The sequence below is a fragment of the Nyctereutes procyonoides genome, unplaced genomic scaffold (assembly GCF_905146905.1).
Source record: "Nyctereutes procyonoides isolate TBG_1078 unplaced genomic scaffold, NYPRO_anot_genome, whole genome shotgun sequence".
NCBI classification, from domain to species: Eukaryota; Metazoa; Chordata; class Mammalia; order Carnivora; family Canidae; genus Nyctereutes; species Nyctereutes procyonoides.
Window position 1 is genome coordinate 38,223,396 of NW_026575047.1, and position 53,314 is coordinate 38,276,709.

At 42.5% G+C, this 53,314-nt stretch overlaps 1 protein-coding gene across 2 annotated transcripts; it reads left to right on the forward strand.

Moving 5' to 3' along the window:
* The first annotated feature begins 17,351 nt into the window (after positions 1 to 17,351).
* Positions 17,352 to 27,162, forward strand: ZNF774 (zinc finger protein 774). Of its 2 annotated transcripts, none has more exons than XM_055326499.1 (4): positions 17,352 to 17,564; positions 19,664 to 19,786; positions 22,205 to 22,311; positions 23,373 to 27,162. In XM_055326499.1, the coding sequence occupies exons 2-4, from the start codon at positions 19,680 to 19,682 to the stop codon at positions 24,608 to 24,610; spliced, it is 1,452 nt and encodes a 483-aa protein (XP_055182474.1). In that variant the 5' UTR covers positions 17,352 to 17,564; positions 19,664 to 19,679; the 3' UTR covers positions 24,611 to 27,162. The 2 variants fall into 2 exon arrangements, with proteins under 2 accessions (XP_055182474.1, XP_055182475.1); XM_055326500.1 differs by lacking the exon at positions 17,352 to 17,564 and adding an exon at positions 17,621 to 17,751.
* The last annotated feature ends 26,152 nt before the right edge of the window (positions 27,163 to 53,314 follow it).

The window sequence follows — 53,314 nt, forward strand, 5'->3', positions numbered from 1 at the left end:
CCCTTTACTTAATATATTACTTCTTACAAATAATTACATAGTCTTTCAGTGATTTAAAGCCAGGGGCTTTGGAGGTATTTGTCTTAAATAGGTTCATTTGCCAGCATCCTTGTAAAACAAGCCAATCTCATCAGTGTTGTAAACCTGCTCTTCCACACAACCCTTCTCCTGTCTGACCCTTAGCAGGTATTTTTGAAATTCTACAGTTTACTGATATGCAGAACCTGTCTTGCCTCCAAATGTAACATTTTTTTCTGGTGTGTCACCTTCTGAAATGTTTGAGCCAGTCAGTTCTAGGGGAAGAGAGTTAACATTTACCTCCAAACCTCACAACAACAAACTATACTGTTACATTAGCTGTCATCTCACAAATCCACAAACGTAGCCACTACTCTACCTTCTTCTTAAGTTTGTCATGCATGCTAGATAGTTACTTTGGCACTTTCTGGAGCAGCCTCATTTCCAGATGGGCTTCTTTTTTCCTCCTTTCTCTAGATGTACATATTGTTAATTCATTAGCATGGAACTCACAGCTAGCCCACACTGACTCATGCCTGCATAAAGCTCATCTAAGACATGTATTTTCTCCATAGGGTGTGCCAAAGCCTTCTCTTTTTTTCTGGTTTTATTGAGAAATAATTAACATACATCACCATATAAGTTTAAGGTATACAGCAGGATGGATTGATCTGCATGTGTTGTGAAATGATTATTGCAATAGTTTCAGCTGACATACAGCCTTCTCGATCCTGGGAACACCAGATAGCACTACAGCACTGCTTTATTCATTTAAAAAAGTGAAGTCAACAAAAGCAAGCACAAAAATACAAAAAGTATGGCATTAAATAGACTGCCAAAAGGGCATTTGTTTGTGATGTGAAAGCTGAAACAAGAAAGCAGAGCTTCGCCTTGTTCATCCTCAGCTGGAACATAACACCTCAAGCAACTCAAAGTGTTCACTACTCTGCACGTGTCTCCAAGTGACCCCAGAAGCCCTGGGAGTGTTAATGTGGGGATTACCAATAAATTTTAGAGAGTAGGCAAATTGCAAATAGGGAATCTGCAAATAATGAGTATGGACTGTACCTGTCAAAAGGACTAAGGTTGAGGCGTCTGTGTGGCTCAGTTGGTTAAGCATCTGCCTTCGGCTCAGATGGCACTGAGCCCCGTGTCAAGCTACCTGCTTGTGGAAAGCCTGCTTCTCCCTCTCCTCCCCACTCATTCTTTCCCTCAAATAAATAAAATATTTTTTTAAAAAAGGAATAAAATAAATCAGTATGTACTTGCAGAGGGATTCCCATGATAGGTTTTTAAGTGAGAAAAGAGAGCCACAGAGCACTATGTACAAAGGTTGAAAAAGCAAATCTTTATGAGGGCCAGGGATCCCTGGGTGGCGCAACGGTTTAGCGCCTGCCTTTGGCCCAAGGCGCAATCCTGGAGACTCGGGATCAAATCCCACATCGGGCTCCCGGTGCATGGAGCCTGCTTCTCCCTCTGCCTGTGTCTCTGCCTCTCTCTCTATCATAAATAAATAAATAATAATTAATTAATTAATTAATTAATAAAGCAAATGTTTATGAGGGCCAGAGAGGCAACATACAATGTTGAGATGGGTCTTTGGAAGACTTCTGGGAGAAGAGGAGGGCTCATGTTTCACCTGCAGGGGGCAGCCCATTACTTAGTGCTGCTCAGCTGTTCTAGGCAGAAGTGTGGGGCCAGTGTTGCCTTATATTGCAAGTTTTCAAGATTTTATAAAACATATCCATTTGAAATATTGGCAACTAATTGAAAGTTTTAAAAAATGCTATTTAGGTCAAGCAAAATCCATTATAAGCCTACAGGCTGCCAGACGGTGGCCCCTAGTATGTGGCAGATGTATGAATGAATGGAAATGTATGGAAAAGGGTCTGGAAGGATATACATCCACCAGACTTTTAACAGTGATTTCCTTGGTTAGAAGAAAAGAATAAGGCTGTTGAAGGCAGAGGTAGGTCTTCATCTTTTCTGTATTATTTGAGACTTTGACCATGGAAATATTATTATTTACTTACTTTAAAAGGAAGAAAAGGGAGCATGTGGTGGCTCAGTCAGTTGGGCATCTAGCCCTTGATTTCAGCTCAGGTCATGATCTCATGATTGTGAGATCTCATAGGCTCCTCCCTTAGCATAGAGTCTGCTTGAGATTCTCTTCCTCTCCCTCCCCATCTGCCCCTCCCCTCACTCATGTTCATTCTCTCTCAAATAAATAAATAAAATCTTAAAAAAAAAAAAAAAAGGGAAGAAAAGCGCCCTATGAATTGAAAGACCAAAGAATTTTAGTCCTATGGCCCCCTACACTGGGCAATATCATTGCTCTCTGTCTTAGGTTGCCAGCCCTCAGGAAGCAAAGAGTACATGTATTTTATATATATGCTACATATTTTTTAATATATATTTTTTTAAAGATTTTACTTTTAGGGGCACCTTGGTGGCTTAGTTGGTCGAGCTTGACTCAGGTCATGATCCCAGAATTCTGGAATGAGCCCCCATGGGGCTCCCTGCTCAGTGGGGAGGCTGCTTCTCCCTCTCCTCCCTGTTCATGCTCTCTTGCTCTCTGTCTCTCAAATAAATAAATAAATAACATTTTAAATGATTTTTTTAAATTTTATTTTTAAGTAATCTCAACATCTATTGTAGGGCTTAAATCTATAACCACAAGATCCTGAGTTGCATGCTCTACCAACTAAGCCAGCCAGGCATCCCAGGAAAACTTGCATTAAAAAAAAAAAAAAAAAAGATGTATTTATTTATTTGAGAGAGAGAGAAGGCATGAGCAGGAGGTGCAGAGGGAGAAGGAGAGGGAGAGGGAATCTCAAGCAGACTCCATGCTGGGCTTGGAGCCTGACACAGGGCTTGATCTCAGGAGCCTGAGATCAGGAGTCAAGCAGAAACCAAGAGTTGGACATTTAAACCCACTGCACCACCCAGGAACCCCTAGCAAAGATTGTATTTTTAATTAGCATGGTTTTAGTTGTTTAGGGAATATCTGTTTTCAGGGAATAGAAACCCTCTTAGAATAGCTCTAGACAAAAAGGGAGATCTGGTGGGAGGTATAGGGCCACCTAGTAGCATGGGGCAGGGGCAGCAATGAAACCAAGCCCACAGGGGACTGCAACTGAAATGGAGAAGCCATGTAGCCTGGCCAAGATCCAGCCCCCTTGTCCTCAAGTGTCTGCTGCTATTTGACACTGGATTCATTCCTCTACCTGCAAGCCTACTTCCTCAGTTCAACACATGTGGCCCCAGTGGCACCCTCAGGCCAGGGTTACCATGACCTCTCTGGTCTTGCAGTTTCAGGTAAGGAGCCTCCAGAGTGCCAGGCCCACATTCCTGGGAGAGAGAATCTGACTGTGATCACTGAGTTTGCGTCCTAGATCAAAAGTCCTCTCTGAGTCCTACCATCTGTCCAGGGAAAAGTAGAGTCCTGCAGTGCATACCCGCCAGGGACCCCCTCCAGTAGGGAGGGCATTTCTCATGGATGAAGGATGTGGCCTGGAGACAGATCTCAAAAGGAGTCCAAAGGTGCAAGCACCAGTTCCTTGTTTATAGGCACTTGTAAACACTGGATCTGATAGAACATGTTAGTTCGTCAGAAAGGTAGCAGAACAAAGTGGTGAAGATTTGAGATTTTGTTAGGGTGCAACCATCCTGATTGGTCCAGGCCTAAAGGAGTTTCTAGGATGCAGCCTTTCAGTTTGAAAACCAGGAATGTTTTTAAGCATTTCCCAGGATAAGGGACATTCACTGATAAACCAAGAAAAGTCCCAGGCATACCAGGGTGATTCCCCTGGATTTTGAAGTTAGTTCAGGTTTTGAATCCTGGTTCAGCTGCCATAGCTGTGTGTCACCCTGGGCAAGGCACTTTATCTCTTATACCTTAGTCTCCACCTTGTCAAATGAGGACAGTAATAGTCTTCTCCTTACAGAATAAGATAAATACCTGGCAAATGCTCAAAAATTTTTTAAGCAATTGAATAATAAACACAATTTAAAAATAGAAGTAAAATGAACAGGTCTCACTCCCACCTCTATCCCTCAGGCCACAGATCCTCGCTTGCCCCTGTCAGAAGTAACCAGTATTGGCCATCTGGGTGGCTCAGTGGGTTAAGTGTCTGCCTTCAGCTCAGGTCATGATCCCCAGGTCTTGGGATCGAGCCCTGCATTGGGCTTCTTGCTCAGTGGGGAGCCTGTTTCTCCCTGTCCTTCTGCCCCTCTGCCCCTCTTCCTGTTTGTGCTCTCTCTCTCTCTCTGTGTGTGTGTGTGTCAAATAAATAAATAAGGACGCCTGGGTGGCTCAGCAGTTGAGTGTCTGCCTTTGGCTCAGGGCATGATCCCGGGTCTGGGGATCAAGTCCCACATCAGGCTCTCCATGGGGAGCCTGTTTATCCCTCTGCCTATGTCTCTGCCTCTTTCTCTCTCTGTGTCTCTCATAAAAAAGTAAATAAAATCTTTTTATAAATAAATAAAATCACTAAATCACTAAATCAATAAAATAAAAATAAATAAATAAATAAATAAATAAACAACAAATCTTATTAAAAAAGTAACCAGTCTTAGCAGTTTCTCATGTATTCTTACAGAGAAAGTCTGTGAATTATAGAAATATGTATATACAGATCTTTTTAATTCAAATGTTGATAGGCTACACATTCTGCTGTGCTGTTGGCTTTTATTCTTATCTAATACTATATCTTGAAAAGCATTCCACATCAGAACATTTAGGTTTTCTTCATTATTTTTTTAAAGATTGGTCTATTGGGACACTTAGGTGGCTCAGTGGTTGAGCATCTGCCTTTGGCTCAGGGCATGATCCTGGAGTCCCAGGATCGAGTCCCACATCGGGCTCCCTCATGGAGCCCACTTCTCCCTCTGCCTATATCTCTGCCTCTCTCTCTGTCTCTCATGAATAAATGAATAAAATATTAAAAAATAAATAAATAAAGATTCATCTATTTACTTTAGAGAGAGAGAGCAGGGGTAAGGGGAGGGAAAGAATCTCAAGGAGACTCCCTGCTGAGCATGGAGCCCATCCTATGGCTTGATTCTGCAATGCTGAGATCATGACCTAAACCAAAATCAAGAGTTGAATGCTCAACAGACTGAGCTACCCATGCACCCCTGATTTTCCTCATTATTTTTAATTTTTCTCATTTAATTATATATATATTATATAATTAATATAATAATTATAATAATTATATAATAATAATTTATATATAATATAATAATAATTATAATAATTATATAATAATTATAATAATATAATAAATTATATATATATTATATTTAATTTTTCTCATTTTTAATGGCTGTGTAGTATTTCATGGCCTGGAGATATGCTAATTTATTTAGCTTGTCTCACATTGACATTTGAGATGCTAGCAGTCTTTTGTTACTGTGAGCATTATGACAAACAATATGATATTATCTTGTATACACATTGTTGTGCACTATGCACACACACAGAAGTGTGTCTGTAGAATAAATTCCTAAATGTGTTAACAATTCTCCTACCAGCATAATGAGGCTAACTGTACAGTGTGGGGCCCAGAATGAGGGTAAAGAAAGGGCAGCAGCTTCACCTGGGCAGTACACTGGATTGAAGGCAAAGAGTGATGAAGCGATAGCCAATGGTGATTCTGGTGAGAAGGGGGGTGAGCTGGGAATGTTGACTTCTCTGATGTTAAGTGATGTATCCTCTAAATGATGCTCAACCCTCTGCCCCTCCCAGGGAAGGAAATTGAGACTCAAAGTAAGCATGGCACTAGTTGGTTTACCAGTGTTCCTTCCAAGGAGACATATATTTTTTAATAAATGATAGTTGCAATGAGAAAAAAGAGAGAATAAATTCCTAGAAGTGGGTGGCTCAGTAAGTTAGGCATTGACTCTTGGTTTCAGCTCAGGTCATGATCCTAGGGTTGTGGGACAAGCCCCTCGTCAGGCTCTGCACTTAGCAGGGAGTCTGCTGGAGACTCTCTCTGCCTCTCCCTCTGCCCTTCCCTCCACTCACACTCTCTCTCTTTCTTTCTCTAAAATAAATAAATAAATAAATAAAAATTAAAATAAATAAATAAAGCCTTAAAACTGGGGCACCTGGGTGGCTCAGTGGTTGAACATCTATCTTTGGCTCAGGTTGTGATCCGGGGTCCTGGGATTGAGTCCTACGTCAGACTCCTTGCAGGGAGCCTGCTTCTCCCTCTGCGTATGTCTCTGTCTCTCTCTGTGTGTCTCTCATGAATAAATAAATACACATCTTTAAAAAAAATCTTAAAAATTCCTCAAAGTGGAGGTGCTGGGTCAAAGGAGCTATTGTTACCATTAGTTATCGTTTTTAATAATATCAGTCTCTAAAAAGTCAGATGTTGGATCCACTCTTCCCTTCCAAAGGCAGGTAGATAGTAGCTATCCATATGATCAAAGGGATCCATATCTAGAGCCTTTATTTTTATTTTATTTTTTTAAGATTTTATTTATTTATTTATTTATTCATTCAGAGAGAGGCAGAGACACAGGCAGAGGGAGAAGCAGGCTCCATGCAGGAAGCCGGATGTGGGACTCAATCCTGGGTCTCCAGGATCACGCCCTGGGCTGCAGGTGGCGCTAAACTGCTGCGCCACCGTGACTGGCCTATCTAGAGCCTTTAATGAGTAAGAAGTCAGTTAAGTCCTGGTACTGACAACTGGGAAAGCTCTAGAACATCTCTACTACTTCTCTCCTTTCCCTCCTTCTTTCCCGGTCCACTTTGGCACGTGACTTCGCTCCCACAAAATGGCTCAGTTGACACAGCGTCTCAGCCTGGGAATCTTAGAAAACAGAATCTGAAAAAAAAAAAGAAAAGAAAACAGAATCTGAGGCGAAGTTTATATACCAGTACTGTATGGGCACGTGTATTCCGAGGGTAGCAGGAGTGCTGGGACAAGGGGAGTGAACCAAGGAAAGAGGAAACCCGAATGTGAGAGCAGGCATTACTGTGGTGGCCACAGCTTTTGCAAGCACAGTTGCTTCCTCACAACTGTCACACGGGACATCTTTGAGAAACCAGATAAAGCTTCTGCATCTCTGAGCTTCTGTGGAGTGCCTGGGGTCAGGGGAGGACCAAGAAGGGGGGTCGTTTCCTGTAGGCTGCCAAAGTCTCTCATGAGTCAATGTTTGCCCCTCAGGATATCAAGTCCTTCTCTCTTATGAGTTGAGCAGCCCAACACTTCCAGCAGTTACAGTGAATGCTAGGACCCAGGACAGCCTCCGTGGCCCCTGTGAATCTGCAGGGCGCATTGCGTGAGTCCCAGGACTTCGAGGTGCTCCCCGAGGTCTGTTACATCAGCAGCAACAGAGAACCCACATGGCAGAGCGTAGCAGCACAGGTGCTGGTGTAAGGCCAGGTCTTGTTTCAAGTGGAACAAGGAGCAACCCAGAGTAAGTTCCGCTCATGTTCTGGCCAGAAAGGAAGGCAAGAACAGGATTTTAATAGCACACAAAGTGACTTTGGTGCAGTTGGGGACATTGCCATATTTCACTGATTCTGAGATGTACAATTTTGTTACCCTTTAGTGGCAGCAGTGAAGTCAGGATGCATCTCACAATTGACAACAGGTCAGTTTTTGCTTGTTTGTTTGTTTATTTAAGATTTTATTTATTCGTGAGAGACATAGAGAGAGAGGCAGAGACATAGGCAGAGGGAGAAGCAAGCTCCTCCCAGGGAGCCTGATGTGGGACTTATTCCCCAGACTCCGGGATCACGCCCTGAGCCTAAGGCAGATGCTCAACGGCTGAGCCACCCAGGCATCCTCATCAGCATTTAATCGGCACTTTTGTTTGCTTTCTTAGTGGCATGTGGTGGCATTTTAGATGAAATGCGGTAATTTATTTAAGCTGACGTGTATCAGCATGTCTCTTGATATCCTGGACCCAGAAAGATTCTCACACCAGAGGCACTCCCATCTCCTATGGGGAAGACCCATAAAAGGAAAAGCAATTAACAAATTCATAAATCAGGGACCTCATATTCCCATTGTTGATAATAAACTTTCACTACAATTAATATGACCATTTGTTGCTTGCACATATCAGTACTTGAAAATGTTTGTTAAGGTCAAGTCCAGGCTGTGAAACCAACGTTCTTTTGTGTGTTTGTGCTGAGTAATAGCTCCATGAAGGTAGAACTCCATGCTGAAGATTAATGCCTCCTTTGCTTTGACAAAAGTGCAACAGCAGGAGTCTACTCTTTTTAAAAATGTTTTAATTTTAAAAATTTATTTGAGATAGAGCATAAGCAGGGGGAATGGCAGAGGGGAAGAGAAGCAGGCTGAGCAGGGAGCCCAGTGCAGGTCTCAATCCCAGGACCCTGAGATCAACCTGAGCCAAAGGCACACCCTTACCTGACTGAACGACCCAGGTATCCCTCCACTCTCTCTCTCTCTTTTTTTTTTAATATTTTATTTATTTATTTATTCATGAAAGATAAAGAGAGAGAGGGGCAGAGACACAGGCAGAGGGAGAAGCAGGCTCCATGCAGGGAGCCCTATGTGGGATTCCATCCCAGGTCTCCAGGATCATACCCTGGACTGAGGGCAGCGCTAAACCGCTGAGCCACCTGGGCTGCCCTCCACTCTTTTTTTTTTTTTTAAATTGTGTATAGGTATGAGTGTGTTTAACCAGTATGATTCAGGTTTTTATTCATATTTAATATCACAAGTTGTGATGCTCTAAAATGTAGTCTTTAGGGGTACCTGGATGGTCTCAGTTGGTTAAGTGTCTACCTTGGGCTCAGGTCATGATCCAGAGTGCAAGGATTGAGCCTGACATCAAGCTCCCTGCTCCTTGGGGAGCCTGCTTCTCCCTCTCCCTCTGTAGCTCCCCTTGCTTGTGCTTGCTCTCTGTCAAATAAATAAAATCTTTAAAAAATAAAAAATAAAATGAAATGTGGTCTTTAGAGTCTAAATTCTTTATATTCAAAGTGTGGTCCTTGAGCTAGCAGTATTGGACAATGCCTGGGAACTTGCTAGGAATGCAGTCTGAGACTCCATCCTAGCCATGCCTGCGAATCAGAATACATATTTATTTATTTATACTTATATTTTTTATTAGAATACATATTTAAAATGTAAAGTCCCATGATGCCTGGGTGGCTCAGTGGTTGAGCATCTGCCTTTGGCTCAGGTCATGATCCTGGGTCCTAGGATTGAGTCCCATATCAGACTCCCTAACAGGAGCCTGCTTCTCCCTCTGCCTGTGTCTCTGCCTCTCTCTCTCTCTCTCTGTCTCTCATGAATAAATAAATTTAAAATCTTTTAAAAAATGCAAGCTCCCAAATCAACTGATGAGTGGATAAACAAATATGATCTATCCACACAATGGAATATTATTCAGCCATAAAAAGGAATGCAGTATGATGGATGCTATGACATAGGTAAACCCTCAAAATATTATGTTAAGTGACAGAAACCAGACAAAGAAGGTCACATACTGTACGATTCCATTCATTTGAAATGTCCAAGATAGGTAGATGAGTGTTTGCCTCGGGAATGAAAGAAAGGAGGAATCTGGAGTCACTGGTAAATGGGTGATGGGTTTCTTTTGGGGAGTGATGGAAATGTTCTAGAACTAGTGGTGATAGTTGCCCAACATTGTGAATATACTAAACACCACTGAGTTGTACACTTACATTTTTTTAGTTTTATGCTACATGAATTTTATCTCAAAAACATTTTTTAAATGAAGCCAACATAGCACATTTTCTGCAACTTTTAGCAAATCTGTTTCTTTTGTTCCCACAGGAGAGAAAAAGAAAATGCTGCTTAAGTCATTGCAGTAGAAAGAAATGCCATCAGCTATTCATTGTTCCCCAAGTAATACAAAGTGAAAATCCTGTGGCTGTTTTTTGGATCATCTATGGAAGAGTAATGTAAAGTAAAAGGTTTCCAATAAATACAGTGCTGTGTTAATATCATTAAAAGTTAAAAATAGGGCGCCTGGGCAGCTCAGTTGGTTGAGCGTCTGCCTTCAGCTCAGGTCCTGATCCTGGGGTCCTATGATTGGGTCCCATGTTGGGCTCCTCACTCTGTGAAGAGCCTGCTTTTCCCTCTCCCTCTGCCCAATGCTCCCCAGCTTGTGCTTGCTCTCTGGCAAGTAAATAAATAAAATCCTAAAAAAGAAGAAGAAGAAGAAGAAAAGCAGTAGCAACCCCCACCCAGGGTGATTCATGTAGCTATTAAGGTTTGAGAAGCACTGCTCTAAAGTTCATCTCCTTGACTACAAGACCTCTGTGTCCTTCCTCACTCTCACTGGGAAAATTCTTCCCTTTTCTTAAAGGCAACCCCAGATGTGGTGCTACTTCACTTGTTAAGCTTGGCCTTCCACATCCTCCAGGAAATGCCACCCCTTGGGTTAGGAGGGGGCCTCTCTCCAGATCTGTGTTGCAAGGCCTCTCTGCGCCCCAGAGAGCAGAGCTGGTGCCCAGAGTCCCAGACAGCGTCTGTTGGGCATGGCTGTCTGCATTTCTTAGTCTGCTTCCTTTTTTTTTTTAATTTTATTTATTTATTCATGAGAGAAGAGAGAGAGAGAGAGAGAGAGAGAGAGGCAGAAACATAGGCAGAGGGAGAAGCAGGCTCCCTGCAAGGAGCCTGATGCTCAGGAACCCAGGATTATACCCTGAGCTGAAGGCAGATGCTCAATCACTGAGCAATCCAGGCGTCCCTTGTCTGTCCTTCTTCTTTTTTTTTTTAATTTTTATTTATTTATGATAGTCACACACACACACAGAGAGAGAGAGAGAGAGAGAGGCAGAGACATAGGCAGAGGGAGAAGCAGGCCCCATGCACCGGGAGCCCGACATGGGACTCGATCCCGGGTCTACAGGATCACGCCCTGGGCCAAAGGCAGGCGCTAAACCGCTGCGCCACCCAGGGATCCCTGTCCGTCTTTAAACAAAAAAAAAAAAAAAAATAAGACACCAGATGCCAACACAAGTAAGAACACCAAATGGAGTAGGGAAAGAAAGAAAGATTCATCTTCTCCCTGGAAATATCTGAACTATGGTTCCTGCTCAGCCAAAAATTTTGGTACACACACACACACACACACACACACACACACACACACCACACAAAGAGGAAAGATATGTAGCAAAATATTAACAGTGGTTTTTAGTGGGTGGTAGGATTTCTCTATATTTCTAATTTTTAAAAAGTGAATGCATATTATATAATCATAAAAATAAATAAAAGTTTTTTTTTGTTTGAGGAAATAAACTGCCCATGGTGATGGAATGTGTGATTTCAACATGCATTTTTAAATAGAGAATGTCTGTCTTGCAAAAATTAGCCTGTGAGGGTCACAAAGGCTTCCTTATAGGATTCACAGTACACAGAAAAATCTTTTATGAAACATGTTGGGTTACCAGAGTCCAGAAACAAAGTTGGTTCCCAGATCTTAGAAGGAGGTTGTACAGAAGCCTTCTGGAAATCTCAAGGCCCTCCTACAAATGAGAACATATCTTTACAGAAGATAAACTATATCTTCTGTAAAGAGAGAGAGTTCTTAAGAAAACTACCTCAGTATCATATCAGTTAGTGATAATCCCTGCCTGATCCCTTTTATCACATTAGGCATTAGATGCTTTGTTTTGAATCTCCACCAACAAGAAGTTGAATTGGTTAATTATTCTGAAGTGGATCAGCTTAAAAGGGTTTCAAATAATTTTGTTGTTATTATTAGCAAGGATCAAAGTTGCTCTTTTTGTTTCTAATTTTCTTCTCTTTTAGGTGAATTATCTGAACCCTTTACAAAGAGCACATTTAAATGGGTAATTTTAAAATATGGCATTAAAAAATTAGTGGGTTCATGGAGAAAGATTTAAAATACAGATGAGAAAAAAAAAAACACAGATGAGGGGATCCCTGGGTGACTGGGCAGTTTAGCGCCTGCCTTTGGCCCAGGGTGTGATCCTGGAGACCTGGGATCGAGTCCCACATTGGGCTCCTGGTATGGAGCCTGCTTCTCCCTCTGCCTGTGTCTCTGCCTCTCTCTCTATGTCTATCATGAATAAATAAATAAGATCTCTTAAAAAAAAAAACTATTAAAAAATAATAAAATAAAATAAAATACAGATGAGTGAAAGCTATTCTATATTTATGTATGTGTGTATATATATGTGTGTGTGTGTATATATATATATATATATATACACATGTGTGTATACACATGCATGGATTTTTTTTTTTTTTTTGGACAGAAATGGTGCATTAGTGGAGAATTTTTAAATTTCAAGCGCCTGAACTTTACCACTCAATCTAGCTTAGGCAAGAAAGGAATATTTATTGACTCATAAAATAAACAAGGAAAAGTCAGGGTTATTTCTGGCCTCGGTGACCAAAGACTTAAATCTCCCAGGACTGTTTCCCTGTTTTTGGCTCTCTGCGTCTGGCTCCCTGTGATCCGTTCATTCTCTCAGGCCACAGTTCATCTAGCAGGAAACAGGGCTATGGATCCCCACAGCCTCATATCTTCCCATCTTCACCTGTAGGACAGAAATGGTCTTTTCTCTTCAGTTCTAGATTAAGAAGTGTGCCAGAGAAGGTCCCTGACAGGCTCAGCTTTGAGTTACCTGCACATGCTCTGACAAATCATCGTGGTAAGGTGGCTCAGTCTGGGTCCAGTACCCACTTCTAAACCAAACCCTGTGACAGAGGGAGGGTCATATAAGAAGATGCCAACTCTCATCTGAACCATGGGTGCTGTTTTCTCAAAAAGATCAGGTGCCATTTCTTGTAGAAGGATAGTGTGCTGGGGTATAAATGACAAATATCCACCACATACAAATGGGATCATATTTCACCTGTTTTGCCACATGTTTTTGTTTTTCTTTTTATATTCTTCATTCTTCCATGTTCTGTGTTATTTCAGTGGTGATAACATTTAATGGCAGAATGATATTTTTTCCCGGAACCCAGACATGATGACTAGAAGTGACCAAGACAAGAGCCACACACTAAGGTTGGCAGAGCAGGGACACAGAGGACACCTAAGTCCTTGATGGCATCCCAAAGTTGCTGTACCAGCCCTACTTCTAGACTTCCTGATACATGAGGAAAACAGCCCTTAATCTGGATAAACCACAGAGGTCAGGTTTCTCTTACATACAGCCAAGTGCAGTTCCTTATAGGGGTGCTTCCAGGCAGCCTTCCACCATTAAAACTAGGCTGGAAAATGTATCACCGATGGGAAGAGAAGAGGGAAAGTGATGATAAAAACCCCAAAGAGGGGACACCTGGGAGGGTTAGCGGTTGAGTGCCTGCCTTTGGCTCAGGTCATGATCCTGTAGGGATCCCTGTAGGGATCGAGTCCTACATTGGGCTCCCTGTGAGGAGCCTGCTTCTCCCTCTGCCTATGTCTCTGCCTCTCTCTCTCAATCTGTGTCTCTCATGAATAAATAAATCCTTAAAAAAAAAAAAGAGGTTGAAAGGGAAATTAACATAAAAGAAATTGCTGCCTGGGGATCCCTGGGTGGCTCAGCGGTTTGGCACCTGCCTTTGGCCCAGGGTGCGATCCTGGAGTCCCGGGATCGAGTCCCGTGTCGGGCTCCCGGCATGGAGCCTGCTTCTCCCTCCTCCTGTGTCTCTGCCTCTCTCTCTCTATGTCTATCATAAATAAATAAATAAATAAATAAATAAATAAATAAATAAATAAATAAATAAATAAATAAATATTAAAAAAAGAAAGAAAAAGAAATTGCTGCCTATTTATTTTTTGAGCTGTTAAAGGAAACCAGACCCAGAGATCACCCCCAAATCAAGATGTAGTAATAATTACAGTAAGGTAGAAATGGCAGCCATAGATGAGCAGAAAGAGGGTCAGAGGTAGTACCCCAAGACTTACTCAGTGGCACACAGAGGATTCCAGAAGTCTCCATGTGCTACCAGTGAAGGTAACCAGAGTATCTGCAGGTAAGAGCCAGGAAGCCTCCCAGAGGGTCACTGTATGCCTGAGGACCTGTGACCAAGGCATCAGGACAGCAGCTAAGCAGGTATCAGAGAGAATAGACCTCCAGGTTTATGGATCAATGGAGATGGAATGAGGACAGAAGCTGATATGGTGATCTGGTGAGGTGACAGCACAAGGAGATGAGTAGGAGCCAGTGTAGAAGGTCAGCTGAGAATCGGGGTCCCATCCTTACTGCTTCCCCTCGCACCCTGGTAATATCTTGGGAAGCGCTAAGTGGAAGGGAGACCATTGGTGGAGAGAGACAGCTCTCATAGGGAGTTTAAACTTTAAATTTACCAATATTTACCCAAATTTGACTATTTTAAACCCAAAATGTTATTTTTAACTTGTAAGCAGAAGAATTTCCTGGGGATGAGAATCTCCTGAGGAATCTTAGTTTAATTATAGACACTTTAAAAACTTTTTTTTTACATCTGGGTCATACTGTGTACATTGTGACTGCCCACCCCCCTGCTTCCCATACACATCTCTACTATCAGTTTCCTTAAGGAGGTGTCACAGGAGTTTGACCAGGTACATCACAAGGAAAACATCCTAAAATCCACTTTAGTCCTGAGACAGCTGATCTCTGAGGTGGCCCAATGATCTGTGCCTCCTAGTATTCATGTCCTTGTCCCACACTGTACTAGGGTTGGTCTGCATGACCAACAGCACATGGCAGAAGGGATGGGATATCACTCCCAAGGCTAGATAAGCTTCTGCTTCTTTCTCTAAGACCAGTCATTCTAGGGGAACCCCCTGCCATATTGTGAGGAGAGGCCTGAGTATGAGGAGGAAATAGTCACATGAGTGAGCTTGGGAACAGATCCTCTGGCTCCAGTCAGGCCTTCAGATAACTGCAACCCCAGTCAACACCTGGAATGCAACCTCACAGGAGACACTCAGTTAGAAACATCCAGTTAATGTTCAGATTCCTGACCCATTGGAACCACAGTAAATGTCTGTTTTATACTATAAAGTTTGAGGGCTACTTTGTTATGCAGCCATAGATAATATAGTCCCTTAGATATTTCAGTTACATGGGATGTCTGGATGGTTCAGTCAGTTAAGTGTATGACTCTTGATTTCAGCTCTGGTCATGATCTCAGGGTCATGGGATGGAGACCCACTTGGAGCTCCGTGCTCAGCACAGAGTCTGCTTGAGGTCCTCTGTCCCTCTCCCTCTGCGCCTTCTGCTTGTTCTATTTCTCTCTCTCTCAAATAAATAATTTTTTAAAGATTTTTATTTATTTATTCATAAGAGACACAGATACAGAGGCAAAGACATAGGCAGAGGGAGAAGCAGGCACCCTGTGGAGAGCCTGATGCGGAACTTGATCCGAGGATCCAGGGATCATGACCCAAGCCAAAGGCAGATTCTCAACCACTGGGCCACCCAGGCATCCCTCAAATAAGTAAATCTTAAAAAAAAAAAAAAATCTCTCACTCCCTCTACCCATGCTCTCTCTTAAAAAAAAATTAAAATTAAATTTAAAAATCTGGTTATAATACCTGCTAAAAAACTCGCTTTTCATCCTCTCCTGCATTGCCTTCCCTCTGGCACGCCTATAACCACCCCACTTTCATTGGGTCATGGTCCTTCCCTAAGTGGCCACCTGGGGCACATGGCGTCATTTCATCTACTAGCTGCTTTTATTATAAGACCAAGCTTCTCCTCCCCTTCTTCATCCCATCTGCCAGTGATGAATAAAACACTGAGAGAACAAAGCTGGGGCAGAAGGAATGGAGGCCAGAGAGAGAGGCAAGAGATAGCCAGAGCCAGATTCAGTGACTCTTTATTCCTCTCCCCTCTACACTCTATGCTGATTGATTGGAGAGCCATGGAATCTTCCAGATGGCAGAATTACCAGAAAGACTCCTGAGGGGCCTGGGGATACCTTTGAGTCTCCTGGTCCTGAACCGTGTTCCAGTTATATGAGGCCTGGCACTCCCTAGGTTTCTAGGGTGTTCCTTGCTGTTTCTGGGTTCCCATGAGATTTGTTTTCCCTATTTCCATCTAACTAAAATACATCTGCTAAGCAAAACCAGACTTTTGGCTTTTTTTTTTTTTTTTTTTTTACAATTTATTTATTCACGAGAGACAGAGAAGCAGAGACACAGGCAGAGGGAGAAGCAGGCTCCATGCAGGGAACCCGATGTGGGTTGATCCTGGGACTCCAGGATCACGCCCTGAGCCGAAGGCAGCCCCTCAACTGCTGAGCCACCCAGGCATCCCCAGACATTTGTTTATTGTGGACAGAATCCCCCAAATACTATTGTGATTATTTTGCAGATAACTATAGTTACATAGCAAAATGATTGAGATGCAGTAGTTACATGAAAAAAACCACAACAGAATATTATCTGGTATTTTAGTATCTTCTATTATTTCTCTCCTCTGTTGGCCTGTGAACTTCATGAAAGCAATGGTCATATGTGATTCCTGTGGAACAACCTGGAATGTAGAATGTTCCCAGTGACTGTTAGAAGATGTACCATACACGTTTGTTGAAGGAATGGTTAAATTAACGTTGAAGGAGTCTTTCACATTAGCCATGAGCTAATAATTCTAAAATAACAAATGTTCTTCTTCTTTTTTTTAAGATTTATTTATTTATTTATTTATTTATTTATTTATTTATTTATTTATTTATTTATTTATTTATTTATTTATTTATGATAGGCAGAGACACAGGAGGAGGAAGAAGCAGGCTCCAAGCCAGGAGCCCGACGTGGGACTTGATCCCGGGACTCCAGGATCGCGCCCTGGGCCAAAGGCAGGCGCCAAACCGCCGAGCCACCCAGGGATCCCCTTCTTCTTTTTTTTTAATTGCACTGAATCGATAAATAGGTTAGACAGGTGTTTTCTTCATTGTAGAGAAGGGCTTCTATTATTTTTTAGATAAGGTCCGGCCCAGAGTGAACACTGGTTCTCACATAAGACCCGGTAATCTCCACAATTTGGAACCCATACACATCTCCTAGACTATTTGACACCCTCGCCAGCCTCCTCTGGCTATTAGCGGGTGTATTAACCCATGGAGAGAGAATTGTGATGCCAACCGAAAGGAGCAGAACGTTTGTTTTTCCTCTAACGGCTTCTGCCTGGGGTCTCTTAATGCATAGTCTTGAGCTGCCCTGGAGCCGGCCGGCTGCAGACACCGTGCAGGCTCTGGCCCCCCAGGATGGGGATCTGGCAGAGGAGGATCCACACGCCCGCGGCGCTTGGCAGGGGACGAGGTTCTAGAGCGCAGTTGGTACAGGGCTGCTCCGCGGCAGTCGGGCGAGGCCAGGAGGTTAGCATCTGCATATCCCTCTCTGGATGTACAGTCTCTGGATCCCTCCCCTCAACTCTGGAGAAGTGGTTCCAGCGGTAGGGAGAATTAGGTTTAGTGCTTGCCACCGCTCCGACCTGGGTATCCCGGGACTCCCGAGTCCACCGAGGTCTTGTTCGAGACTACATTTCCCAGAAAGCCGCGCGGTGATTGAAAGTTCTATCAGCCTATGGACGGACAAGGCTTCTGGTCGCGGAAAACGAGGAGCCAATGGTAAGGGGAGAGGGGCGGTGTTTTCCGGCTGCGGGCTGCCGAGCCACAGTCCCACCTGTGTCCCCTCAGCCCTGTCACGAATCCCGGTCGGGTCCGGGGAGGGACCACCTCCGCGTTGTGGGCCGGGTGCGGCTCGGCGGTGGAAGACTCTCACTTCCTGCTGCATCCCCGGCCAGGCCCCGGGGCGGTGAGTGATGCGGGGAAGGAGACAGCGGCGGTAGCCTGGGGCAGCTGAGGGGCGTGGAGGGGACTCGCCCGCTGCCGCGGTGTGGTCCCGGCCAGGTCTCCGCGCTCTCCTTTCGGAGCCCGCGGGGTCTGCTGAAGAGTGGGGAGAGGTAGCTGCGGTTTTCTGTGCCGTCGTCGGGATAGCCCATCCTCTGGATCAATGTTCTTGCCCTCGGTGGTGGTCCCCGGGCTTCAGCTTCGGACTGTGTGACCCTGTGACCGCGGCGCCCTGATTAGGGCCTGCAGCACTGCGGGGCGGGGGGGGGGGGGTGCCGGTGTCGGCCCACCCCCGCCGTCATGTCCCTATTAATAACCCCAGCGAACAAGCCGGTGCTGCTCACAATGGCAGTCACAGAACCTCTGTGTTCTGGGGCCTGCGGGGTCACCTGTCGGGGTTGGGGGGGGCGGGGCAGGAGAAGGCGGGAGGAGCAAGGTTTCTCTGACTCTCTCCCCCTCAGTCCGTCTCCTGCAAGTAAGCCCTCCATTTATGTTTCCTAATGGATGTAGAAATAAAACTTATGCTCAAAACTTAGCTTTTTTTTTTGTACCTCCTAATGATATTATTTTAATCTAGAGAGATGAAATGTATCCTTGTGGTTTTTAGGTCCTTAAAAACTCAGTACTTTATAAATGACCCAACAGCAATGTGTGGAAATGCATAAATGTTTCCATAAAAAGGGTGGGTGTCTTCTAGGAATACCCAGGTGCTTTGATTGGCGAAACCAAAAAAAGGGGGGTGGGGTAGGCGGAGAAAGACTCCAGCATCCTCACTCCAGTCTGGTTGGTCCATGGTCCAGTGAAATGCAGAATTTTTAGTAACAGATTCAGCTGGCTGACTTGTGTTTGTTTCTATTGGAAACTCTTTAAGCCATCCCCACCCCAAAAAACCCCAACCAAAACCAAACCCCCCCCAAACATTATGTTTCTCTGATTCCTAATGTCTTACAACATATTACTGAATAAATTACTGATCCATCCAGTAATCTGACCATTGCCCTCCAAAGAACTAAAAAAAAAAGAAAAGAAAAGAAAGAAAAAGTTTATTTATTTATTCATGAGAGGCACACAGAGAAGCAGAGACATAGGCAGAAGGAAGGGCAGGCTCCCTAGAGGGAGCCGGATGCAGGACTCAATCCCAGGGCCCTGGATCATGACCTGAGCCAAAGGCAGACACTCAACCACTGAGCCACCCATGCATCCCCAAACAATTTTTTCTTGATACTGCTATCAGTTTTATCAATGTGTTAGTGCTTGTTTTCAGGACCTATGGGTTTTGTTTTGTGCTTTTTTTGATTAAATTTTATTCTATTTTCCAGCATATCCATGTCCTTTTAGATCTCATTTCTGATTCCATTAAACCTTGAAATAGAATGGTACCCAGGGTCATTCCCTTTGGGGCTCTGCATAGTCTGTTCCTTGAGGTTGACACCCAATCTACAAGCCAGGAAAAGTCAGCTGTCCTCATAACTAATATGAGTATAATGAAGTCTGAAGTCCACCATTTGCTGGCTTGCTGGGAAAAATGTTGTTGGAGAGCTTTTCACAAATCAAGTCATTGTCCCATGTTCTCTTCTTTATCTTGTCCATCATGCACAATTTATTCCTCAAAAAGCTAATGTTTGCCAACTGAGGGTTCTGTAGATGTGTTTGGGAGCTCCAGCCCTCACTTAGTGTTGTGAGTGTTGGCCAAGGTAAGGATGATATAAACAAAGAAAAAGAAAAGCAACCCTTATGTGGTTGATAGAATTTACCTCATTGCTATTCTAGGCTGGGGGTGGGGGTTCTTTGGGTATACTGGGGCTGTCCTTTGGTTTTGAGACAATGGTTAGAATGTCCAGAGAGATTTCGATGCATACTGAGGTCTCTTGCTTTAGGAACTGATGACTCTCAATGATGTGGCTGGGGACTTCAGGGAAGAGTGGGTTACCTGGACACCGCTTAGAGAATTCTCTTCAAGGATACCACCCAACACAGTTAGAAGAATGGGCTCTCAGAGGGTAAGGATGCTACTCCCCTTTAGATTTAAGACTTAGGTTTGTGAGAGGGTCCAGGTCTGAGTGGTCTCTAGGGATGTTGGTCTCTTAGAGCTCCAGATGTCTGTGAGAGTATTTGTTGCCTCCCTGGCAGAAAAAGACTAACTTCCACTTTTTTTTTTTTTTTTTTTGGAATGACTTCCATTTTTATGGCATTTTATGGCTTATATATATCTTTGACATTTATTGTCTTGTTAATATCTCACCCTAACCCTTTGATGTGGGTATTATAATCTCCCTCTTTCAGGTCAGGACAGAGACTCAAAGTTAAGTGGCAGAGGTGAGAGTTCAATCCAGGTCTTTGTGGCAAAGGAGGAGGGAGCTGTGTTTTTTTTCTGTCACTTAGAAAACAAACAAACAAAACAAATCTCCAGTGCTCTTCCTAAAATACAATGGCTACCCCTTCTCCTTGCTTTACTTCATATACACTCCTTGAAGAAAAAGGGAAACAAAATGAAAACAAAACAAAACAAATCCCACTCCATGCCACTACTGAAGAGTTCCTATCCTTCCAGCCATTGTTTTAAGCATATTAACAAAAACAAAAGGAAAAAATTGGGATTGTACTGCAAGTGCAGTTGTGCATCTCACTTTTTTACATATTGTGTTGTGAATATATTTTAGACAATAATAATAGACAACATTTTTTCTATACATTGCTTAAAATAACCACTTAGTATTTTATTGTATGGAATATAATAACTTATATGAGGTTGAACCTCATATTTAACCATCTTTTAAACTACCTTTTTAGCTTATACAATCGCAATTTCGTATGGCTCAAATATGATTATTCCTTTTTCATGGAATGTTTAGGTCATTTCCAGATCCTTTCCAGTTTTGTGACAAACATCTCTTAGCTAACTGTCTTTCTTTTTTAGGTTTTGTTTATTAAAGTATAGTTAGTTAATAATTAGCTAATGTATCTTTTGCACGACTTTTTTTTTTAAGATTTATTTATTTAAAAAAAAAGATTTATTTATTTTTTTGTAATCTCTGCCCCCTATGTGGAGGTCAAACTCACAACCCTGAGATCAAGAGTCACCTACTTTTTCAACTGAACCAATCAGGTGTCCCACAACTTTTTTTATTATTATTATTTTTTCATTTCCTTAGAATTCCCAGAATTAGAATTGCTGGATCAAAGAGTCTGGGTTAAATAATAGTGACAGCTAACATTTATTGAGGACTTACCACTTAATCCTTGCAACAACACTATGAGGTAGGCCTTGTTCTACAGATAAAGACCCTTAATCCTTGCAACAACACTATGAGGTAGGCCTTGTTCTACAGATGAAGACCCTGAGACACAGAGAGTTTAAGTAAGTTTCCTGAGGTCACACAGCTAGTAAGATGAAGGGTTAAGGTTGAAACTAGGCAGTTTGCATTCTTTACCTCCATATTATATTGTCTAACTGTATCCTTGTTTTTATTTGATTTTCTTTGGTTAATGGTGAGGTTAAGGGATCCCTGGGTGGCGCAGCGGTTTGGCGCCTGCCTTTGGCCCAGGGCGCCATCCTGGAGACCTGGGATCGAATCCCACATCGGGCTCCCGGTGCATGGAGCCTGCTTCTCACTCTGCCTATGTCTCTGCCTCTCTCTCTTTCTCTCTCTGTGACTATCATAAATAAATTAAAAAAAAAATTAAAAAAAAATTTTTTAATGGTGAGGTTAAAGGTTTTTTATGTATTTAAAGACTACGTGTGTATATGTGTGTGAATTGCCTGTTTATGTCCTTTGCCCTTTTTTTTCCCCCTTACAAGTATTTGTTTTTTTCTCATGGCTGTATCTACTGCTGCCCTTCTGGGAAAAGTTTAAAGCCCAACATTATAGTTAACTTCCCTGATTCTTTCTAAGGGTGAGGTCATGGCAGCATTGTTTCTGATAAAATTATCTCTCTACATGGGTTTAGCCTTGTGCTTTCAGAAATGAATTATTGTGTTCACTCTAGAGTTTCTATCACCCAAGTCTGGTTGTTTTGTTGTTGTTTTTTTTTTTTTTTTTATGATAGTCACACAGAGAGAGAGAGATTGAGGCAGAGACACAGGCAGAGGGAGAAGCAGGCCCCATACACTGGGAGCCCGACGTGGGACCCGATCCCGGGTCTCCAGGATCGCGCTCTGGGCCAAAGGCAGGCGCCAAACCGCTGCGCCACCCAGGGTTCCCGTTTTGTTGTTGTTTTAATGGGAGGAAAGGGGCTTTTTTCTTAGCCTTTTGGGGAGATCATCCTGTTTTATCACTCCTTTCAATGAGACCAAACATATGTTAGCTTAGCGTCTCCCTGAGCTTTTCCCTCCACTTAGGGAGAGGAGAGTTTGGCTTTTTGGTCAGGCATTGTATGGTTGGCTCAGATTAACATCCTATATTCACCTTCCTGTATAGGATTTCCAGGCCAAGTGTAGTCTCCCAGCTGGAGCAGAAAGAAGACCCATGGGTGCTACCACTCCAAAATTTTGAGGCAAGGAAGATCCTAAGAGAAACGCACACAGGTGAGATGTGAATATTATCCAGTGGGAAGAAATCTCACATTTCAGCCCTTGTTTAGATGAAGAACTTGGAATGCTGCCATAGACTTTTGTTCACTATTAGAAGTTTAAATCTGACTTCTTGGGCAGTCAGTAATTGACCAAATAAAGTCTTCATTTAATTTTTATTTTAAGTAAACTTTATATCCCCAACATGGGGCTTGAACTCATAACCCTAAGATCAAGCAAGAGTCACTTGTTCTGCCGACTGAGCCAGCCAGATACCCCTAAAATCTTCATTTATTTTTTTAAAGATTTAAAAAAAATTTATTCATGATAGACAGACAGAGAGAGAAAGAGGCAGAGACACAGGCAGAGGGAGAAGCGGGCTCCATGCATGGAACCCGATGTGGGACTTGATTCCGGGTCTCCAGGATCACACCCTGGGCCGAAGGTGGCGCTAAACCGCTGAGCCACCCAGCCTGCCCAAAATCTTCATTTATTTATTTTTTGTTTGTTTGTTTGTTTGCTTGTTTGTTTTTAAAGATTTATTTCAGAGAGAGAATATGTGTGAACAGGAAGAGAAACAGAGAGGATCCTCATGCAGACTCCCCTCTGAGTGTAGAGCCCCACACGTGGCTCAATCCCAGGATCCTGAGATCATGACCCAAGCCAAAATCAAGAGCTGGATGTTTAACCAACAGAACCACCCAAGCACCCTTCAAGATTCATCTTAAAACAAAAAAGGTTTAGGAATTTACATTTTTCTGTAAGCTTAATGAACTTCAACAAACTTTTTACAAAATGAGAAGTACCTGGCTGACTCAGTTGGTGGACATGTGACTCTTGATCTCAGGGTTATGAGTTTGAGCCCCATGTTGGGTACAGAGATGACTTAGAAATAGTGTTTTTAAAAAATTAAAATAATTAAAAAAACCTTTTCACCAAGTGAAAACTTTACAGAAAGTCAAATTAAATGTCATCTGTTGCTAATGCACTAATCTCATTCTTTCTAACTGCCCTCTGATGTTTTTTCCCTGATAACTGGTTAACTTTGTTCCCTGTTACTTTTGTTAATTTTTCAGACTTTGAGAATCAGGTGACAAAACTCAATCAGGACATTTCAGAAATAGCAGAACAATGTGGAACATCGTCTGAAAGGGCCAATGAAGATATTTCTGACACTCCTGGATGGGGAGGGAACTGGGAGAGGGATCTTGAAATAGAAGGGCAACATGGAACCCTCTCCTGGAAGGAGAAGAAACCCCTTCCACAGGAGAAGGATTTAAATAAGCTACTGGATGGATATGTAGAAAAGAAGCCTGTGTGTGCAGAATGTGGAAAAAGCTTTAACCAGAGCTCCTATCTCATAAGACACCTAAGAACCCATACTGGTGAGAGGCCTTATAAATGCATTGAGTGTGGGAAAGGCTTCAAACAGAGTTCAGACCTTGTTACCCATCGCAGAACACACACAGGAGAGAAACCCTACCAGTGCAGCGGGTGTGAGAAAAAATTCAGCGATAGCTCTACGCTCATCAAACATCAGAGAACCCACACAGGTGAGAGACCCTATGAGTGCCCAGAGTGTGGGAAGACTTTTGGGCGGAAGCCACACCTCATAATGCACCAAAGAACCCACACAGGAGAGAAGCCCTACACGTGTCTCGAATGCCATAAAAGCTTTAGTCGAAGCTCAAATTTCATCACCCATCAGAGGACCCACACAGGAGTGAAGCCTTACAGGTGTAATGACTGTGGGGAGAGTTTTAGCCAGAGTTCAGACTTGGTTAAGCACCAACGAACCCACACAGGAGAAAGGCCCTTTAAGTGCCCAGAGTGTGGGAAGGGCTTTAGAGATAGTTCTCACTTTGTGGCACACATGAGTACTCACTCAGGAGAAAGGCCTTTCAGCTGTCCTTACTGCCACAAAAGTTTCAGTCAGAGCTCACATCTGGTCACACACCAGAGGACACACACAGGTGAGAGGCCATTTAAGTGTGACAACTGTGGGAAGGGATTTGCCGACAGCTCTGCCCTCATAAAACACCAACGGATCCACACAGGGGAAAGGCCCTACAAATGTGGTGAATGTGGAAAGAGCTTCAACCAGAGCTCCCACTTCATCACCCATCAACGAATCCACTTAGGAGACAGGCCCTATCGCTGTCCCGAGTGTGGCAAAACCTTCAATCAGCGTTCCCATTTTCTCACACACCAGAGAACGCATACAGGAGAAAAACCTTTCCACTGTAGTAGATGTGACAAGAGCTTCCGTCAGAAAGCACATCTCTTATGCCATCAAAATACCCATTTGATCTAGGAAATGGTTTGTAGTGGTTCTTCTGCCCCTTTCCAGATTTTCATTTCTGTTGTCTCCAGGTGCTACATATAGAGAAAGGCTAAATGTGGGTGTCAGTGGCTCAAGTTAGGCCCTGGTCTGCCCTCTGTCTTTTTCCTACACTTTAATGACAAAGATAAACGCATAGGCTACAAATAATGTTCTGAACACAAAAGGCATTCCTTCAGTGTTTTTAACTGACCTTAGGGAAATGTAAGCTTGATGGTTGGTGCTTGATTACTAAAAGAGGAGTGAGATACATTATCACTATTAATGATAAGTATTTGAGATGTTTTTAAAGATTTTGTTTATTTATTCATGAGAGACACACAGAGAGAGGCAGAGACACAGGCAGAGGGAGAAGCAGGCTCCTCCTGGGGAGCCAGATGTGGGACTCGATCCCAGGACCCTAGGATCGTGACCTGAGCCAAAGGCAGACACTCAACCACCTAGGTGTCCCTAATATTTGAGATCTTATTATAAGCCCTTACAGCTGTATAAGCCTGACTCTTAAAAAGACTCCCAATACGTTTTTTTTTCACTCTTATGACTCCATAAGGAATTCCTTAGTGCAGCCCCATAAGCCCAGAACTTGCAAGAAATTAGATTGCAACTAAAGGATTTGGGGTGTGAACACAAAGATTTAATAAAACCAGAAAACACTCTCTGTATCCAATGCCATGCAGACATTAGTCCCCAGATGTCTCAGTGCCATGACTAGGCAGAATTCTCGTAGAGGATGTTTGTGGTCTTATGACTTCAAAGCTGAGAGAATTTCCGAAGCCCTTTGTACAGCAGCAGTGTATAAAGTGCTCCCACTGGAGATTTGCTGCCACCTGAGGCAGAGAAAATAACCTGCGACAAACAAGACCAAGGGACCTGGAAGAGGACTGTAAAAATATGGGATCAAAATTGCTGGAATGTTAAATATTTCAGGGGTCCTTCCTGGCATCTAGGTGAAGGAAACAAAACTCCTGTTTTCTAATTGCCTGGGCCATGGGCTCTTTAGTCTTAAGTTAATGGAACTCTCTGATTTTTTTTTTTTGTCGAATCCATTTTATGCACTAGTACATTCCTATATTTAACTGAAATAAATTGAGGGAAGGCTGTGTGTCGGAAAGAACACTGACTTCATTGAGAGGGTGAGGTGTTTGAGTACTGGCCCCGACGTTTAATTTGGCCAGACTTTACCTTCTCTCAGCCTCTACCTTACTACCTACCTCACAAGGCTCTTGTGAGGATCTAATGCGTGCACACACGCAAACACTTTGTTGTTAAATTATAAAATAATAATGTCTCTAAAGTTCAGTATTGTTGGAAATGTCTTTCCTCCAGGGAACTCTGGCTAATATTTCTCCAGGTGTCCCATGTTTCTCTCATAATAACAGATTTCTTTCTTTATCTGTTGAAAACCTAAGACCTGCAATCACTAAACAACTCATTGTGGGTCACATAGGCAATGGAGGAGCCAAAATGTGGCTGCAAGTGTCCAACAGCACAGAAAGGACAAGCACTGAGATTTACTAGAGTATCTCTGAGACACCCCACGTAGGACTGGATGCCCTGTATTATATGCATCAAACCATCTTGAATTTGGAGATGATGGAGGCAATGTGGCCTAAGTTCCAGAGAGCCCCACAGGATTCTGTGTTGGGGAGTAGAAGGGAAAGAGTAGACAGGTGGTTAAGGAGGGAGCTGGGTGTTTCACCACCCGGAAAGAAAAGTGGTGAGCTGAAGGTATTCCTCTTTCCAGCCTTCCTATGGCAATGCAGACCAAATTATCATCATTTTTTAAGATTTTATTTATTTATTCATGAGAGACACAGAGTGGCAGAGACACAGGCAGAGGGAGAAGCAAGCTCCCAGCAGGGAGCCAAATACTGGACTCCATTGCAGGACCCCAGGATCACGACCTGAGCCAAAGGCAGATGCTTAACCACTGAGCCACCCAGGTGCCTTGCAGTCCAAATTATTGTGAGCCTTGAAACAAGAGTTCCTTGTCTTCCATTATATGCGATGTGGTCAGAGTGCTGTAACTCAGGGGGATAGAACTCAGCCAATAACCTAAGCTCTTTCTTTGAAAGAGTAATTAGATTTTAAAAAATCTGGTTAATCCAGTGCACCGGTTCTCAAAATGTGAGCCCAGACCAGTAGCATTAGTGTCACCTGGGAACTTGCTAGAAATGCACATTTTAAGTTCCCACCCCAGAGCTGCTGAATCAGAAACTCTAGGGGTGGGGCTCAGCAATGTGTGTTTTAATAAGCCCTCCAGGCGATGGTGATGCACGCCTGAGTTTGAGAACCACTGCATTAAAAGGTGTCTTTTCCATTAAAACACAGCCACGATACTATTATTACTGTTGAAAAAAAAAATGAACAGCATCATCAGATATTTCAGTCAATGTTCACGTGTCCCTAATTATCTTGTTTTTTGCTTTCATCACTGTTTTTTAGTTTGTTTGGATCAAAATTTAAATAAGGTCTCCAAATCAATTGGTTGGTATGTTCCTTACAAGTCTTGAGCTGAAGTTCTCCCCACTCTTCCTCTCTCTGTCTCTGTTCTTTTCTTATAACTTATTTGTTTTATTTGTGTTGTTTTTTAAAATATTTTATTTATTTATTTGAGAGAGACAGTGAGAGAGCACAAGCAGGGGGAGTGGCAGAGGGAGAGGGAGAAGCAGGCTGCCTGCTGAGCAGGGAGCCTGACATGGGACTCGATCCCAGGACCCTGAGATAATTACCTGAGCCGAAGGCAGATGCTTAACTGACAGAGCTGCCCAGATGCCCCCACAGAATTCCTTCAGTTTTTAAATATTACTACCTGAATTTCAGCCTCCACGCCCTAGATTTCTGAGCTCCTTCCCAGGAGAGACTGTTTCTGGACATTTATAAATGCATAAATATCACAACTTTTCTAATGTACTCCTTTGTTTATCTCCTGCCTAACTCCTCTCCAGTTTGTCTGGTTCTCCCATAAAACAGTGTGCTAAAGAGTTCAGTAAATACTTGAATGATTCCCTCGTCAGGGATAGAGTGCAACTTGCCAATATTATCCTGGCCTGAAGCTGGAGAGAAAGCCACATCACTATTAGGAAGGAATTATTTTGCTTCCCTTTTATGATAATATGAGTGAATACCATCTTAATTTTTTATCTACCTAAGTATTGTTCTAAATTGAATACAATCTGTGTGTTAAACAACAGCAATAATTTGTAAAAATCAGATGAGAAGGTAAGGGAAAAGCCTGGCTGGCAGAGATAAGGGGTAATTTATGTGAAATCCAGGGGTACCATCTCCCAGAAGTAGAGTGTTTTTTCCAGGGGCAGGAAGTAGAACAAGAAAAGTACAGAGTTGAGTATGATACCCCACAGAAGTGACATCCTGAGAATTTTGCACTGGGTTAATGCAAGATGTCTTGGAAGGATATCCCCACAAGAAGGAGCCAATTAGGGGCGCCTGGCTGGCTCAGTCTGTTAAGCCTCCGGTTCTTGATTTCAGTTCAGATCATGATCTCAGGGTTGTGGGATGGAGCCCCACGTGGTGTTCCACACTCAGTGGGAAGTCTGCATAGATTATCACCCTCTCCCTCTGCCTCTCCCCCTGCTCAGTTTTGCTTTTTCTCTAAAATAAATGACTACATCTTTTTTTTTTTTTTTAAAGAGCCAGTCAGACACTTAGAGGGACACAAAAGCTACATTATTAAAGACAAGCAGCATAACCCTGAACGCAGTTAGGAGTGTGATGTGTGCTCATTGTCTATAATAGACCCTACATTTAGGAGGCAGGATGTGGAAGCAGCACAGAACCATACCCAGTTTCTGGTTTTGATGCAATTATTTACTAGCTGACTGTCCTTGGATGGGTCAATTGACCATTTTAGACTTCAGTCTATCAGTTAAATCAGAAAAAGATCCTTCTGGCTGTAGCACTTTACACATCTGGGGCTCTCATAAGTCCCCAGTACTGATATTGTGCACAGGCTGTTTTGCATTGGCACCTTCATGCTCTGAGAGGATAAAAGTAAGCATCCCACAGCCTGAGTCCCTCTCCAGTCTCCCACTCAGCCCTCTCTAGGTCCTGGAAGAGAGGCAAAACCTCATTGCTGGGGGTGCCTGGCTGGCTTAGTCAGGAAGCCATGCAGCTCTAGATCTCAGGATCCTGAGTTCCAGCCCCACATTGGGCAAAGACCGTATAGAAAAAAAACAAAACAAAACAAACTACCCCCTACCCCCACCTCATTGCTGCCAGTAGTTAGCACACTGCCTCCAAACTAAAGACACCCCCCCCCCCCAGGATCCAGCCTCTCCTATCCCTCCTTCCTAACAGTGTTTAACAGACCCAGATCATTGGCTGGTTGTATACTACATCTGTTTCTATTACCTTGTTTTAGATGTTATATATCTACAGATGTGACTGTCCTGGAAGATGTGATCTCCTGAGGTGCAGTGTGTGATTTGCTTTGTGGCTCTGTCACACACACACACACACACACACACACACACACACACACACACCAGCCATGAGCAGGAATATTTAAATGCTATTGGTGAAAGTAGAGGTAACTGACTTTCCATATTTTCTCTTTGTTTCTACCCTATGACTGGGCCATTAGCTTCTCGCACATGCTCCACACTTCTCTCCATCACTTCTAAATCCATGTCCTCGCCAAACCCTAACTATCTTAACTCTCGGATTCCTCTCGAACCTATGTCAGACCTCCATCCCCACTGCCACTCCCCAGCTCCAAACAACCACCATTCTCTTTTCTGAATTCCTGCCCTAGCCTCCTAGTCGATCACCCTGATTTTGTTTTGTTTTTGCTCTAATATCTCAGAGAAACCAAAGTAATCATTTAAAATCCTTAATCTACTCATATCACCCATCTGCTTAAAAGCCTTCGGTTTCCCACTGCTTTTATTTATTTATTTATTTATTTATTTATTTATTTATTTATTATTTTTATTTATTTATGATAGTCACAGAGAGGGTGGGGGGAGGCAGAGACATAGGCAGAGGGAGAAGCAGGCTCCATGCACCGGGACCCCGATGTGGGATTCGATCCCGGGTCTCCAGGATCGCGCCCTGGGCCAAAGGCAGGCGCCAAACCGCTGCGCCACCCAGGGATCCCCCCCACTGCTTTTCCTTAGCCAGACCTACAAGGCCCCCTTGGTCTGACACACACAACCCTCAGCCTCCTTTGATATCCCTTCTCACATTCCCTCTGTTCCTTGATCGCACCAATGGGTTGTGTACATCTTAAAGCCTTGGTCCTAACTGATCCCTCCACTCAGAATGTTCCTCGCCCAAATCTTTGCTTAGGTTCCTATGTATCAACCAGCTTTCAGCCTGAAACTCACCTCCTTGCAGAGACTTTCCCTGACTGTCCCCAGCTAAGTTGGTCCTCCTCTCCCCATACTCACTATCCCATTACTCTCTCTTACTGTCATCAATATCCATACACCTGTCGGAGAGTTTCCTGTTTATTGCTTGTTTTGGTAAGCTCCATGTTAAGAGGGAGCCACTTTTCTTGCTTACCATTCTATTCCCGATACCTAAAATAGTGTCTGATATGTGGTAGGTGGTCAATAAATGCTCACTGGATGGATTAAAGGATACATACTCACAAGCAAGAAACTTACTGTATTGGAAAAATAGCAGTGTGAGATGAAGCTGAACAGGTGAGTGACGGTCAGAACAAAAAAGCTCTTAGTTGCTAAACTGAGGATTTCAGATAGTATTCTCTGGGAGGGGGTATCACTGATGGCCCAGTAAAAGCCAGGTATGATCAGCAGTTGAGGAATTTGATTTGACAGTTATATTAGAGAAACAGAAGGCATTGAGACAACCTATGATATAAAGTGTTCATAGCACAATGCCTGACCCATAGAAAGTCTCCAATAAACAATTTTCATCACTAAGCATCATGGCAGACACTGGGAGACCCCAGAACAATAAGGCAAGATCATTAAATCTTCTTCCTACCTCAAAATAATTCTTCCTAGGGGCACCTGGGTGGCTCAGTGGTTGAGCATTTGCCTTCAACTAAAGTCATGATCCCTGTGTCCTAAGATCAAGTTCCCCATCAGGCTCACTGCAAGGAGCCTGCTTCTCCCTCTGCCTATGTCTCTGCCTCTCTCTGTTTGTCTCTAATGAATAAAGAAATAAAATCTTAAAAATAAATCTTCCTAGACCCTGTTATTATACTCCTTCACTTTTTTGGGCCAAAACTCCACTTATATATAGCTATTCTCAGGACTGTCATGTCTAGGCTATTTAATAGGGCTTCCCACCCCCATCATGTCTTTGGCTTAGATTCCTTTTTCTCCCTTATTTGCTATATTTTGTTGGTGCTAAGTCACAAGCCTCTGCCTCTGTCCTGCTTTCTCTCTTTTTAAATTGTAAATACACCACATGCTTTCTTTAAACATTTCCATAAATACAGAACTACCCAAAGAAAAAAAAAAAAAAAAAAGGAGAGGCACCTGACAGGGTCAGTTAGAAGAGTGTGCAACTCTTGGTCTTAAGGTTGTGGGTTTGAGCCTCATGTTGGTATAGAGATTACTAAAAAAAATAATAATAATAAACTTAACAAAAAGTAAATAAGCAAAAGAAAAGTACTGGCCCCTGTGTGTTTAAAAAAAAATGGAAATGCCTGGTCTCTTCCTCATTCCCAACCCCAATTTCATGACCCAGATTTTAACTCTGTAATAGCCCTGCAAACCAAGTCTCGTTTCTGGCTCCTCTTCACTGCTGCTGTCATCATCTGAACTAAAGGGTTGGTTTTCCATCTGGCCACCTTGACTTTTGCCTTCAGTTCAGCACAACAAACATTTAGTGCTTATTACACACTAGACCCTACACTAGACCCTGGAGGTAAAAAAACAAGACAGTGAAAGAGATCCATGTGTACCTCTTCAACTCTGAGCAAATTACTGACTCTTTCTGACCCTTATTTCCTTCTCTGCAAAATGAGAGTAAGCCAGTACCTTCTTCATGGGGTTGAGTGGAGATCAATGAGATTACACACAGGAAACTCCCTGTGGGGGACACCTTGGTGGCTCAGCGGTTGAGCGTCTGCCTTTGGCTCAGGGCTGTGATCCCATGGTGCTAGGATGGAGTCCTACATCAGGTTCCCTGCATGGAGCCTGCTTCTCCCTCTGACTATGTCTCTGCCTCCTCTCTCTCCCTGTCTCTTTGTCTCTCATAAATAAATAAATAAATAAATTCTTAAAAGAAAGAAAGAAAACTCTCTGTGTAGTACCTGCTTTTATCTGCTCCATAAATGTCAATGATGATAATGATAATGATGATAATCTTTGCCTTGAAGGAGTTTATAGTTTAATGGAGAGACTTAAAGAATAAGAATTATCTAGGGGCGCCTGGCTGGCTCAGTGGGTGGAGCATGTGACTCCCAACCTTGGGGCTGTAAATTTCAGCCCCACATTGAGTGTAAAGATTACCTTTTTTTTTTTCACAAAGGGAGAGAGACAGAGGGGTGCACTCGTGTGGGGATAGGCAGAGGGAGAAGGAGAGAAAACCCCCAGCAAAAAGAAAGAAAGAAAGAAAGAAAGAAAGAGAGAGAGAGAGAGAGAGAGAGAGAGAAAGAAAGAAAGAAAGAAAGAAAGAAAGAAAGAAAGAAAGAAAGAAAGAAAACCCCCAGCAGACACGCCGCTAAGCAAGGAGCTTGACACAGGGCTCCATCCTAGGACCCTGAGATCATGACCTGAGCTGAAATCAAGAGTCTGTCGTCCAACTGACTCTGCCACCCAAGTGCCCTGAGTGTAGAAATTACTTTAAGAAGAAGAAGAAGAAAAGGAAGAAAGAAGAAGAAGAAGAAGAAGAAGAAGAAGAAGAAGAAGAAGAAGAAAACAAAAGCTAGAGGTAGAGAGTTGGAAGACTGAAGAGTAGGAGCCCAGACTTATTCTTTAAGAGATTGTTTTGGGGCAGCCCGGGTGGCTCAGCGGTTTAGTGCTGCCTTTGGCCCAGGGCATGATCATGTAGACTTGGGATCGAGTCCCATGTCAGGCTCCCTGCATGGAACCTGCTTCTCCCTCTGCCTGTGTCTCTGCCTCTCATGATTAATAAATAAAATTTTAAAAAAAAAAAAACATATTTACTGACCCCCTCCTCTGATCAACTTGGTAAGTTCACACTGTGGAATACTCTACATCATGGTAAGTGAACAAACTACAGTGATATGCATCAACATGATGAACCTCAAAAACTCAATATCAGATACAAAAAAATAAGACAAAAATACACACAGAAGGGTCAAAGTGCAATAAAGATAAAAAACAGGCTAGGGATCCCTGGGTGGCGCAGCGGTTTGGCGCCTGCCTTTGGCCCAGGGCGTGATCCTGGAGACCCGGGATCGAATCCCACGTCGGGCTCCCAGTGAATGGAGCCTGCTTCTCCCTCTGCCTGTGTCTCTGCCTCTCTCTCTCTCTCTGTGACTATCATAAATAAATAAAAAAAAAAAAAAAAATTAAAAAAAAAAAAAACAGGCTAAATTAAACATTATATTGCTTGAGCAGTAGGGATAAACATGCATTGTAATGAATAGCAAAGAACTAATAAATACAAAATTCAAAGTAGAGATTAACTGGAATGGGGATAAAGAATACTACATTTCCATTTCTTTTTTTTTTTTTTTTTTACATTTCCATTTCTTAAGCTCGGTCCTGAGCACAGAGGTTTGCTTTGTATCATAATTCTTCAAATTAATTTGCCTTACTTACGTACTTTTTACTTAAAAGGTATTTCATGGGGTTCCCTGGGTGGCTCAGTGGTTTGGCGCCTGCCTTCGGCCCAGGGTGTGATCCTGGAGTCCAGGGATTGAGTCCTGCATCGGGCTCCCTGCGTGGAGCCTGCTTCTCCCTCTGCCTGTGTCTCTGCCTCTCTCTCTCTGAGTCTATCATGAATGAATAAATAAAATCTTTAAAAAAGAAAAAAGTATTTCACAAGGAAGGGGGGAAAAACAAATGTGAAAACAGAACACTTCTAGAGACTGAGCTTTTCCACCTAAATCTCATAAAGTTAGGGTATACTGTCGGGGGAGAAAAGGGAAAAGCAAACAACCCAAGAAGCAAGATCTAAACAGACACCAGGCTAATCCCCACCATTCTTTCTCAATCATGGTCTCATACTTTTTCATTTTTCTTTCAGGTAAAAAATAAACATTTATTTGTATAAACTAGTGCAGATAAATGTCCAGAAGCTTATAAGCCCACCCTTCTATAAACAGCCAAATGTGGACCCTCCACGTAAATGAGGATGCCCTGCTACATTAATAATGCTTTTGTGAATATGTTTTCCCCCAGGAAAAAAAAATTCTTTCACGTTTTAGATTATTTCCACAGGGTGTGAATATTTTTATAGCTCTGGTTACTTGCTGCCAAATAATTTTCAGAGCAAACTGTACCAATTTACAATGCTATCAGTAATTAATGACTACTAGTTTTACCACACCCTTATCCTTGAGAAACAGTTTTCCTAATTTAATAGACATGATTCTCATGTATTGTTTTAATTTGCATTTCTTTGATTGCTATTTTTCACAGGTTAAGCCTATTTTTCACATATTAGCTTCTTTCTTATATCTCTTCTGTTGTCATTTGTGTAGTTAGGGTCTGGGAATCAGGATCAAAAACTTGACTATTTGAGGGGTGCCTGGCTGGCTGGCTCAGTCAGTAGAGTGTGAGACTCTTGATACTGGGGTTGTGAGTTTGAGCCCCATGTTGAGGGTAGGGTTTACTCAACAAAAAAAAAAAAAAAAAACTTGACTATTTGACGTGGAGAAAGTCACGTTTTTCCTGTTCCCTTCTCTTCCTCTCCCTTCTATACTACTTTTTTTTTAACTTCATAAGTTATATATGTTCATCTTAAAAATATCAGAAAATAAAAAAGAAAACCAAAGCTGGTGGCATTGCAATTCTGGACTTCAGGGTATATTACAAAGCTGTAATCATCAAGACAGTACGATACTGGCACAAAAACAATCATAGATCAATGGAACAGAATAGAGAACCCAGAAATGGACCCTCAACTCTATAGTCATCTAATTTTCAACAAAGCAGGAAGGAATATCCAATGGAAAAAAAGTATCTTCAACAAATGGTGCAGGGATAACTGGACAGCCACAAGTAGGAGAATCAAACTGAACCATTTTCTTACACTGTACACAAAAATAGATACAAAATGGTTGAAAGACTTAAATGTGAGGCAGGAATCCATCAAAATCCTAGAGGAGAACAGACAGTAACCTCTGTGACCTCAGTGATAGCAACTTCTTGCTAAACATGTCTCCAGTTAGGGATCCCTGGGTGGCGCAGTGGTTTAGCGCCCGCCTTTGGCCCAGGGCGCGATCCTGGAGACCCGGATCGAATCCCACATCGGGCTCTCAGCGCATGGAGCCTGCTTCTCCCTCTGCTTGTGTCTCTGCCTCTCTCTCACTATCTGTGTGACTGTCATAAATAAATAAAAATTAAAAAAAAAAAGTTTAAACATGTCTCCAAAGGCAAGGGAAACAAAAGCAAAAATGAACTATTGGGACTTCATCAAGATAAAAAGCTTTTGCACAGCAAAGAAAATAGTAGACAAAACCAAAGGACAATGTATAGAATGGGAGAACATATTTGCAAATGTCTTATCAGATGAAGGGCTAATATCCAAGATCTATGAAGAACTTATCAAACTCAACACCCAAAAAACAAATAATCCATTCAAGAAATGGGCAGAAGACACGAACAGACGTTTCTCCAAAGACATACGGATGGCCAGCAAGCACATGAAAAAATGCTCAACATCAGTATCAGGGAAATACAGATCAAAACCACAATGAGACTGCCTCACACCAATCAGAATGACTAAAATTAACAAGTCAGGAAACAAATGTTGGTGAGGATGTGGAGAAAGGAGAAACCTCTTACACTGTTGATGGGAATACAAACTGGTGCAACCATTCTGGAAAACAGTAGGGAGGTTCCTCAAAAAGCTAAAAATAGAGCTACCAACCCAGCAATTGCACTACTAGGTATTTATCCAAAAGATACAAATGTAGTGATCTGAAGGGGCACCTGCACTCCAATGTTTATAGCAACAATGTCCACAATAGTCAGACTATGGAAAGAGTCCAGATGTCCATCGACAGATAAATGGATAAAGAAGAACTGGTAGGGATCCCTGGGTGGCTCAGCAGTTTAGTGCCTGCCTTCCGCCCAGGGCATGATCCTGGAATCCCAAGATCAAGTCCCACATCAGGCTCCCTACATGGAGCCTGTTTCTCCCTCTGCCTGTGTCTCTGCCTCTCTCTCTGTCTCTCATGAATAAATAAATTTTAAAAATTAAAAAAAAAAGAACTGGTAATATATACATAATGGAATATTACCCATACCCAGCCATCAAGAAAATGAAATCTTAACCATTTGCAACGATGTGGATGGAGCTAGAAGGTATTATGCTAAGTGAAATAAGTCCATCAGAGAAAGACAATTATCATAGGATTTCACTCACATGGGAAATTTAAGAAACAAAACAGAGGATCATAGGGGAAGGGAAGGAAAAAGAAGATGAAATCAGAGAGGGAGACAAACCATAAGATACTCAACTCTAGGAAACAAACTAAGGATTGCTGGAGGGGAGAGAGTGCAGGAGATGGGGTAACTTGATGATAGGTATTCAGGATTTACAAATATGTGTAAACTTGTCTTTTTTTCCAACTTCTAGAGATGACCACCATTTATTGTATATCCTTTTAAACTTTTCTCTAACAAAAATAGTCACAAACATGTCATCTAACCTTTCTGAGCCTGTTTCCTCATCCATAAAATAGGAATAACTTGTCTTTCAAGTTGATGATGAAATGAGCTGATATATATGTGAAATTGATTTGTAAAGTTTAAGATGTGATATAAATGCAAGTTGCTATCAGGACATCAAATATTCTCCTAAGCAGAAGGACACATCCTTCCCTGATACATAGCCCACCTTCTCCAGGATGGCTGCTTCTCTCTAGAATGATTTCCTTCTGCAAGTCTTCCTACTGAACAAGTACCCACTCCATCTTTCAAAATATTTAATATGTAAGATATAGAAAAGATATAAAGGGTAGAGAATAACCATGTAACAACCACACAGCTTAAGAAATAAAATTGTAGAGGCACCTGGGTGGCTCAGTAGGTTACGTTTCTCTTGATTTCGGCTCAGGTCACGATCTCAGGTTGTGAGATTGAGACCTATGACTGGGTCTGCACTCAGCAGGGAGTCTGCTTGAGTGTCTCTCTTTCTGTCTGCCCCTCCCCTTGCTTGCAGGGCTCTCGCTCTAAAATAAATAAAATCTTTAAAAAAAATAAAAAGAAATCTATATTTAGTCCTACTCCCATTTCAGGCCCAGAGCTCCCCAACCCTAGGAATTTCCTAAGTGTGGAGAGTGATAAACGTGTCTTTTCTTATGTTAAGAAAGCAAGTATGGTTGGGGGCTGGTTGCCAATGGAGCTAAACCACCCGGTTAGAGAGTTGGAATTTTCAGGCCCACTCCCTGACCCCTGGAGGGAGAGTAATGGAGTTGAAGCAATTCTGAATGACCAAAGATTTAATCAATCATGCCTAGGTAATGAAATCTCCCTAAAAACCCAAAAAGTCAGGGTTCAGAGAAACTTCCAGGTTGATTGGGGAAAGCAGTGCTGATAGAGAGGGCACAGAAGTTCAGCACCCTTCCCCACCACATCCTCCCCTGTGCCATCAATTCCATCTGGCTGTTCCTAAGTTATCTTTTTTTTTTTTTTTTTTTAAGATTTTATTTGAGAGCGAGAAAGAGATTGAGAGCAAGTGATGTAGTTTTGGGAATATGGTGAGGATTGCTGGGGTGAAATCCAGAGCCAACTACTAAGAAAGAATTCCTTTTTTTAAAAAAATATTTTATTTATTTATTTATTCATGAGAGACACAGAGAGAGAGAAGCAGCCTCCATGCAGCGAGCCTGATGCGGGATGGGACTCGGAATCACACCTGGGCCGAAGACAGGAGCCAAACCACTGAGCCACCCAGGTGTCCCCCAAGAAAGAATTCTTGAGACATCTGTGGTACACAATGGTGGCTTTATGAAAGCACAGGGAACAGGATCCTTGGGCAGGAAAAGCTGCTGCCCCAGTCTGGGAAGGGTGGTTGATTATATACCTGGAGTTGGGGAAGGTAAAAGGGAGATTTCAAAAGAACCTTCATATGCTAAAGAGGACCTACTAGATACTAAAGGCTTTGCCATGTCAAGTTAAAGGTTATTTTTTAGGGGCTGCCCGGGTGGGTTGGCAGTTTAGCGCTGCCTTGGCCCAAGGTGTGGTCCTCGGGTCCTAGGATTGAGTCCCACTTCGGGCTCCCTGCATGGAGCCTGCTTCTCCCTCTGCCTATGTCTCTGCCTCTCTCTCTCTGTGTCTCTCATGAATAAATACAATCTTTTAAAAAAAATATTTAGAAAACAGATTGTTTTGGGAGCTCCTTGAGGTCTGTACAGTGTCAGTTTATGCTTTGTCCTCGGGTAGCCCTCTGTTCCCCACCACAAAGACCAGTGAGGGAGAGGCAGAGGGAGAAGCAGACTCCTCACTGAGCAGGGAGCCTGACCCAGGCTCCATCTCAGGACCCCAGGATCATAACCTGAGCCACCCGTGCAGCAGACTGAGCCACCCAGGTGCCCCCCCCCAAGTTGTATCTTTTTTATAATAAACCATTAATCCACTAAGTGAAATGTTTCTCTGAGTTTTGTGAGCCACTCTTGCAAATTAACTGAAGCTGAGGAAGAGGTCTTGGAAATGTCTGATTTATAGCTAGTTGGTCAGAGGAGCCCATGGACAACCTAGGCTTACCTCCGGTCTGAAGTGGGGATGGGGTAGGGGCTGTCCTTTAGATCTGAGTCTTTAATTTTGTGGAATCTGATGCTACCAGATGCAGATGATGTAGATAAGGTGGATGCAGATAATGTCAGAATTGAGTTGAATTCTCAGACATCCTGTTGAAGTCTAGAGAATTGTTTGTTGGTGTGGGAACCCTATTTTGGAATTTGGGTCTCAAAATACACTCCTATGCCTTTACATTTATTTATGCTTTCTCTCTCTCTCTCTCTCTCTCTCTCTCTCTCAATTTTTAAATATATATATTTTTATTAAGTAAACTCTGCACCCAAAGTGGGATTCAAACTCATGATCGGAGATCAAGAGTCACATGCTCGGAATGCCTGGGTGGCTCAGCAGTTGAGCGCCTGCCTTCTGCACAGGGTGTGATCCTGGGGTCCTGGGTTGGAGTCCCACACTGGGTTCCCTGCATGGAGCCTGCTCTCTCCCTGTGTCTCTGACTCTCTGTGTGTCTCTCATGAATAAATAAATAAAATCTTTAAAAAAAAAAAAAGAGTCAAATGTTCTCCCAACTGAGCCAGCCAGGCACCTCTACATAGAGGCACTGACATAAATTCCTAAGCAATGTATAATTTTGGTTTGCATGAAAGTTGTTTAAATTGTATATGAATGGGCATCTAGTAAGTATTCTATACTCCCCCTCCTTCAATATTATGTTTGTGAGATTCATCCATATTGGCACATTTAGTTGTTCGTCGTTCGCTTCCCTGCTTTCATATTCAGTATATAATCATACTGCAATTTATTTGTTTTCCTAATGATAGCCATCTGGGTCATTTCTAGGTTTTGCTATCTTGGAAATGTTCATTTCTCTGATGAGCATTTTGGTCTGTCTCCTTATGTACATGTGTAGGAATTCCAGAGAAATATATATATATATACCTAGAAGTGAAATTCTAAGGTCACAGGGTAAGTGCACCTTTAACTAGATCTTGCCAAGTTACTGGATTCTCCAAAGTGATTGTATTAATTTCCATTCTCACCAATAATGTACAAAAATTCCCTTCACTATTCTTCCTTGTCAACCTTTAGTTTTGTCAGACTTTAAAATGTTTCTGATGAGTGTGAAATGACATCTCATTGTGGTTTTAATATGCACCTCCCTGATTAGGGAAGTTGAGCAATTTTTCAAGTTTATTGACTATTATGGTGCTTGCCTGGCTCAGTTGGTAGAACACGTGACTCTTAATCTTGGGGTTGAATTCTGGCCCCATGTTGGTCATAGAGCCTACTTAAAAATTGAAAAGAAGGGGGCAGCCCGGGTGGTGCAGTGGTTTAGCGCCGCCTGCAGCCCAGGGCGTGATCTGGAGACCCTGGATCGAGTCCCATGTCAGGCTCTCTGCATGGAGCCTGCTTCTCCCTCTGCCTGTGTCTCTCTCTCTCTGTCTCTCTCTCTGCATCTCTATGAATAAATAAAATCTTTAAGAAAAAATTGAAAAGAAGGGGTGCCTTGTGGCTCAGGCATCCACCTTCAGGTCAGGTCATGATCCCAGGGTCCTGGGATTGAGCCCTGTATTGGGCTCCTTACTCAGTGGAGAGCCTCCTTCTCCCTCTCCTGCTCTCCCTGTTTGTGCTCCCTCTCTCTCTCAAATAAATAAATAAACAAAATCTTTTTAAAAAATTGAAACAAAAAAACATAAAACAAGTTTATTGATTGTTCATGTTGACTCTCTAATGAATTCTATGTTTATAAAGTATACATTTTTTAAGGCCCCTTTGAAGTATTCCTTTTCCATGAAATATTTCCAGATCTCCTCCATCAGGCAGAGGAGATCTCTTCTGGATCTCTATAATCCTTTCTACATCTTGGGTTTCACTGACTTTTTATTTCGTCTTGTGTACTTGTCTAAAGGGCAGAGACTGTGTTTAACTCCACTTTATACCTTTCTTAGTACTTAGTGCAAGGTATACATTTCATAAATTTTTGTTGAAGCGTATCATACTCCTCCCCTGCTTATAAAATCTTAAAGAGGTTCCTACTATCTGCAAGAGTTGGAGCTCCTTATTTTAGAATGTAAGACTCTTACATGAACTCTGGCATCGATTTTCCATCCCGTTTCTTCTGGTATGACCCTGCCTTTCACCTCAGATACTAGAGTCTTCCTCCACATGAGGCTCCAGGTCATAGATGTCCAGCTTCTCTCCCTGCAGCCAGGATGGCATATCCATCCCACCTGTCTTAGCCATCCATCAGATTTCTCTATGTCATAACCTGGGGATCCTAAACCAGAGGCTTGCTTTTCCTCCTAATCAGGGCTTTGCTCTGAATTTATCATTTGTGGGCTGGGTATATACATTTTTATGTCCAGGTGACTTGGAAACCCAAAGTACTTCAGATCTTAGCCTTGAGTGTAAGCCCTAGCACAGCCTGTTCTAGATCTTCAGAGTCATGGGTGTATCACAAACAGAATATATGAATACATGCCCAACCCCACATTGTATCTCTCCACCTTATTCAATTCAGTAAACACTCATTACACACCTATTATATCCAGACCCAGCCCATGGTACTGTGTGTGGATACAGCTATAAACATGACAGTTCTCTCAAGAAGCTCATAGAAGGGTGCCTGGCTGACTCAGTCTATAGAGCATGCCACTCTTGATCTCGGGGTTGTGAGTTTGAGTTCCACATTGGGTGTAAAGTAAAAATCAATCAATTAATTAATTTAAAATATTTTTAAAAGTTAAAAAAAACACATAGAATAGTTGGGGGAAACAGACTTATAGACGCAGAATTTCAATACAAAAAAGAATATGATAGGGGAACCTGGGTAGCTCAGTCCATTGGGTGTCTGACTTTTGATTTCAGCTCAGGTCTTGATCTTAGGGCCCTGGGATCCAGCCCTGCATCAGGCTCAGTGCTCAGTGGGAGTTTGCTTGAGGATTCTCTATCCCTCTCCCTCCACCCCTCATCCCCCACCCAACAGCTTGCACATGTGCTCTCTCTCTCTCTCTCTCTAAAATAAATAAATAAATTAAAAATAAATAAATATGAGAACCAGAGAAAGGCTATCCTGAGGATCAAGGAAGACTCTCTGAAAGAGAGCTGTCATTTAGGGCAGTTGGTTTATAAATGAACAGATGAATATAAGGCACAATCTTGAAATTAAGCTTTGTTTAAGCTTCACATGTGAAGTCTGTTACATCAGATGCTCTCATACATGAGGGTGTTGCCAATGAACAACATGATTAGTACTTATGGTTCAGAGAGACTGGCTCTGTACTATGTGGAACTAGCTAGAACTTGGCCGTTTTCTCATCAGGTTAGATGTGGGTCAGATAACTAGTGTCTTAGGGGAACATGGCTTGCATATGTGTGTGTGTCATTTTTTTCTGAGAGTCTTCGCATATGTTTTAAGTCTTATAGTACTTTACATTGCCCTATTCTAGCAATATAAATGGCAGTAGAAATGTTCCCAGTCTGCCTGTAAAATCATGAAAGGCCTAGTAGGATTCTCTCTATGCCATTTCTGGAGGAGCCCATAGTAAAGTGGCATTGCACCGATTTGAGCTTTCTGCCAACTGCACAATCTTAAAGGAAGGGAGAGGTTATTTGTAATCCCTCTCACCAAAAGTATCCACCCATTACCTAACCAACAACCCATGGTAACTGAAGAAAGAGGTCACACCCCCTGCAAGGATTGGGCATCTTTCTAAAGAGGTTCCACTAGGACTTTTTGAAACACGACCATGTGGCTTCCACTCTTGGAAAAGAGTGAGGGAGCTGGGGTGGGGGGAGTAAGCTGGACACATACACACATGTGCATGCCCATGCACAATACATTTTTATGACTCCCTGGCTTTGTTTACACTATTTCCCCAACTTGTGCTTTCTCACACTTTCCACTGGTCATTCCTTGGAAGACTTGCTTAAGTAACACCTCTTCTAGGAAACCTTCTATCGTCTACTAAAAAGCAATTATTCTTGCAGTACCTGACTGGCCCCGTTGATAGAGCATGTGACTTTTTTAAAATTTCTTTTTTTCCTTTTTAAAAAAGATTTTATTTATTTATTCATGAGATACACACACACACACACACACACACACACAAGCAGAGACTAGGCAGAGGGAGAAGTAGGCTCCATTCAGGGAGCCCGATGCGGGACTTGAGCCCAGGACTCTGGGATCATGCCCTGAGCTGAAGGCAGACGCTCAGCTGCTGAGCCACCCAGGTGTCCTGAGCATGTGACTTTTGGTCTCAAGGTCTTTTTTTTTTTTAATTTTTATTTATTTATGATAGTTACACACACACAGAGAGAGAGAGAGAGAGAGAGAGAGAGAGAGAGGCAGAGACACAGGCAGAGGGAGAAGCAGGCTCCATGCACCGGGAGCCCGATGTGGAATTCAATCCTGGGTCTCCAGGATCGCGCCCTGGGCCAAAGGCAGGCGCCAAACCGCTGCGCCACCCAGGGATCCCCCTGGTCTCAAGGTCTTGAGTTCAAGCCCTACATTGGATGTAGAGTATACTTAAAAAATAATAATAAATCGACTGTTCTCTGCTCAGCACTCCTTAGACAATTTCTTCAAGTCCAAAAGCTCCATGAGAGCACTTTGTCATGCCTGTGTCCATCATGTTCATTGGTGGATAATGGCCTCACAAATCTTCCAGCTCAGTTCTCTAGATAGTCACTATCACAGCCAAGGGATGGCACATCAGCAGACAAATGTTCACATACATGGGCTTTCCGGCAAGTGCAGTCTGAATCCTGGGTATGTCACTAATTGCGTGTGTAATCTTTGGAAAATTAGTTAACCTTTCTGAGTCTTTCTTTACCCTTAAATTGAGAGAATTCTAGTTGTTCCTGCCTCAGAGGCCTGTTATGGCAATCAACTAAGATGACTCATATCCAACCTTTAGAACCGGACCTGGAAGGCACTCATTACAAGTTAGTTGTTGTAACTAGTAACCCACTGTCATTTGTAGATGTTTAAAAGGCATGACGTATGAGGACTCTGCCGGTGCAGGCTTGTCTCAGGATCCAGTCCTACCAAGGAGATTGTTCCTTGCTTCAGCTACCTCTTTTTTCGAATACTTTGATCTGGCTACCTTCTGAGCTTAAGGTTCCTACGTCTCTTGATGGGTCCTTGTCTGTCTCTTGTCTTTAGAGACTGCAGTAGTGCCTTGTGGCCTATTCTAACCCCAGCCAGGAAACCAATGCCCCAACTCCGTTCTGGGCTGACTTCCTCTCTTCCTCCCACAACTTCCGGTCTGTATTGCTGTCAGTTGTCCCTAGCCCAGGAGCACAGCTATTCATAAACATTTCTGGAAGGGTTTCCAGAGGGAATGAGGCATGTGCAAAATGTGGATGAACAGCTTCTCCCTGTACACTGTGTATAAACTGGAGGTGGTAGGGAATAGTAATTTTTTTTTAAGGATAATTGCTGTTAATTTTTAAATTTCTTTTTTCTTTTTCTGGAAAACAGCTTTTCTTCAGTCTTTAAGGACTTAGCTCCTTCTATGGGCTTTAGTGGATGTCGTGGGGCAGCAATCCCCAACTGCTTTGCTGTGAATGGCACAACTCATGCAATAATGTAGTTTCATGTACAGCTTGGGAAGCGCATAGGTGTCAAAGACACTCTTTTCAGAAATATCCCTGATGCTGGCAGTGACCTCTATCATGTTCCAAATAATGAACTTCTTTTTTTTTTTTTTAGTTTTTTTTTTAAGATTTCATTTATTTATTTTTTATTTTTAAAAAGATTTTATTTATTTATTTGTGAGAGAGAGAGGCAGAGACACAGGCAGAGGGAGAAGCAGTCTCCTTATGGGGAGCCTGATGCAGGACTCAATCCCAGGACCCCGGGATCACAACCTGAGCTGAAGGCAGATGCTCAACCACTGAGCAATCCAGGCATCCCTAGACAGAGATTTTATCTATCTATCTATCTATCTATCTATCTATCTATTTATTTATTTATTTATTTATTTTAAAGATTCTATTTATTCAGTCATGAGAGACACACAGAGAGAGCCAGAGACACAGGCAGGGAGAAGCAGGCTCCATGCAGGGAGCCTGACATGGGACTTGATCCTGGGTCTCCAGGATCAGGCCCTGCACCGAAGGCGGCGCTAAACTGCTGAGTCACCCGGGCTGCCCTAGACAGAGATTTTAGAATCAGAAAGACTGAACCTTGGTTCTTAACTCTGAATCTTATGACTTTGAGCAAAGTGCCTAACCTATTGGTACTTGTTTCCTCATTCATTCATTCATTCATCCATTCATTCAAAGATTTTATTTATTCACGAGAGACTCACACAGAGAGAGAAAAAGGCACAGAGACACAGGCAGAGGGAGAAGCAGGCTCCATGCAGGGAGCCCAACGTGGGAGTCGATCCCGGGTCTCCAGGATCAGGCCCTGGGCTGAAGGCGGTGCTAAACTGCTGAGCCACCCAGGCTGCCCCTGTTTTCTCATTTATAATATGAGGATAATTATATCTTTCTCAGGGAGTTATTGTGAAGATTATTAAACACCTAACACATTCTAGAACACAGTAAGCAGTTGGTAAATAGCTGCAATTATAAACAGGTAGTGAAAACATTTTGCTCCTTTCTGAAAAGCTGTAAGGTTGAAGAAGTGTCTAAAGTCAGACCGCTTGGCAGAGGCTATGCTCAGACATGATTCAGAATATCTGGATACCTGAAGTACAAGGCAAGATAGGATTTCTTCAAATGAAGAGGAAAAGAAGAGTTTAACACTGATAGATAATGCTTTAAGTTTAATAAGTTGAGAACTGGCTCTTAACAGAGACCCATCACTTGATGGTAATTTGTAATTTGCTATATGTAGTTCCCTTTGTTGTATTTCTAGCCTTAGTTTACCCAAGGTGTTCAGGCTAGAGGAAGACAAAGAAATCAGGTCAGATCAAATAGAATACCCATTTGTTATTGGATATATTTGCCCCAAAGACTCATTGAATATATGGAGTCAGTCCTGTCAGAGAGGGGTAGGGTGGCCAGCTAGCTCACAGTCCATTTTATGCAAAATTTTACCATCAGCATATTTGGTAAGACTATCTTTGAACCGTCTCCTTCCCTTCCATATATACCCAAACGTCCTTAGAAATATCCATTAGTTAAAAGAAAGAAGAAAGAAAGAAAGAAAGAAAGAAAGAAAGAAAGAAAGAAAGAAAGAAAGAAAGAAAGAAATATCCATTAGTTTTCTATTGAAATCTGGGCAAGCTTGACTGGATTCTCTGCTCAAGGTCTTATGAGGTAAAGGTCAAAATATTCACTGGGCTGGATTCTTATCTTGAAGATTTGGGGGAAAGTTACTTCTAAGCTCACTTAGGTCACTGCAGAAACAAATTCCTTGTAAATGTAGATCTGAGATACCTGTTTTCTAGCTGGCTATTAGCCAGGGGTCACTCTCAGCTCCTCAAGGTTGCTCTCAGGTCCTTTCCAAGTGGCTCCTTCTATCTTAAAACTGGTAATGGTTCACTGTATCTTTCCTGTGCTTTGAGTCTCTTTTTTTGATTTCTGCTACCAGCTGGAGAAAACACTCTGCTATTAAAAGGCTCAAGTGATTACCTGGATAATCTCCCTATTTTAAGATCAACTGATTAGGGGCACCTGGGCACAGTCAGTTAACCGTCTGACTCTTGCTTTTGGCTTAGGTTGTGATCTCAGGGTTGTGAGATCGAGCCCTAGTAGGGCTCCAAGCTCTGCTTGGGATTCTCTCTCCCTTTCCCTCTGTCCCTCCTGCTCATACTCTGTCTCTCTCTTTCAAATAAACAAATAAATCCTAAAAAAAAAAAAAAAAAGGACCAACTGATCTGCAAAATCTCTACAAAACAGTACCTAGATTAGTATTTGATTGAATGACTAAGGACTGGAGATCTTGGGCAGGTAGCTCAGAATTATGCCTGCCACAGCGTGGTTACAGTCCCCTGAAAATCCCCCTCAATCCCTTGAGTTCTTTGACATATGACCTTTAGGAGTAATGAGAAGCTATAACCTCAGATTTCCCAGCCTCATTCACAAGATGCTACTACCTAAAACCCAATAAGTTTTCATACAAGGGACCAAATTGGTCAAAAGTATTACTGTCTATCCTAGGGAGTCCATCATTCTGGAAAATTTCTCTATAAACTATATAAAAAGCAAATCTTAAAATTTCAACAAGGATGCCATATTTGTTAACTATTAATTCTGAGTTTACCCAAATGTCTTTGAGGAGTTAATGATCTGTTTGGGAAGATGGATAAGTAAATAATTAATTATAATTCAATGAGCTAAGTGCTATAATAGACTCATATAAGGTTATAGACTTCCCAGAATCAAAGACAGCTTTGTTTGTGGGTTGTATCGTCAAGTTCCATCAGCCTTTTGGGACATTAAGAATATCCTAGGAGGGGATCCCTGGGTGGCGCAGCGGTTTAGCGCCTGCCTTTGGCCCAGGGCACGATCCTGGAGACCCGGGATCGAATCCCACATCTGGCTCCCGGTGCATGGAGCCTGCTTCTCCCTCTGCCTGTGTCTCTGTCTCTCTCTCTCTCTTTCTCTCTCTCTCTGTGTGACTATCATAAATAAATTAAAAAAAAAAAAGAATATCCTAGGGGTACCTACTGGCTCAGTGAGTGGACCATGTGACTCTTGATCTTGGGGTTGTGAGTCTGAGCCCCACACTGGGGGTAGTGTTTACTTAATAATAATAATAATAATATAATAATAATAAAGACTGTTATATCAACTGTATATGTTTAAAGGTTTTATTTATTTACTCACATAGAGCACAAGCAGGGGGAGAGGCAGAGGGAGAGGGAGAAAGAGAATCTCAAGGAGACTCCTTACTGAGTAGGAGAGCCCAACATATGGCTCGATCCCATGACTCTGAGATCATGATCTAAGCCAAAATCAAGAGTCAGTCATTCAACCCACTGAACCCCTCAAATATATATGTTTAAAAAAGCTTGATCTATAATTGCATACATTTATCACTGGAATTACTAGCCTCTTCTCTAAGTCAAACTTTTAGTGAAGAATCTAACTTTATTTGGATATACTTAACTACTCCTAAAGAGTGAATCTGTCATCAGTTCTAGCTCTGAAAGTTCTCTGACCTTTCCTGAGAAATTGGTTAAGATCACACATCTGCAAGCAATAACAATTACGTTACTTTTCTACCTACTTCTCTCTCTTTTTTTAAAGATTTTATTTTATTATTTATTCATGAGAGACATAGAAAGAGAGAGAGAGAGAGAGAGAGAGAGAGTCAGTCAGAGACACAGGCAGAGTGAGAAGCAGGCTCTGTGCAGGGAGCCCTATGTGGGACCAATCCCGGGACTCCAGGATCATGCCCAGGCCCAAGGCAGGTGCCAAACCGCTGAGCCACCCAGGGATCCCCTCACCTACTTCTCTATCTGGTTTTTTAAAATACTGACTGTAAGACCTATCCTGATTTCAGAAGTATTAAAATGTGAAAAACTTGGGACTTATTTTTGAAGACACATGGTTTCTAAAGCGCTACTGAGAAATGAATGAGGAAGTGATTAATTTTGCCTGGAGGAGGAATGACATTTGAGTTGGGTCTGGGAAGTTGAATAGGAGTTTCCCAGGCAGATAAAGGGATTAAAGGTATTCCAGGCCAAGAGAAACTTCTCTTATGGTGCTTATCTGAAGCTATCTTGTTAATATTACTCTATTCCCATGAGTCTGTAAATTCCTTGAGGTCATGAACCAATTCTATTTCCCAAAATGATCATTTGACTTATTATATTGTAACTTAATTTTAATTGATTAATTTATTTCATAGTTACTAACTGTATTCATATTTATACTGACAAAAAAAGTATTTCAAGTACTTCATCATTGAACACTTGGTAAATGGGACATCTGGGTGGCTAGGTGGTTGAGCGTCTGCCTTGGCTCAGGGCGTGATCCCCGGGGTCCCGGGATTGAGTCCCACATTGAGCTCCCCATGGGGAGCCTGCTTCTCCTTCTGCCTATGTCTCTGCTCCTCTCTCTCTATGTCTCATGAATAAATAAATAAAATCTTAAAAAAAAAGAAAACTTGGTAAATAAAAAAAAAATTCCACACAAATCCATTGGAATTTCACCACTTGGAGAAACCAATGTTAATATATTGATATATATGCTTCACGGCTTTCTATTTCTATACTTTTATTTATTTACTTTTAAAGATTTTATTATTTATTTATGAGAGAGAGAGAGAGAGAATGAGAGAGAGAGAGAGAGGCAGAGACACAGGCAGAGGGAGAAGCGGGCTCCATGCAGGGAGCCTGATGTGGGACTCGATCACCCGGACTCCAGGATCATGCCCTGGGCTAAAGGCAGGTGCTAAACCGCCGACCCACCCAAGGATCCCCTTTCTTTTTTTCTTTCTCTCTTTCTTTCTTTCTTCTTTCTTTCTTTCTTTCTTTCTTTCTTTCTTTCTTTCTTTCTTTCTTTCTTTCTTTCTTTCAATATTTTATTTATTTATTTGTGAGAGACACAGAGAGAGGCAAAGGGAGAAGCAGGGACCCCGATGCGGAACTCGATCCCGGGACTCCAGGGTCACGCCCTGAACCAAAGGCAGATGCCCAACTGCTGAGCCACCCAGGCGTCCCCCCCCCCCTTTTTTTTTAAGATTTTATTTATTTATTCATGAGAGACACAGAGACACAGCAGAGGGAGAAGCAGGCTCCATGCAGGGAGCCCGAGGTAGGACTCGATCCTGGGTCTCCAGGATCACACTCTGGGCTGAAGGTGGTGCTAAACCGCTGAGCCACCTGGGCTGCCTGGGATCCCCTATTTCTATACTTTTAAAGCAAAAATGGTATCAAACTATATTTATCAGTTCATAATTTGCTATTTTCACTTAACCATCATATTAGAAATACGGATCATCATTTGTGTACTTCACATCCTGTTGAAGGAAATACTGCCTAGCTCATAGTTTTCTATACTTAATTGGCTCTATCTCCTGACCACAGCTAATTGAACTAAAGGATTGGTAACCGATTGAAGGGCAGCCCACCTGTAGGCAGTCAGAGACACACCCAAAGGGTGAAAAGATTGGCTGGGCCAATTATGGCACTGGGTTATGGAACTGGGCAACTGAGACTATCCTCAAAGGAGCTGATGGTGTAAGGATCCCATGGCCATGAATTAAGGCCCTGGCAAACCAAATAAATGGAAACCAGAGATGTTAAGGAGCAGACCAATTAAAATGGAGGAAGCTGGTGGTCAAAAAGAGAAGGGTAAGAGCAGACCTGCCAACAAGACAGCAGAGATGTCTTCAACCTTCCATTAATCTTTTCTTTTCTTTCTTTCCCTTTTCTTAATATTTATTTATTTATTCAGAGAGAGAGAGGCAGAGACACAGGCAGAGGGAGAAGCAGGCTCCATGCAGGGAGCCCGACGTGGGACTCGATCCCAGGTTCCCAGGATCACACCCCCGGCTGCAGGCGGCGCTAAACCGCTACGCCACCGGGGCTGCCCTCTTTCCTTTTTTTTTTTTTTTTTAAAGGATTTATGTATTTATTTCAGAAAGAGAGAGAAAGAGAGCAGGGGTAGGGGAAGAAGGAGAGGAAGAGAGGATTCTTAGGTGGACTTCTCACTAAGAGTGGAGTCTGATGCAGGGCTCAACCTCAGGACCCCAAGATCATGAGTGGAGACCAACAGTCAGCTGCTTAACCAACTGAGCCACTGAGACGCCCCAGTCCTGTTTTCCTTGCTCTAGTCCATATATATCTTTATTATAAATGCCTCTCCTCTAGTCTTTTTTCTCTAGAGATAAAACAAGTGGATCTCTATTCCTTGTAGCCAGTCAAGCCCGACCAGAACCACAGTTCATCACTGTTATGACTATGGCATTTTATTGTGTGGAGGTGCCCTTATTGATTTAAAAGCCTAGAGATGGGCATTTAGGACATTTTCTTTTTCTTTTTAAAATATTTTAATTAATTAATTAATTAAACACAGAGAAAGAGAAGGGAGGGCAGAACACAAGCAGGGGGAGCAGCAGGCAGAGGAAGAGGGAGAAGCAGACTCCCCCCCTGAGCAGGGAGTCTGATGTGGGGCTTGATCCCAGGACCCTAGGATCATGGTCTAAGCTGAAGGCAGATGCTTAACCCACTGAGCCACCCAGGCGCCCCCATAGGACATTTCCAATAAACATATTTATTTCTAATTTTTATACATTAATAATTTTTCTTTATGAGGCCGTTGGCTGTCTCAGTCAATGGAGTATGAGACTCTTAGATTTAAGGTTGTGAGTTCGAGCCCCATGTTGGGATAGAATTTACTTTAAAAAAAAAAAAAGAGGCATGCCTTTGGCTCACGTCATGATCCCAGAGTCCTGGGATCAAGCCCCATGATAGTCTTCCTGCTTGGTGGGGGGCCTGTTTCTCACTCTCCCTCTGCCTCTCCCCCCACTGATGCTCTCTCTCTCTCAAATAAATAAAATCTTCAAAGAAAATTCCATTGTGATATGTTCTAAGAGAGGAATTCTTTGGTTGCAGGATAGCTGGGTAATACCAAATTGGATTTCAGAAAGATTGTATCAATTTAGCTGTGCAGGACAGTGGTTGCTTTTTCACCCCCTTTGCCAAAAGTATCAATGAAAACAAATAAAACATCGCTACTCTGATAGGCAAGAAGTACTAAGTGGCCAGTTAAGATCTTAATGTGTATTTCTCAGACTCTTCCCAGGCATATGGGCTTTGTCATTAGACCTGGGGTTTGAGTTCCAGCTCTGCCTCTTGTTATGTGGCTTCAGTTGAATTACTAGTTTTCCATTTCTCATCTGTAAATTGGAGATGATGATAGTTCTTTCTTTCTTTCTTTCTTTCTTTCTTTCTTTCTTTCTTTCTTTCTTTCTTTTTTCTTTCTTTCTCCTTTTTTTTTTGTGGTGGGGGTGGGTGGGCAAGGGCAGAGGGAGAGGGAGAATCTTAAGTAGGCTCCATGCTTAGCTTAGAGCCCAAGGCTAGGCTTCATCTCACCACCCTGAGATTGTGCCCTGAGCTGAGATCAAGAGCTAGACACTAAATCGACTGAGCCACCCAGGAGCCCCCAGTCCTCCTCGTCCTCCTCCTACTTCCTCCTCTTCTTCTTCTTCCTCTTTCTCCTCCTCCTCTCCCTCTGTCTCTTCTTCCTTCTCCTCCCCCTCTTTCTCTTCTTCCTCGTCTCCTCCTCCTTCTCCTTCTTCTTCTTTTTTTTTTTTTAAAGTAAGTTCTACTCTACTAACTGAGCCAGCCGGGCACCCCTGATAGTTCTTATTTTGTAGAGTTATTATGAGATTCAGATGAGAAAATAAATACAAAATACTTAGTCTAGTAAAGTCTTCAGCTATTATAATTATGAACAATGACTTAATTTGTGACCATCAGATAAAGCTATGTGAGATATCTGAAATTCAATGGGATATTGATTTAAGTATCAGTTAGAATTGCATCGTTCTAGGAATAAGGAAGAATGCATGAGGGATGCCTGTGTGGTTCACTGCATAGAGCATGCAAGTCTTGATCTTGGGGTCACAAGTTTAAGCTGCACTTGGATCTTGAATCTAGAGTTTACTTAAAAAAAATGCATGAATCCACTAGTGTTATAACTTTTATCATTAGAAAAAACATTTATGTATTTGGATTCCATCCATTACAAAGGTCTTTAGAACTAAAATAAAAACATATGTATTTATTTTAAAAGCCAAGAAATATAAAATCAAATCAAAAGATAAACTAGGGGCAGCCTGGGTGGCTCAGCAGTTTAGCACCACCTTCAGCTTGGGGTGTGATCCTGGAAACCGGGGATCGAGTCCCACATCAGGCACCCTGCATGGAGCCTGCTTCTCCCTCTGCCTGTGTCTCTGCCTCTCTCTCTGTCTCTCATGAATAAATAAATACAATCTTTAAAAAAAAAAAAAGATAAACCAGGTGGGACTTGAGGATTTCTTTTTTTTAATATTTATTTTTTAAATTTATGATAGACATAGAGAGAGAGAGGCAGAGACACAGGCAGAGGGAGAAGCAGGTTCCATGCCGGGAGCCCGACGTGGGACTCGATCCCGGGACTCCAGGATCACGCCCTGGGCCAAAGGCAGGCGCGAAACCGCTGAGCCACCCAGGGATCCCCTTCTTTTTTTTTTTTTTAAAGCAGATGTTTTTGTTTATTTTATTTTATTTTATTTTATTTTATTTTATTTTATTTTATTCATGAAAGAGAGAGAGAGAGAGGCAGAGACACAGGCAGAGGGAGAAGCAGGCTCCATGCAGGAGCCTGACGTGGGACTTGATCCCAAGTCTTCCAGGATCACGCCCTGGGCTGCAGGCAGCGCTAAACCGCTGCACCACCGGGGCTGCCCCGACTTGAGGATTTCTAAGTGTAGTCAGAGGAATAGATAACAAGTTTTGCAATCTATGACATAATATGAAAAGAAGCTCAAAATGACAGCACAGTGAGAAAAATGGTTCTGAAAGCTTGCAGCTCCAGGAGTTATGTCTGGTGGAAACCTCTGATCAAAAGTAATCTTGGGACTCCTGGGTGGCTGAGTGGTTGAGCATCTGCCTTTGACTCAGGGCATGATCCCAGGGTCTTGAGATCAAGTCCCACATCAGGTTCCCTGCTTCTCCCTCTGTCTATGTCTTTGCCTCTGTGTCTCTCATGAATAAATAAATACAAACTTAAAAAAAAATTAATTTGAATTAACTAGGTTGGAACTTTCTTAGCAAGTGTCTATACCTTTCAATTCAGAGAAGCTTTAAAATTAAATAAAGAAGAGCTTAATGGGGTAAAAATTATGAAATTAATATGTTGGAATTAAGAAGAAATATGTGCATATTTCACA

Bases quoted from the DNA above. Each gene is read 5' to 3' on its own strand.
- ZNF774 (XM_055326499.1), top strand. From the start codon at position 19,680: ATGATGTGGCTGGGGACTTCAGGGAAGAGTGGGTTACCTGGACACCGC. The intron at 19,787-22,204 runs GTAAGGATGCTA...CTTCCTGTATAG, and splicing joins GAAGAATGGGCTCTCAGAGG to GATTTCCAGGCCAAGTGTAG. The intron at 22,312-23,372 runs GTGAGATGTGAA...TTAATTTTTCAG, and splicing joins CCTAAGAGAAACGCACACAG to ACTTTGAGAATCAGGTGACA.